Genomic DNA, 72089 nt, shown 5'->3' with positions numbered 1-72089 from the left:
AGGAATTCTGCTTGGCTTAATTTATATCTCTCTGAAAATTGTGTGAGCTATATTTTCATATGTTCAGGATTTCTATGGAATTTATCAATAGCCGTAATGTTTTCCAGGAGAATCTCTGGCTTGCCTTTAAGAGTGAACAGCTCCATCCTTAGCTTACCACTTCTGTCAGGCTAGGATCAAATCCAGACAACTCTTTCCATTTTTCTTTTAGTGGATTATCTACACTCAGTCTTTGCCTCTGACAAACAGGATTAAGAAAACCCTCTATTTTTGTTCAAGGTCTCAAACCCATATACAAACACTGTAATTTACTACATAATGACAGCTCTTTCAAGGCATAAATATAAGTAGCAATAACAATTGTGTCTTTTTTGAGAAGTTGTTCTTTCTGGAGGTAAAAATGCAGCTGAGGTGGAGCGTGTGTGACCTTCACATGCCTGAACTCCACAATGCACTGAAAATTCTGCTGCTGAACAGGGGATAAACAGTCCCATCTCAACTGGAAAACTGAATCAAATTAAACAAAACAGCAACAATTTCTCATCTGATCCCTTCTACAAATAAGATTTGCTAAATTGCCTTGGAGATTCCAGAGGGCAAATGTACCCACTGAGCTGCAGGAGCTACAGCAGGGCTCAGTCTGGTTTCAGTACAGTGAATGGCTCCTGAGCACTGCTGAGGTTACTGTGTGCAGAGGTAATGAGATGAAATCACAGATCAGCAAAGGCTTCATTTGCTGAGACATTTTAACAACAATAGAATATTCCTAAGAGTCTACTGCATTTTATTAGTTTAGCTGTTGAAAATAACAAAAAAAATCCCGAATTATTTCCATGGAGATTTTAAACAAGTCAAGAATGAGGTTTCTGAAGTAAAATAGCTTGTTTTTAATTTAAGAAACAAAAAGATTTTCTGCTGTAAGGACTTTTGAATAAAACATTTTCCTTTTTATTGAAACATTCCTTTTTGGTGAAAACCAAAGTACTCCAACTGAGAAAGGAAGGAAAAAAGGTTTTGAAAAACTTCTTCAGATATTCTGAGGAAGCTTTGCCTTCTGGCACAGACATGGCAGTATAAGTAGTATACAGTATAAGCAGTATATTAAGACAATATACATTGAATGTTTTAAAAAACACACATTTAAATTTCCCTTTTCTGACTTCACTGCTGAGCTTGCAGAAGCAACAGACTGAGGGGAGGAAAACTCCTTCAAAGTGTGTCTGTGCTCCTCATGGGCTGGCTTAGTCCTCATCTCAGCCCCTGACACAGACTGAGCAGTCCCAGAAAGATTCTCAGGCACAGCACTGTGGTGTTCTTTCCCCCTATGCTGAAGTAATGACAACTTGAATAAATCATTTTCTCTCTACTCCCCTGCTGTTCCAGCAAAGAGCTGCAAACAGAATCTATTTATCTGAGCACTGTGTTGGAAGGGTGAACATGGACCTAAAGAAAAAGGGGCAGAGAAAAGGGCAATATTCTTTTGTTAGTTTGAAAATTTGGGTAAACTCTGACATAAAGAAAGTGCTTGTTATAATGATTTCTTTAGCAGATGAGGTTTTAAGCTAAGAAACTTTAAATAGATGAAGAGCCTTATACAGAATAAGCCCTCTCTGAATAATATTCCAGCAGGGAATATTTCAGTGAGTCTCACAGAAATGAGTATAATAAGAGTTAAATTGCTCCTTCTCCAACAGCAGATTTTTCTTAAAATAAATGCAATGAAAACACCATCCCCTGAGTACAATTTTGTGCTCTAGAGCCAAAATCCTCTCTTATTTACACATAAATCTAGGCCTTATTCACAGAATACCAGTTGCCTTCACTCTTTTCCCAAGGCATGATCCCCCCAGCACCCCAGGTACAACCCAACATCTGCAGTCAGGCTGTGGCTCTCAATGGCCATATTCCAGAGATATATCAGGATAACCATATTCAGAGCTAAATTCTCATGCTTATGGGTAATGAAAGCCTGATGTTTATGCACCAGCAGAGACCAGCAATATCTGAACACGGGTAGCTTAAATTACCACATTCTACAGTGTTCAGACTTCTTTTACAGCAGTAAGGAGGGGAAAAAAGCACCGTTTGAATCTGACTCAAGAAAGGCAAGGTTATAACTCATATTGCAAGGAGAGACAGTGTGTGTGATGAACTGAAAATGTTATTAGAGAAGAACAGATTCCTGTTACGATAGGCCAAGCAAGTGCTGGTTTCACTGGTACACTGTTAATTATACATTCACTCTTTCCCACAATGAAAAAAAGTCTCATGTAGTGTCTGCAAAAGGGGCTTGCACACTTGCATATAATGAAACCTGCAACTACAAATGTCAGCAGTACCATACCCTGATGCCATGAATAATTCATAACACAGAATAGTTGAGCTAAAAGCAGAGAAATAATCACACCCGTTGATCTTCCCTCACCCGCTCCCAGCTCTCTAGAGGCAGATAAAACCTTATTTTCTGAGCACTTCAAACCCAAATGGTTTCAAGAATTCCATTTCAGATAGAGAAAACTGCTGCAACTTTGACTTTTAGAGGATCAATTCTGGTCTGGTCAGTCAAGTACTATCTGTCAGCTCATTTTTGTGTGTCTCTGCCTGGGACTCTATTTGGCAGAAGCCAGGATTTACCTGGTCATTTCCCTACAAGAGCAGTGTCTTCATAACAATGGAGCCCATGAGAGGAAATGTGGAGGGTCACCACTTCCTGTTGTATTTACTTTGGGCCCTAAGATTTTTCTGTGTCAGCAGGAAAGCTCCTGAAAGCCTGCTTCAGAGCAATAATTGAGGATGGAGAAGTAACCATCACGTTCTGCTTGTATTTATCCATGATATATTCTCAAACAATTACAGCTGGGTTACTGAGCTGTACTTTTTGACAGCCTGGCAGGGCAGATGGTAACTAAAACCTGCCAGATCAGAAGTTAATGTTTCCCCACTGGCTATAGGAAGCACTGCAATTGCCTGAGATGAAGGCTTGCTTTGATAATCATTTGATTAAATAAGCAGATGCCTACTGACTTCAGAAGGCATCAACACATGCTCCTGCAGAGGAGTCAGCATGACCAGCTTCCCCAGGGGAGAAACAGAAATACCCCACAGCAAAGTGAGATATTGAGGAAAGTTGGAGAATGGAATTGCTGGTCTGCAAGGATGTCTAGAAGAGACTTCAGATTGAGCAGTTCAATAAAATGTTTTTCTCTCTTATTACAGGCATTTAAACTGGAATTCAAAGAAAGTGTGCCTTGAAGAAGGCAATACTGATCTAATTTTCCATCAATAACACCTTGCTCTATCACACAAACAAGGGAGGTCACTATCATTGCACAGCTCTCTCTAAACTAGAACAGGAGAGATGTTATCACTTAGCTCACAGCCAAAGCACATTCAACTCATGGAAAGTTGTACACTTTTTACTTGGCATCATCTTACTCTACTGGCTATCTACATCACCAATGTTCTCCACCACACTGGCTTTTAATATATGTGCAATCATGTATATATTACCTAGCTTTTAATTACTGGTTCACACTCCTAAATACCACCTGTGTCCACAAAAATCCGCATTAGGAGTCTCAACAGGGTTTTTAATCATGTTTCCTCCGGACTGTACACTGCAACAGACTTCCTAATAATTTGATCATATGTTGTTTGATACACAAGAACCTGGCCTTGTTCCCTCTGCAAAAAAGATGTCTGCAAATGCAGTAATATTTTGAAATAACTTAATTTCTTTGTTTGGCTGTCGCACTGATGCCTATTTGCAAACACTATTGGCTGCACAGATCTGTGTCATTTTGTCCCACCTGAGTACTTTTGTTCTATAAAATTAAAATGATGGGTCTAAGAGAAAAAGACTGAATGTAACACACATCACAATGGTAGAAAAAATATTTATTTTTGAACAATCCCAGCAGATAATTTTTAGGATAGATATGCCATGACAAGAAACATGAGATATCCCATGACAAGAAACATTGAGCTTTGCCCAATGCAGACAAATGGTGAGAGAGGATGAGGCAGGAAACCTTGCTTGCTTACACAAACATCACAGACCACATAACAGCAGCCTCTCTATATCAAACAGCAACATTCTTATGCATGCATGTGCAAACACAATGGAGCACTGAGAGACTGTCTGCTCAATGGGCATTGCCACACTCTTTATATACGCATGCATGGGCAAAGCTAATGAAATGCAGAGAGAACTTGGCTTATTGTACGACCAGTAACAGTATATGCAAAAGAATCAGATTTTTACAGGACTGTTAATTCAGTCCTCTGAGAACTTGTTCCTTCCTGGCACCAAAAAATACCAGTTCAGTACAAAACTTCAAGATTATGCTTAATTTTGTGCATATGCTAATGTGCTGCCAGTCCAGCTACAACCAAACCAAATTTTCAGATGATACTTGAAGTTTTTCTTAATGAGGATCTTTGTTTCTGCCAAATACGTTTCCACTGTTTCTTGCTGAGGCCAAACATCTCTATAAAAATGCTACAAAAGATAGTTGAGATTTGCTTTGTCGTTTTGTTGGTTTTTTTTTTTTCTAGTGAAGAAAATAAAATATTTTTATTCTTGAAAAATTGCTGAACTTCCAGAGAGAAAGAGAAAAGATGTTGATGAACTAAGAACAAGTGTAAGAAGTATGATTCTAAGAAGGAAATGCTGGATTAGACTATCTGAAGATCATGAAATAATGCTTAGAAAGCAGCTGAGAACTTGCATCCTCCCAGATGTCAAAACAAACTGGCCCAGAACAGAAAATTCATTTCCCACATTTCAGCAAATACCACTTTTACCATTCCTGATTTTTCAAACTCGACATTCCCTTCCACTGCAAGTTTTTAGAAAGGAAGTAACAGCACAGAGCAAAAATATTACAAAAATTTGCTTTAAACCAAGAACAATTACAATTTAATGCCCAGCATAACACTAAGGATCTTGAATAATTTGATCTTTTAGCATAGTTCTAGCATTCTGCAGCAATTAACATTGCAGCAATTAACATTGGCCACATGTCTGCAAGACAGAGAGAGCTCTGGAGAGGACTGATATACTTTGAGGGCACTCTCATTGCTTCAGGGCTTGGAATTTAATACTGTGAGCCTCAGCTCTGACCACTGCAATTTGCAAACCAACTATCTTTATAGAAAATGTTCTACATGCAATGGGGCTCCCAAAATGTGTTATGTGTGGGACCAAAGGGAGACAGGCCCCTTCAAAGTGACAAACTGTTGGACAGTAGAGGTACCATCACCATTCTGCTGCCACTGACACTGTATTTACAGATGTAGCTCCCTTGAAAGCTGCTTGCCTTTTATTCTGGAATTATTTATTATCCAGACATGGTGTAACAAGTTCAGCACAAACAAGAAAATAGGGATTGTCTGGAGGTGGACCCCAAAATGCTCAAAACTACCAACCACATTTTATTGCACCTCCTTGCAACTGTACTCTCAAATTAACATGGACAGGAAACTAATTGGAGAGAGAACAGGAGTAGAGCTGCATCAGCTTCTAATCCCTTTGGGTTTTGCTGTCTGTAAAGGCAGATGTGTATCGCTCCAAGAGCTTTGGATCAGAAAGCCCGAGCTTGAAACTCAATTACCCTAAATCCCACAATTCCAGGGTGATAATTCGTAACGCATTTCATGTCAGGAAGTAAACTGGTTGATGTATAGTACTTAAAAAGAAATTTTAAGATCAGAAGGAGATGCAGTGATGGGCTATTCATGCAGCTGTCTATTCTACTTAGACAAATGTGTAAGCTGGGAAAACCAAGGGCAGGTTGGTGTTGCCTTATGCTGCAGAATCTCCTGCCCTGTTTTACCTTGGTACAACATCACTTGCTTACACGAAGACAGATGCAGGCCAGTAATGACTCTACCCTGGCTTTTTGTCCATTCCTGTTCTCCCCCAGTGCAGCAGCACCAAAGCAAATGCCCCACAAATATGTAGTAAAAACTGAAATGGTGAAAATTGGTCCGCTCTGATGCAGCCTAACCCACTGTCATGGCTTGGTGGGGTAGAAACTTGTCATCCCACCTCACTGACTTTGAGGGCAGGATTTGGAAGCAGGGCTGCTAGTGACCCTGAGCAACTGGATGGTTTTGCCAATGCAAACTTAAAAAACTAACAAAAATCCCCAGGATATGTCTTCCATTTGGCCTGTAAAGCCACAGCAAATGCTCTCAAACTATTGCAGCTGTTTAAGTGACTTAGGAACAGTCTCCAAAGGAGAAACCCAGGAAAGCATTTATAGCAGGATTACTGAACAATGTGAATGAACCATCAGGGCCTCTCAGAGAGGTGGGTATATCATGTCCACCTTGCATTATCCATATTTCAAACTAATGAGAACAACAGAGTTCCTCCAGGCAGAGTAATTTAGGACAACACTATACCTTTTAAGAAAATACACATTCTCAAATGCTGCAAAACCAGCTCAAACATCTGGACAGATCTTCATACTCAGTAAACTGGAGTGGCCTCCTAAACTTTATTTAAGGATGCTTTCCCCTTGCAGGTGAGCTGGTCAGGTTTTTCTATCATATTAGATCAACAGAAGCTCTGGCAGTTCTCTTTAGAAAGCTTTTCCTGCTATTAGCTTTAAATCCTGTATTCTGTTTTGCCTGGTGCTGTAAAATGTTTCATCCTCACATAAAGCTCCCCTGACACCAAAAAGGTTAATTCAATTTCTATTGTAATTGTGAGCTTTTAGTAGAAAGACACTGTAACTGCTAACTTTTAGCAGAGAGGACACTGTGCCTGCAGACCTTTAGCAGAGAAGCAAGGAATGCAGAAATTGTTCTCCAAGTAAGGATGTTAGAAGAAAAAAAGGAGACATCTGGCTCAGGAATGCAGCTACAGCCAAAACAAGGACCAAGTTTAGGAACTTGGGGAACATGGGAAGGGTTTTTATGGTAATGAACAAATTATAATATGCATGTAGTGGCTGTAAATTAGCAACACACTGGCAGAAATTCGGGGTCTTATTAGGAGGACTGATTCCCCCATGCCTTCCAGGCCTCTAAAAAAATGATACCCTCTTTAACAAGAAAAATTGATTAAAGAGGTCTTATTCCAGTTTTCAGAGATTTGGTAACAATGACAGGTATCTGGTTTCTAAGCTATACTCTCTACTTTACATTTTCAGACTGAGCCTATTTTCAAGTCTATCAATAACAAGGCAGGGAGTAAGTCAGGTAATAAGACGGCTTTCTAGGCTGACAGTAAATCAGATTTTAGAAACTTCAACAGCAAATAAAGAGATTTCCAACTCGTACACTTATTTGATTTCATAAAGCTCACTCATCTCACCCTCTCTGTTGAAGGATTAAATTCCTGAAGTCACTGTCACAATCATAGAATGTTTTGGGTTGGGAGAAACCAAAAACAAAAGAGGGATGCCACTCACTAGAACAGGTTGCTTGGGATCCCTTCAACCTGGCCTGGAACACTTCCAGTGATAGGGCACCCACAACTTCTGTAGATAATCTGTTCCAGTGCCTCACCACATTGAGTAAAGAGCATCTTCCTAATCAGTGGTATCTGGGAGCAAGAGACTGGCTGGCCAGTTTTTCATGCCAGGAAAGAAACAAATTCAACCATGTACATTTAGATGCTTTTGGTTTTTATGAGTAAATGAAAGGTGTATTTGTGATGCAGGCAGAATCACATAACACCTGTCAAAACTAAATTATTTTCTGCAGGGCTTTCTTAATGTAGCATGACAACCACATTGACCAATGGGTAAGATTCAGGTGAAAGTCTCCAGTTTTCAAATAAAAAAGCTCTTTTTCTAATAATTGTGTGAAGTTGTAACATTTACTACAAAGTCCATTCTGACACAATGAAAGCTTGTCTTTTCCAAGTTTAAAGACCTCCCCTGCTCTTTGGAAGTCTGCTTATTTGTCTCCTGTGATAGGCATGTAAAACCCTTCAGCAGTGCTAATCTGATCAGAAACACAAGAGATGCCAAACCACAGTGGATGGTCCATACTAAATAATTTCAAAATCACTTTCAGCTGGTCCTCACAAGAGAATTTGTAACAACAAAAAGAAAATTTGAAGGCTAAAATCAAAATTCATCCCTACAAAATAGCTACTTCCTTTAGAGATGCATGTTAGAAATTTCAGAAAAGACTTTCTTTAAAACACAGCAGAGATTATAATTTTTGATCAGCAAAGGATGCTCATCATCTTGCTACTGCTTACCCTATTTATTATTAGCTGGTGTGCTTGCCTATGAAATATTTGGACATACAGTAGATGATCTGTGGGAGTCCATGTGGAAAAAGGTCACTTTTCTTGTCTGCTTTTACAGGGCGGTTTTGGAGAAGGCTCATCACATTGCTAGTTTGGACCCTTGGATAATTTCATGTGTTACACTAAAACAAACTGCTGAGACTTATTTTCCATCATTTTGCATTCATGCCATTAAAAAGGCATTTAAATGTTCCAGATGTGCTGCAGAGCAACACAGCTTCAAGAACCAGATGTTCCACCACCGCCCTTCCCAGCAGTTGATGGCAGCATTTTTCCTGGTGGTACCTCACTTATTCTCAGCCTCATTTCAGATCACACACACAGAAACTTTTCTCTTGCTCTTTGGCTGTACAGATTTTTTCCTTCTCTTCCAGTATTTTTCTCTCCAATATCTTAATTTGGCAACATATTAAGGGAGATGTCTTAACAACTCAGTGTGAAGGGGCAGAACTAATGAAACTAACTTATGCAATAAGAGATATTAAAAATTCAAAGACTGCTTTATTACTTGTTTCAGGAGAAGTGAGTTCCAAATTCTACTGGCAAAAGGCTAAAGTTATCAAATGCATGCCCAGCTGAGTAGTAAGAATCATTATGGCCTAGCTAATAAGGATTTATGCTGCACTGACTGGAATGTAACAAATCCCAAACACATGGAGGCCATATACTTGGAGGGGAGGGATGTGAATCCTTCCAGGCCTGTATAAGCCAGGGATGAATGCCAGTGCTAATGTACACATACAAACAAATTTTTCCCACTTTCCCCATTCTGCCATTGGCAACAATGCTTAGATTACCAAAACCACAAACAAAATACAAAGCAGAATTATGACTCTCTAAGAATCTCCGTGCTGGAAGCATTACTGCAAGTCATGTTGCTAAAATAAAGAAAATAGCTAGAAAAAGTTAGATTTTCTCTATTTTTCTTCTCTAAGAGAACAGCTTGCTTATTTAATATTATTATTAGCCCTGTTTATTATTCATATCTCAAACCCTATTTATTTTTAACTAGGCAAAAGATCACCAGATCAGGAGAAAGGCCCCATAAATAAGAAGAATGGGAGAGAAAAGAGCCCATTTAGATGTGAAGCATCTGCAGTTCCCAGGGAGGTATGTGGGTTTGGGATTAGGTTCATGGATAGCCTCCAAAAGCCCTGGGAGTTAGGTTGCAGGATAAACACATATATCCAAATCAGATGCAGTCTTGTTTCTCCCTCATTACTCAAACCTAAACATCGTGTTACAATTTAGAGTCCCTGCAAAACATTTCTATTTCCCTTGGTATTATACTAAGAGAATATTATGTCTTCTGGTATCTCTTCACAAAAATCACCACAAACAAAACAACAAGAGAAACCCAAATAAAATAACAACAATAAAACCCAAACCCAAAACAACATATCTTATGAATAAACCACAAATTTTTCCTAAATGTTGTGCTTGCAAGGGGGGACTGTAATTACTGCTTCACAGGTGTCATGTAATACAGGCTGGTTTGGGCAGCTTTACCCTTTACCCTGTCTTCCACAGTTTGCCTAAAACCCAGATCCCTCATTTGCCTAAAGCTTATTAATTATTAACTGCTAAAGGAGGCAGTTTTTAAAACGTGTGTCTAATCTACACTAACAGGACATTTTGCTGGAGTAACCATTCCAGCCAAAGCATCCAGCAAAGCATCCCTTGTGTGGAAGTAATTTAGGAGCAGCAGCACCACTGCATTTGGCAACCCTTCTGAAAGTCACCCCGCAACTGTATAACAGTTACATTGGGGTAATTGCATTTGTATTAGATTTTTCTGGCCTGGCTCCACTAGCCAGAGACACCTTTTCATATCCCTGGCTCAAATTGCTTTGTCAACACAAGTCTCTAACACAGATCCCTTCCTAGAGAAAAGTTCTGAGAGGCTCAGACAATTTTCTTCCCTTACACCAGTGCAGAAACAGTGCAAGCCCACTAATGTCTTTGGATATGATCCAAATTTACACCTGTGCAGAAACAGAAGACACTTAGCTCTAAATCCTATGCTGCTGCAGTGTTTCATACCCATGATAAAGAATTCTGAATTGCTTTCCACTAATGTTGAGTGGTTTGCAGCTGGATCTAAGATATATCTTCATGTGAAGACGTGGTGGGGTTTTTTTGCTTAATTTATCACAGTATATAGGATTTTTGTTCCATGCTAATGAAAAAAAATTGGTTTGCAGTTGCCATATTATTTCCAAAAAATTGATTAAAGATTACAAGTGAAATTTTCATCAACATTTGTTTTCACTGTAATGATTTATACCAACTGCAGACCTGACCTCAAAAACTGCAAGCCAAACTGCACAACACAATGCCATTTCTCACAGTCCTAAACCCTCTCCTAGCAGCACTGCATTTCTCTTACTGTTTTGGGAGACTCATCAGTGAAAAAGTTTGGAGTAGATATTAGTTTCTTCTGGTTCTGTGGGCTTCCTACTACCTCTGCCTCATACACACAATGCTGGCAGGAAAACTGGGCCCTTTTATTCATTAGCAGCACTAAGCCTTTTCCAGTGACCTATCACACTTTCCAGACTTGTGTAGTAGTTCCCAATTTTTTCAGTTATCACTGCATGGAGAGGTTTAAATTGTTCTTTCCTTTCCTGGATGGCAGCCAGCATAATACACCATTTCAGGCAGGGTTGATGCAGAAACAATGCTCTGCTTAAGAGTATGAAAACATTTAATGAAATGAAAATTAAAAAAATAAAAAAAACCACCTGAAGAAAACGCCTTATTGCCAATGGCTCAATCCCTTCTGCTTTTTAGCAAATGATATCAATAGCTAAATCCAGGAGTCAGAAGTCAGAAAGCAAAGCCACAGCAAACCTGTGAGCTGCTGACAGGCACACACTTCATTCCTATACCCAGTATGCAGAACACAGCACCAGAACTAAGAGAGGAGAAAGATCCAGAGGATGAAAGACAGAGTGTTAAGATCAGGGATGAGAGTGGGTATAGAGATACACTTCCCACAGCCTGAGCAATTTGCTTTAGCATATGACTGCATTGCCATTGACTTACCCGTGCCTGAATCACAGAAGAGCTGATTTGTTTTTATCCCTGTTCTGATTTAGTTAGAGCACCACATAAAAGACAATAGGATTTGTAAACATCTCCTATAGAGATCTACCAATTCAGGTATGTTCAGTGACTCATTAGGGCCATGCAAATTGTAAAGCTGGAAAAAAGCCTTTAGAAGTAGATTTCCTGAAAGGCCCAGGGTTTGCCTCCTCTACCTGAGGATAACTTGGCTCACTCATCACTTGCACACTGGAAAAATTATTATTTCTAGTACGCAGCTCTACGTCACCAACAGCTAGGTCTTCAACCAGAACTTTTTACTCAAAACACACTTGTCATCTCAAACTCTTCTCCCAGACATAAAACAATTGGGTATTTCTCTCAAAAATCTCAAATGCTGTTAATGGTCACCACACAAGTATAGAATTTGGGGTGAGAATTAGAAAATAAAAGTTGGAGAGAATCAGAACTCTGGAAAAACAGGGCAGAAGAATGACAAACTCTCAAAATTGAATTTGATAAATTAATCAGCATTCATTTAATTATTGGGAAAAGAGGGGTATGACAAAATCACCCAAGTGATCCTTTGCAGTCCTTTATTTCAGACATGATAGATCTGTGGTGATTTTAGCTAATTATTTCAGAACCTAGTTGCATATATAGTTGAAATATTAATGATGTCCACTACTTTAGAAGAGACAAGTTTTCCTAGTACAACTTGTTCCAGCATGAGACAGGCAAAGACACTGGCTTCACTACTAAATGACTTTTAAGGGGTAAAGAAATGGAACATTTCTCCTATGTAGGACTCCTGCCAGCAGTTCTGAAAGCTGGAGCTGCTGTCCTTATGCCTAGCAATACACATATGCAACACCACTTAATTTCACTGTAAGGACCATATGGTCTGTCTAGCATGAGGTTGAACCACTGCCATTTCTTTCCAGCCTAGCTGTTCTGTAACAACAGAAGAATCTGATTTTCAACCCATCCATTTTGTCAGTGGTGTTTTCTTAAACCTATACAACTCATCACCCAGGTAGAGGGACAGCTGCAGCCAGTGAAGTTTTTGCTCTGCAGCAGCACAGAAAAATCACCTGCCAGCACTAATCACTGAATGCTTTAGGTTAAAATGTTTCTTGAAAAAGGATACTAGTGCACCCTATGTAATTAATATTTAGCCATAAGGTGAAACGTTTAACTTAACTCTTCTGATCACCCTCGGAGAGTGAGGATTATGCAGTTTACTGTGTCTGCATGAAACTGGCTCTGAGCAAGAGGTTTTCAGCAATCAATGAGATGATGCTCTCATATGTCAGATAGGGGCAAGTAAACAAAACTGGTGCAAATATTTACCCAAGAAAATCACAGGAGGATGACCACGCTAGATAAAATTGAGGCAGGCTGTAAATTTAATCACATTTGTTTATTATTGTAATTAATAAATAAATAAATCACTCTTTCAGAGGAAATTTATAAAAGAGGAAAATCAGGTCAAACACATGCTCTTTCTGCTTATGGTTTTAAATCTTTTGTGATGCTAGCTTGCCAGGCAATTTAACATAAGAGAGCAGCCTTGATGCTATCCCTGTGCAGGGCAAGGAGTTGAATCAATCAGTATCACTAATCACATGAGAAAAAAACACAGCACAACATCATAGAAAGAAACAGCTGGCAATAATAAATTTAAATTGTTCTTCATAGAGAGAAAAATGGAAACATGTAGTGATAGACCAACATCCTCCTGAATGCACACAGTGCTTGGCTTTGAGCAGGGCATTCGAGGATCTCAAAGGAACAGCACGGTTCAACAAATGCTTGCTAATGAATGCAAGAGTTGTAAAAGGAAAACTAAATATAAATATAAAAATGCAACTTCAAATTAGCTAGTTCTACAGCTTGTACTGAAGTAGCATCTTCCCAGCCACAGAGAAAAAAAAAAACCCAACAAATTTGTTGATGCTGCCATCCTTACTTTATCATGCATTTTTATCATGCAAAGCAGATAGGAAACTGGATATTGCTCTCCTTCTGCAGGATCTGTGCCAGCTAGAAAGCTTACTATAGTCAGAACCTGACAATTAATTTAGAAACTGTTTTTGACCACATAGATTACAATTACAGAGTGAGGAGCTAGAATATGATGGCTAGAGAAAATGCCCTATCATAAGCGCCCAAAGAATTCAATGCGCTTTATTTATTACAAAACAAAATCATGAACAATCCAATTACAGATCACATACACACCTCAAAAATAAAAAAAAAAATAGCTAGTAAAAAACCAAAAAATGTAAAAAATAGTCTCAGAGGATTGCCTAACTTAGAAATACAGTGTAAGAACCAATAGCAAAAAGTTAAAGCAAAAAATAACACCAGTTTAGAAATAAAATAAGTAACATTTCAACTGTGACCCATTGCTAAGACTAATTATGAGCTGAAGTAGTAAAAGTCTTGGTTTTTTTAGGTTTAAAGGATACAGTATTTTAATAAAAAACAAGCCATCTCTTGTCTACCAGGAATTCTGTGAAATGGACTACAGAGAGCAGGCCAGGTGTGAGATCGGATACAGGCACCTTTCTGTGCTTTTTGGGGCCAACCACACTATGAAATCAGCTATTTCTCAATATCCCTACCACATCACCACACCCCTTACTCTAAATTTATTGCCAAGTTTCCTATGAAAAGAAAACTTGGCTTTGTGTTCTACATAGACGTGGGTCTGTCAAATGCTTCTTAGTCCAGTGGCAAAATTTAATGAAATTCAACAAAAAGTAGGAAGTTACTAAATATGAAATGCTTAAATAATTTGTGAAATGAGCCAAAAGAGAGAGGACCACAGAATCACATGGAGAATCAATCAGGTTGGCAAAGGCCTCTGAGATCACCGAGTCCAAGCTATGAGTGAAAACCACCATGTCAAATAGACCACGGCACAAAGTGCCACATCCAGTCTTTCCTTAAATACCTCCAGGGATGGTGAATCCACCACCTTCCTGTGCATGAGAATGTTGGTCCTTTCCAATTTCTATTCACCCTTTCTGAGAAGAAATTATTCCTAATGTCCAACCTAAATCTCCCCTGACATGGCTTAATTCTATGATAAGGTCACCTCTGAGTGTCCTTTTCTCCAGGATAAACAGCCCCAGCTCTCTCAGCTGCTCCTCATCAGACTTGTGACACTGCCCCTTCACCAGCTTTGTTGTCTTCCTCTGGATTTGCTCCAGCACCTCAATGTCTTTCTTATAGTGAGGATTTCTAAACTGGATGGAGTACTCAAAGTGTGGCCTCACCAGTGCCAGATGTAGCTCCACATGGGATTGTTGTGGCCAAAGTGTAGGACCTGGGACTTGCCCTTGTTGAACCTTACATTGTTGGTCTCAGCCCATTGATCCAGCCTGTTGAGGTCCCTCTGCAGGGCCCCCCTGCCCTCCAGCAGACCAACACTCCTGCCCAACTTGGTGCTGTCCACAAATTTACTACAGGTAGACTCAATCCCCTCATCGAGATCATCAATAAAGATATCAAACAGCCCAGCCAGTCCTTAACACAGAAGATACCTTCTTAATTCATGTATCTCTTATTCCCCACAGAGAAACAGACCACAGAATTACACATCAGAGAATCCACATGGGAGGACATGAAACATGCATATACATGCTTTGGGAACAAGGTTTCAGTAGCTTTGCTGTTCATGAAATTGCTTAAATGAGACTATTACAAAAGCAACTTTGTGCTGTGGCCACAGATAGCACATAGGCCATATTTATCTCAGAAGTTATCTGGGAGATGTTACTGTTATGATCTCTTTTAGCCTTAAGATCTATACAATTGTGTTACTTTTTCTTCAAATCTGCCATTAGCAGGACTCCTTCACCAATCTTAGTCTGAGTAGCTCCCTAAAATATAGTAGAGAAAAACACGATGGACAATACTGCTTTTACTTAGCCAAATTCCACATTGAGCATGAGACTGCAGGGACTGGTCTTTTAAAAATACCATTACATTTTTCAGATGATTATAAAAAAGAATTTTAACAACCAATTTGACTATTGACAGCACTTAATTTTTATGAAAACTTAACTGAAAATATCCCATGGCAGATCCTCCTACGAGGCCGAATTTGCAGAGAGCAGAGATGTTAGATCACTTGTTAGAACAGTCCCTGCTGTGGCTACACCTAGGAAGCAAACAACTTGTTAATCCATCCCCGAATCAGAATGGGATTGATTACTTCCAGGAAACAAATACTGTCTCCATTGCCTCTAGAAAGTACCTAAGTTTAGATGAATGCACTACTTATTAGGCCACTAAAGTTTGTAAGCTCAATCACACACACCTGGTTCCAGGAAAGTCTGAAATTAGTACAAGACCAGGTCAGGAAGAATCAGCCACAGCTATCATGATCCCTTAAACAGGGTGTGGAATAAAGCCACTGCTTTCAGAAACGGAACCAGCACTTAACCATATCTGTCATCTACAGGAAGGAAAGTACAATACAAGGAAGGCCATGCTAAGTCCATCCTTAGGAAGCATGTTTTTTGCCTGAAGAGATTTCCTCAAGCCTTTAACAGGACATGTTTGTCTCAGTTTAATTAGAGACAGTTTCTATCAAATGATCTGTTCCTGCCTGTTCTGCCTGCAGTGACTAAGGCAGGTTTAATTGCACGCTAGGAAAAGTGTGCTGCATCGCTCACTTTCTGTCAAGGAAACAGAAATTAAAGCTGCCACCTGAAAATGGAACTGAGGCACCTCCACACAGCAGCTGGCAAGTGAAGAAAGGGCATTCCAATCACCAAGAAATCATTTCCGAAATTCAGACAACAATTAAATGCCTTGAGCCAGTCGCACGGGCTACCGTGGAGGAAGGAAAGCTTTCTTATTATTAGGTTACAACATTCTATTAGCTTGTTGCTTCCTTGTATCGGTGCACCAAGAAAGAACAAGGACTATGAAACAGTAACACAGCTATTTACCAGTGCACGGCCTTTTCTAGCACTGGACACACCCACTCCTATAAACCAGGAGCCAGAGAGAGACATTGTTTCACAGCAAGTGCGTCAGGAGCAAAAATCTGGGAACTATTCCCTACGCAGTCTGGTTGAGGACAAGGGCTGCTAGTACATGTAACCTCAGTGGCAGGGCCACCCGAGAGACTGAGAGCACAGGGAGCCACGCTTTCTTGCCAACCCGTGCTGGCAAGAACATTAAAATTCTGGCCAAAGTATTCTTCATGACACAAAAAAGGAATGCTACAGATCCCTTTCCTTGGGGATAAGAACTGCTAATAAACCCAGCAGCACACCCTGTTCTTCAGCAAGACTTGAATCAACATCTATACAGAAGAAAATTTTTGTGCTTCTGCTAACAGCTATTACTCAGTACAATTCAGACCAGAATAAATTAACACCAATTAGATGAAATCAGCACTTTCAGCAACAGCTTATGGGCATACCTTTAGATATTTCTGGCTGGGAACACAAAAAGAGCTTCCCTCTCCTGGGGCTATGGTGCTTTGTCACTGCTGTATGACCATATTACTCAGAGGGTGTGGAGTTATCAGGGCAATGACCCAAAAGAATGCTGAATATACATTTACAATGATGGACTTTCACCTACCCTACCTCTGTTGGTTCATCTTCACATGCCATCTCTTAGCACATGTTTTCTGTGTCTGAGAGTCCACAGGAGCTGCTTATTTTGCAGATACAGTGTAAATGAGTAAACACAATCCATATTTTTTTTAATTTTCTGCCAACACCGTTGCTCTGTTTGTAGCCAACTTATTTTTGTTGGCCTTTTAGATTTCCCATTATATGTAGAATTACCTTGGAACAGGAATATGAAGTTAAAAACATGATATAAGTGCAATGCAACCCAAGAGTGTACATCATGTATATTACTAAGTCCTGTATATTTATGACCCAGAAAAGAATAATGTACTTATACAATGCATTGCCTTGCAGAATTCAGAGTTAACTACATATAGTTGCATTAACTATTCATTCTTGAACAAAAATCAGATTTGAGCAGTTCTATCTGGTTCTCCTTCCTAGCTTTTAAGTTTCTGTAGCTATCCTGAATTTGTTTTCAAGAAGAATCTTCTAGGGAAAGAAGGGGAGGAAGTTACCTTTCTTCTCTATTTCTAGTACTGTCCTAAAAAGGACAGATATATTTGAAAAGATACACACATGAGACACAACTGTTTTTCCTTGCCTGACTTGTGCCCTAGACTTACTTTGAAGCCTCAGTGAAAAAATTTAAAAACTCTCTTTTGCCTTATGCTACCTCTGCCACCCTTAAAGGAAGGGATCTGACCATGAAGCTAGAAGAATATCTGAAACAACTGCTAACAGACTAATTCAGTATTAGCCATTAGAAGAATAAGAAAGTCTACACAACATAACATTTAAGACATGTTACACAGAATGATGTGACATAAATCCTGTTCCATTTAGTACAGAATAATTGAATATTCTCTGAAATAGAAATTGGTCTTCTCATGCATAAAGAACACTTTAATAGGAGCACTTGATAAACCTCATTTCCAAAAGGGGTTTTAATCCTTCTGCACTCTCTTGGGAAACCCGGAATACAAAACAGTGTCTTACTGTGCAAAGAAGTCTTCTGAACCATGACACAGTATCTTCACCAAGACAAACAAATTAAAGTAGCAGCACCAGGACCTTCCCAGGTTGTGTTTTGTCAAAGTAAACTCCAGTCATCAAGCAAGAGGTAAGAGTTCATGGGTTAATCGTGACCACCTGGAGATACTTCAGTCTGAAGATCTGGGGTAAAAAGTCAATGTAAAACCTTGCCTCTTAACTTGAAGGCTCCCTACTCGATGTCAGCATCTTCTGGACAGCACTTTCAGTCACCTGGCTCAGTTGTAACTCAGCACACACCTGTGCTGAAACACTGGGTTCCTACAGGTGCTCAGAGGTTAGGGTCTGGTGTTCTTACAGCCTTTTCTGAAATCAGCTTTAGGGCACTTCTGGAAGGATTCCACATCACTTAGGACTTCTACACCTAAATCCTATTATATTCCTAAATTCTACATCTTACATGCATTCTAGGTGTATGCTACTCAGGTTTGCCCACAAACAACAGGAGACTAGGGGGCCCAAAGGGGACAGCAATAAAATTACATCAGCCACCCGAACCTGTTCCTCTTTTTTCTACTGCAAGCTGTGTGGCAGAGGCTCATTTACTATTTTAATATCCATAAATTACTAATATAATTTGCAAAATTCATCTTGACACTGTTAAAAAGTTTAAAACAAGACTGATGAATGCAAATCGAAAGGATCCAAATTAATGCAAAAATCAATCCAGCCCAACACAGATCTGTATTCACACACTTAGACACCACTTTGGTAACTGTCAGACACCCTTAGTGAAGTCAGTAGGATGTTATGTTTAGAAGAGGCCTTAAGGTGTGGTTTTAAAGCAATTTAATTAAAATAATACCAGAAGTTGTGCCCATCTTTTTGGATGGGCTTAGAGCTCCAGGTTCATGAATTAGCCAGGTATCAGCCTAGCCACTGTGGCTGTACATGGAGGCCTAAGCCTGTGGTTAACATCAGGCACAGTGTGATTAAACCCATGAAAATATGTCAAGAAATTATGTTTATTACCTGCTTTTAAAGTTTTTCCCTACAAATTCAATAGTTATGGTGTGCCCTTTAATTAATACCAAGCAAGGGAAAAGGAAACTAGAATTCTCAACATCAGTGGGTACCCTGTCTTGTAATGGTGTTTCATGCAATTTTTATAATATACAGTGATAGAAATTCCCAGATGATTATGTAGATATGACATTTGTCTTAATTTATAGGAAGGAGCTCACTTGTGCAAGTAGTGGTGATGGAGAGCAAACCACAAATTTGGGGAATGTGTTGCATGTTCAGCACGTAAGCAGACTCTGCCCCTAGAGATTATACTGAAATCAATGAGCCTTTAGAGACGGATATTTCCATTTGAAGTTTCCAATTAAAGCATGCATTATTTATAGCAGTGGAACCTTTGCCTGAATATAACACAAGAGTCTTTTGTCAACTCTGCTACAGCCCTTAACCTATGCTGAGCCTGCACTTCATGGAGCTACTGCTGTATGAAAGGTCTTTCATGACAGCAAAGTAGGAAAGACCAGGAATGCAAGAAACAGTTTGCTCAAGGGGAAGCACAGTTAACACCTTAAGACCTAGCTCAGATTCCCCTCAGACTCACAGAAATCAACATTCAAAAAACCACACACATCCCTGTTTGCTGGATTAAACAGAGAGAAAACAAAGCATACTAATTCAGGTATTCCTTGAAAAATTTGGCTTGGAGTCAGAAGCAGACCTGGAAGATTTCTACTATACCTGGCAATTGGACTAGAAAATAATTGCTTAATGGTCAAGGTACACTTAAAATACTTTATATTATTCAATGATAGTTAGCTAGTTCAGTGTTCATTAGTTCAATGAAAGCTGCATCAGACTTCCACTACTAGCTGTTCCCAAAATACCAGAGTGTGAACTTCTGAATAAAAGGCTGCTGTTCCAAGATGTCTTACAAAGCAAACCAGAAATAAGACAGGATTATTAATTTCTGCACCTAAATTTTCTTCCTTTTCTAGAGTGCAAAGAAATAACACTGATAGAACCTGTCATATTCATATTGAAAGATCACCTACAAGGACATACCAAAATCCTTCATTTACTTCAGAATAACTATGCTGCCTGGGGTAAAGAACAGATTAGAATTTGGTTCTATAAATTATACTTTGTACATACAAAACCTGTTATCAGCAGTCACTCTTTCCAGTAAACTAATTAATGCTGAATATTTCTGCCTACTTACAATAGGGTAATAAACACACGCACAAAAAAAGAGATAGAGCATTTATTTTGTATTCAAGGTCCCCTTTCTAATTAACTTATCAAGCTTACTATACAGCCTGCTTGAAAAATAGTGGGGAAAAATGGGAAGAAAACCCCCAGCATATTAAAAATTCTAGTGGGCATGCAACTGCAGCATGTTACACCTGCAGCTCTGCTACTCCAAGCTACTTTTGCCTGTTCTCAAATGCTAAGATTGAGCTTGTTGCTTATGTGAAAGATGTAAAAACAGGGAAGTATGCTATCAGAAGTCATCTCTAGTTATTACTAGTAATTTAGTAAGTGGCACAGACCATCTTTCACAACATTACGAATAAATTCCCTAGAAAATTAGATTGCTTACAACACAATTGTCAAGGTGACACCAAAATGAAAGCTCAGTTCACTTACCAACTATTATAAGTCTCCTTGTGCTTTTTGCAAGATTGGAACTGTTGATCTGAGTTTTGGCTGAATTCCAACTTGTTTAATTAAATTCCACATACCTACATCTCCCTCGCATCCCTTTGGTACTGCTAAATGTTATTAAACAACCAACACATTACATCAGTGTCCTCTGGGCCCAACATCAACAAGGATCAAAACATTTCCCCAGAGCAGTCAGGGAAAAGCCACTGGAATACTTCAGAATAAAGTACTGCTGTTGTCATAAATGAGTACTTACCACTTAAGCAATTTCAAATTAAAGAACCATCAGATTGTTGTGCAAACAAGTTAATACAATTCATATGGCAGCATTTTAAGGAAAGAAACATTTCCCATTAGTAATATTGTATGTACTCAGTTGCAAATGTCCAACTGTTATTGTTCCAGATGAAGAGGGACCAAGCATTTGTGTTTGGTATGCAACTCCAACCTTTTCTGTGCCAAATGTACAACAGGAAGATGAGACTGGGGACACTTACCAGTTTCTTAGACCAAGACAATTTCTTATCTTTAAATTTTTTTTAATTCTTTCATAGAGATTATACTTACAAATTGCCAGTAATTTCTCTCCACATAACTAACTAACATTTTCCTGTAAATCAAAGAATCTACAATTTACCTGAAAGGGAACTTTTATCCTGTTGTAGTAGTACATTCTTCGTAATTGTGTCTCAGAGAACAGTGCTTCTGTCTGGCAGAAAGTTGAGGTACTAGGTTTTTTATCCCTATAGATTTTTTAAACCATAGTCAAATAATAAATATGGAATCTTAGAGTAAAACCATTGTGAAGAGCCATTTCTATTTGGCTGAATAAGATTCAGTTATACTTAGCCACTGAATTTTTAAGTCAAATTTATTTTATATCATATTTTATTGGTTTATATTTTTATTTCAACATTGGATAAGCTTATCATAATATACTTATTTTGTTATAAAACGTGACCATGAAGAAATTCAGTGAATTTTGTTTACTCTGTTGAATGCTACATCATCAGTATATTTTCTTGAATCATTTACAGTTTTATATAGAGACTGTATTAAAAATTAAAGATGAAAAGAATAAACTACTTGAAAGGTTCACTGTCAGCTTTGTCACATTTCAACTGCTCCTGCCTTGAAATGTCAAACTCTTAATTTGTAAGTAAGCAGAATGTATCAGCAAGAGGTAACCAGAACAGGAATCAGTACACTCACCCTTTGGACAGGACAAATCCCCAGAATCCTCTCAGCACACTGGAGTTACCACCTGTACCATACTCCATGCAAAGCACTTTGGAAAGACCACTATTAAGTGTTGTTAATTGCCACATAAGAACTATTTCTTCTCTTCCTTCATATAACCCTTGGCTTTCAGCACAAAAGCCTGACAATGCCAACAACTTCTTTCTTTGCTGGAATGTTTAGGTGGAAGTTTAAAACCTAATGTTCCACAGGGAGTGGTCTGAGGGTAAAGATGACCTGGGAAGTGGATAAGGAGATTCCTGAACTCAGGTGGTATTTCTTCATGTATTTTCAGAGAAGTTGTTTGTCAGGGGAAGAAAAGCAGCACAAACATCTCATCACCAGTATGATGTCATTCTGTGTGAAGGTCCAAGCTCTTCTGAAAGCTGTGATAAAACAGAAATGTCACAGTGATGGCTACCATCAGCAGCAGTGAGTGAGCACTGCACAAGCACAGGCTGTCAGTCTCGAGCTGCAATGCTCACAAATCCAAAATAGCCAAACGGTGGGTCAGGGGATGAGCCATCCCTAACAGGATCGCCTGGCTCTGCCCAGCAGCAGAGCTGGCCCAGAGCAGCTCTCCTGAGAAATTTCACTGACAGCTTAGCTACATTCCCAAATGAGGCATTCTAGACCTGAAGTGCCTCTTCCACAAGCAAGGTGATGCCTTGCACCATTGTTTCCCTACTACTGGAATAAGTTAGTGGCGTTTGCACCATATTTTCAGCAGTATTTATATTTCAGTTGTGTGGCTGTGGAAGTGTCCCAATTTACTTTTCAGTCTCAATAGGACCTATATGCATTTAGATCCTATGGATACAACTGCTCCAGCATGCACCACCTACACCAGAGCTGCACACATTTGCGTGTGCAGATAATTCCAGCTGAAAGCTGCTCTGAACTTGCATCTGTCATTAACTCTACCTATTTTGCATTATGACAGAAGGACATACCTCAGAATAAAGAACTTAACTGTAACACAATATTCTCAAGAATTCATTCTATATTAAAACATGACATTTGCCACACATTTACTATGGGTCAAAATCCTGCCCTGAAACAGTGTCATCTGATCATCTGATATTAATAAAAACCTCAGTTCTTTCAGGTTCAGGAAATACCAAATCTAGAACCTAAACCTTTGGGTTCTGACACTTTCCTCATGAACAACCAGCCAAGAATACAGCTGTACATAGGCTACAAGAGTATCCAGTCTGTGACTTGACTAGTCTTAGAACTTGTGACCTTACATCAAACAGTGAGACTCCAAAACTTACCAATTGGTAACATAAGCTTCTCTGAATTTAAGGTTTCCATTCAGCAAATATTAAGGATCCATTTTTTTTTTTGGCAGCACTCTGCAGACCTACAAGGTAAGATACTGAAACAATCACCTACAGGAGAATTCATCCCACATACTGTTAGCAAACAGGTGTACTATCTTCTAGATTTCCCCTGTAAAGCTAGCTGCAGGAAGGCAGTAAGAAATCCTAACAGGTGAATTAGCCCACACATTTAAGTGATGTCTTACATGAAATTAGGATGTCTTGTAGGAATGCCCATCATTCTCCAAGAGCGTAGAAGGAGACCCACAGAAACAATTAAGTTGGCTAAACCGAATTTTTTAGACTGATGTATACATGATACTAGTTTTAAACCCTCAAAGCTGGTGATGCCAGTATTTATGGGTTTTCTCTATTTGGGCAAGTGGTACTTGGGTGGTGGTGTTGTTACATGGATACAAATGGCAAAAACCCCTAGACTTCCTTACAAGTATGCTTAATAGGAAAGCATATCTTAACCCTCCTTTTCCTTCACACTTCACAAAAAATTGAATTGGCTGATCTAGCAAAGGAAAAAAAAAATCAATTTTCAAGATAAGATTTATACAAAAAATGAAACATTTCCCCATATATTATTATTAAAGCAGCACAGAACCCTCACCATCTCTACAATCATCAGGAACACACAATTTTCAGGAAATCTTCTTGCAGTCTTTGACAGCAAAGCTATGAAAAATGTGCACCTGTCAGATTTTGTGTCATCAGAAGTAGTCTTCTGCCTCTTCCAAGTCACTAAGTATGGCAAATATCTCAAGCAAATTTATGTCCCATTTTCTACACAGCTCTAAGCTCTTGATAAGACAAAAGCCTTAAAGACTGTTGTGAACAGCCCAGCTACATAGTCACACATATATCCAAGTATCAACACACATAGAAATGCACCCTTTTCTGAGTATCAATAAACAATTAAATAAATAAATAAATTAAATAAATATTTCTTCATTAACTATATGAGAACACTCTATGGGTTTAGAGATCACACTTTCCAGCATATTTCATCACTGCAGTTATACCAGCCTTAGTCTTGCTTACACTCGGATCTGTGTGTTATTTCTGCTCTTTACACCTCACTTTTGAACACAGCCCAATGAATCAGTCAATGGGCTCTGTGTGGGTGCAAAGTGTATGCTTGGAGACTGGGTTGGGTTAGTCTATATTTTTCTCTTTTTTATTTTTTTCTTCTTTAGTACTCTTAATTTTTATTGTACTTTTGATACCATTTCAGAAGTAGAGGGTGTTACATTCTATTGTGCTTAAAAATCTTAAGACCAACACAGAACTGAAATAATCTATTCAAAAAAAAAAAAAAAAAAACAACAACCCAACACAACAAAACCCCAGCCTTAGCTCTATTTACCCAATTCAGGCAAACTCTTTCACAAGCAGCCATTTCAAACATCCTAACTATTTAGGTCAGGAACATTATGCAGATAGGAACTAAATATTTTTTAAGTACAGATTTCACATAGAACAAAAGAGTACTTTAGACATTGTTATTGTTTACTCTAATGAACACTAGTTAAATTACTCACTTCCTGATCTCATAGACTGTCATTATATGTTTTTGACTTATTAAAGAAAAATTCTATTAATTTTTAATGGAACTAGTTTCACAGTGGAGCATGCAAGTGCTTGTAGTATCACGATGGCCAACATGCATCTAACAGGGCAAAGCAGGCTGATAGAAGGAAGCACATTGAAAATTTGCAAGCAAATAGTTGGTCCCTGTAAGAAGGACTGATTTATTACAAGTAAATGAAAAAGTATATGCTTCAAAAGCAATACTGCAAAAAAAGACAGAATATCATGACAGATATTACAGAATTATTTTGTTTTAAAAGGTCTTTTAGTAGCACGGGACTTATAGAGTATGGTTCCCTATCATTAAGTTATATCCAATTACTAAGGAAATTGTTGTAACAAGGTCAGTAAATCATTATTCCAGTATATGAATTTTCTTCATTTTTTTGTTACATTTGGATAATGTTTACAATTCTACATTTTTGCACACCTGCCATGAAAGCTAGGCAAAAGTGTTTTAGCCTGTCATTCCATTACCAGATATTGAAAAGCTCATGGTGAAGGAAGGAACTTACTTTAAGCTCAAGGTATTTTATCATATTTGATAAATGTATTTCCAGATTTCAGTTCAGGCATCAAAAGACTCTCCAAACAGAGCACCGGTTTTGTAATCCGAACCACCATTATTATGACAGCTAAAGAACCAGATTAGATTAAGCTTTTTAATTTTTGTTACGTAAGTAACAAACCCAAGGTAATCAAACCTTCTCTCCACCAACCACTGCACACCTCAGGAAGTGAACTCATGGACATCAGCTTGTCTTAGTTTAAATATTATAGCTTTAAAGAAAAAAAACAAACAAAAACCAACAAAACAGCCTGAAGCAAAGAGTACTTTATTTAGTGAAGAGGTTAAACAGACATTAATTGAACATTTAAACATCTTCTAAGGCTGCTAAGTACATACTTGGAACATGTATTTCGGCTTTACTGAGACCAGCTAATGCTCCCACTCATCACATGACACACCCTGCCAACACTGTAAAATGAGATGTGTTTAGCACTATCAAGAATGCCATCATTTCCTCAATCCATGGGGGTGGGGCAGTGGAACCAAAACACAGCAAGCAAAGCTGCAGACAATATCAGTGTGGTGAACCTAAACCACCAAATTAAGACATAAAATTAGTGAATGAACACGTTTTTGTTTTTTTATGTAAGTTACTATGACTTGTCCCAGCACCCCTTCAACATGCTCTGATACTGTCACCTACTGGATATTTTTGTATTTATCCCATTAGTGTTCCACACATGTTCCAGCAGGGTCTATAAGGTAGCTAAATATACAGAGAGCTGTAGAGAAGAGCCAGAAAGCAATTTTCTTAAGCAAAAAAGCCTTCACAGAGCCAAGGTCCCAACAGGAATATATGTAAATGCTTGACTTGGGTAGGAGTGCATACCTTAAAGAGTGGGATTTTGTTTTAAAAGCCACCAGATTTACAGAATTTGTCTGACTGAGGGATTATTTACACTTACCAGCTCTATGAGCAGAGCCAACATTTGTAGGGCCTCTCACTTGCACGTGTTTGCAAGTGCCACCACAGTGGCACAAGAGCAGAGCTCATATCTGAAAAGCTTCTCGCCCATCAAGAAATGAAAAGCAAATTGGAAGGATGTTGCATCTTCCAGGCAAACATCAAGTTGTGTGGGAAATCCAGAAGAGTATCAGGGGATCAGCATTTTCTGCACGTCCTCCAAGCCACAGCTCATCTTTCACATGATCCTGTTGCTAATGAAGTATGATCTTAGACACTGCTCTGGGAAATTAAAGGTTGCAGTCTGTTTTACCAGTAGCAGACCTACTGTATCTAAATCTGGCTTCAACATATGTTTAACCAAGACAGACGGGCCAGAACCATTTCCAAATTCAGTTTTGATCTTTTTCTCTGAATCAAAGTTCAGAGGGACAAATTCTAGTGTGTTCTATGCCACCAATTAAAACCAAACAAATTCCAGAAAGCGGAAATGTAGCAGAACAGGAAATTTACTAAAAGCAATAGGAAATTACGTTAAGGTAAAATCATTTTAACTTAATGCAGAAAACACACAAAGAATTTTCTGTAAAGCCATCAAGGAGAACATTTAGGTCACAAATACAAAGGAAAAGAATTACTTTCAAAAACAAAAATATTGAGAGGTATGTTCTTAAAGGACAGGCCACCCCTTTCATTTACATTTCCACCAACAAAATCTAATGTACAAATTTACAATGTTTAATTTTATATGAAAATTCTGAAATATTAGTCTTACAGTGTAGAACCTGATATGAACCTAATCAGGAAGAAAGCACAGACTGAAAAAATGAAACACAATCACAGAATGGTCAGGGTTGAATAGAGGACAAGTCCCACATAAGCAAACCTAATTTTTACATCCAAAAATAAAACATACCAATGAAAACATTAAAGTTTTTAAAAAATAATGAAAAGTGAACATATTTTAAGAATCTAAGACCTAAGACCAACCCTGGTATAGTAACAATTCTCCACAAGGCAGCATTTCACTCCAGCATTACTACAAGTATTTCTCCTGTACCAGTTCTGCTACTGTTATCTTTCAAACATTAATGCATTGCATGACCACTGCATAACCAACATTTTTTAGGTTTACCTCCAACTATCTTTGAGGAAATGAACAGGAAGAGACTGACATCATGCTCACGAGCAGCTGTCAAGATAGTTAATTGTATTTTCATAATAAGTAGCTTCCATAATAAGTAATAAGTAGCTTCCTAAAACTAGTTACGTGTGTTTGCTATGGCTCATAGCAGCAAGAGGATTAGGAGACAGTTCTAGATTTGCAATCGTTCTTGTAGACAGTGTCTGCCTTCTTTTTTTTTGCAGGGGTTTGGACACTTATTTACTTATGCACCTAAACACCATTAAGAGTGCCTGGCCACACTACCAAGCCAGCCTCTCAGCAGAAGTTGTTTTGCCCATCACTCTCCTTCTCCTGTACCTTTTGAAGCCCTGTCAGTCGGCACCTACATAAGCTAAGAATATTTAATAGACCAAATGCCTGTCTCTGAAGACACGGCACACTTGCTACCACAGAGATTGAGAGCCATCTGTCCCAGCAGCAAGAGATGTCTACCAGCCCCCTTCACACCCGGGTTTCCTGCCAGACATCTGCCTACTCTGCTGTGCACCGTGTGTGACGCCAGGGCTCCAACGCTGCGGGATGCAGCACCACACACGGCACTCGAGCGCTGGAGCGCCGCACTCCTGCCAAGTGACTGCCAGAGTATTTCCTTTCCTCAACTCAGTGGAGAGTTAAGTTTGCCACTGAGGACAAGAGTGGATATTCCCTATTCACTATGCTGCCAGGTCCTATGGGATGAGTTCTCCACAAGCTTTTTCATTTAAGTATTATCACAAGAATCAAATTGGCTCCCACTGTCCTGTTCACACAGTGCACACACCAAGTAGGAGGTTTCAGAAAGACTTTAACACAACATAGCCTGTTTCCTTCCTATGCATTCACTTAACCTTATTTTCTAATTCTGTAAAATGCTCAATTCAGAAGAAGGAAGGAAGGAAGGCTTCACTTTTTAAATACTACCAACAAGATGGAGTGGATCCAACAGTTCAAGAAGACAGTGCTACAAGGTCCTTCTGTGTATTTCAAATTTTCTGATGTAACTGCCTTTTTTTTCCACCCCAGAATGATGGGTTTACTATAACCATGGCAATGCAAAGTCCATTTAAACAAATCACTTGGTTGAGTCAGAATAAATACTGGAGGACCAGTCACAGAGATAGGGCCTTTGACAGAGGCTCGATGAAATTCAAAATAAAAAGCTGAAGTAGGGAGCTTTCCAGAAAAATGAAAGGAAATATAGTCAAGGTGGAAACCCAACTCTGTGACACTGAAAATCTTCAACTACGCCTATAGGTGCAAGTTGATATCAAAAGTTTTGAGAAGACATTCCTATTTTTAATGTGGCAATGGAGTACTAGAAGAGAAAAAAAAAAAAAAGGTGTGGTTAAAGCCCACATTCCTCTGAACTAGCAAAGACACCCTTTTCAGCTAACAAGTCAGGAACATAAGCAGTCCTTGTCTTAGCAGTATTTATAACTTTACATAGGTGTCTTCTGAACACAAATTCTAAACCAGGATCAAGCATATCCTTAGAGGTCAATATCCCTAATTGCCATAAAACCCCCATCAGTTAAAAATTCACCTGTTTTGTTAAATCAGGATCACAGTGTTTGGTTTTTGCATATTCAACATAGATAGAAAGATAGAAAACTACCAGTAGAGGAAAAATACCCCTTTTCTCTAGAAATCCTTTTCATGTCATAAAGTAATCACTCCAACACAGCATCCAATACTCAACTGCAGAGTACTTTTTATTTCCTCCCTGAGCAATTTACATAAGTGGAAACATGAGATGACATCCATGCAATCCACCTGTATATGTTTGCACCTGCTGGGTCAGAGAGACCTTGTTCCCTACTCCCAGTGCTGGCAATGAAGGACTTTGAATCCAGCTTGCATTCCCATGTGTTTCTGTATTGCTAACTCTAAGAATGCTTCCTGTCAGAAAGGAAATGAACCTTGTCACAGCTGGAAAATCATCATCTATTCTTCCTGTATAAGTGGTCTGAAGGGATTATGTTTCTCAGTTACAATGTTAATTTAGGCTTTTAATGCCTTTTATCATGAGTATTTAAGGCTATTATTTAGGAAAGACTAATACCACTATGGGAAAGATAAGAGCACCAAGATTCCTATCAGACCCATTTCCAATGAAATACTTCAGTTACTAGTTTATTATCTTTCAATTATTTATTTATATTCCCCAAATGACATTGTTTGCTGTGTTGAATTAATTTCCTAGCAGCCAATACTGCATAATACAACATGATCATATTGGGCTGTTCTATTTTGATGTTGGAATGGTCCACAAAAATTTGTAGAAATTGTTGTCTCTGCTATATGACCCGTTAATCTTTCAGGCCTGCAAGTGGAATTGATTTAAAAGGGGAAAAAAACTCCATATGAAAATTACATATGTGCTCATATACAAAGAGAAGATTCTGAGGAAGGGAAATAGTAAACATTTGAAAAGGCAGATGCAGAATACAGATCTGCTATCCCAAATTCCTTGATTTTCTGGATTATCCCCCTCACCATGCTTAGCATACCTCAGGAACAACAGAGGAAGCACTGGCTCTTCACAAATTCAAACACAAGTCTTCAATGCTGCAAAGTCATATCTTAAACACACAATGATTTCAAAGAGAGAAATACAGGCATAGAAGTTTAAAATCCTTGTCCTATGAAAACTAACTATAGCAGATTTTAAAAGTGCTTACACACCTATCCAGATTATTGACCAGCTTTTCCATGAAAGGAAACAATATCCTTTTAAAACACAGTGTAAATAATTAATAACTGAGTAAACACTACTACAAAATACATGTAGTACATTCAGCTATTAGATGTAATTGATAGGATTACTCATTCTTTAAACACTCTATAAGGAAATCAGAGCTATTTACGTGACATTTGTGAAGGCAATTCAAGTCCAGCTATTCTGAAAATGAAGTACTTTAGAATACCATGGAATTTGTTTATGCTATACTCAAGATTTCTACTGGTAAAAGTCTTCCTGCTAATTAGTGCAAAATGCAAAAGTGAATCAGGCAGTATTTATTTTATGCAAGACTATTCAAAACAAGAAGGAGGCAAAAGAGAATTTAATCCTCAGTTATTTGTGTGGATCTTTCCTGCACTAGAAAAATAAAGCTTACATTGATCAAAGAATAAAAGCCCTGAACTTTCATGAGGAAACTTAAATACTCAGGGGAATTGCTGAAGTGTTTGATGCATAGAAGGTGCTAAATCAGTGACCTCAGTTGAACCATGAGACCTTTATGAAAAAAAATCTGTGATTTAAACAGTGGGATTCAAGATGAAAGCCAACTCTGAAAGGCAAGTTGTGCCATTCTGAATAAATCTTTGAAATTATTTCCTCTTCTGGTCTTAAAGATTTGTAATCTTTAAAGAGGAAAATCACCACAAAAGAAATAAAAAATGTCATGTCACTGGATAAGTTTTAGGCTCCATAAAGACCCCACATACATTACAACACAATTTTAATGAAAATCATCAAGGCAAGCCTACCAATGAATCAGTTCTGTTAGGAATTAGTTTCATTCTTCCCAGTAAGCTTCTGAACTCTGATTTATGGTAGCTGATACTCTCAGCACCTACTGTGGTTTTCCCTTTTTTATATAAATTACTGGCTAAAACTCAGCAGCTAAAAGGGCTGGACTGCCCTCTCTCTCTGTAGCTTTTTGTTAACTATTCTGTTTTTGTTAAACAGAATTACAGCCACACACTTTCAAGAAATTCAGAATGGTAGGAAATGATCACTATTTTCCTACAGTTTTTAAATGGACACCAGTATACTTGCAATCAGGAGTATGGTAGACCTCCATAAAGTTTTAATGATAAAACTGCACTTTGTGGCTGAAATAAGGCAATAAATTTTGGTTATATTGTTTAGCACCACTAGCACTGACTATGAATTGAGCCTTCAACTCCCATGCTCTGTCAGCAGAATGCACAAGCCATCCTGGTACATGAACACATTAATTACACATGAATTAAAAGCATCACCAGATTTAGTGTATTCTCAGTTTTATTCTATGAACAGAGAAAAATGGCTGTGAGAACATTCCTTTGAACTGTAATATGCAACTTGAAATAGAGAAAATAAATATTTGAAAGGTGTTCAACAAGACTTAGGTGACATTAACTAATAAGTTTATGGGGTTGGGTTGGTTGGTTATTTTATCTCTTAAAATATATATACAGCTAATACCATAGTCATAAAAATATTAAGTCTCAATATAAAATTGCCCTTTTTATAAACTCGAGATAAATTTTACTAAGGAAATTCTACTGCTTAATACTAAAAATAATGAAGACTTTCAAGTCATACATTCCAGCTATCCTTGTAGCAAACAGGTAGGAATCATAATTTTAAACTCTCCCATCAGTATGGAGCTCCAGCTGGGATTCTCAGGCAGAGAGGGACACTGGCAAAGCGTTTGAAAAGTAAAAAACAGCCCTTGATGTTGTTCATCTGCTGCCCCCTCCTGGAGGAAAACAAAAAAAGCACCACAGGACACCCTGGAAAACAGCTGGATTTCCAGGTCCTGCTTCCAACACTTTGCTGGTAACCCCTGAGAAAGACCTTTCTTAGGTTAAAGGAATTCCTTGAAGTTTTACAGTACCCATAGATTCTAAAACATCCCCTGTGTGTCTGTCAATCCGGGCATAATGAGAGACAACGGTGGGACAAAGAGAAAATGAGGCAGCTTGCTCTAGCACTCTGGAGCTCTGTGCAGGGCACATCCCATGCTCTCAGAGTCACAGCCAGCACAGCAGGGTGATCCTTACGCCCTTCTGCCATCAGCTATTCCATCTGTGCTGCAGGACACACCACTGAGCTGGCTGTGGTTCCCAACAGATCCCATTCTGTAGTGGAAAGAATTACAAGACAGCTGCAGGCTGGGACTACAGCTAACACCAGTTTTATGAGGTTGCACCTCAGGGGGCTGCAGGAAAGGAACAGTGTTGACATAAAGTTTGTTTTGCTGTCCAAAAGTCAAGCAAAGCTCAAGTCAGAAGTAGGTATAAAAAATTAAAGTTCTTAATCTTCATGGTTCCAGGGAGATCTCCAGAAACCAGTCCATAAACACTCATTTTTCTTTCAAAACAGAGCTGTAGTGCATGCATCAGGTGTCACATTTCATATGAAACCTCAGATAAAATTTGGATTGTCATCTCCTCTGGTTCACAAGTAACTGTTGTAATGATGTAACATGCTTAACATGACACTTCTGCCACTTCAAACAGAGACAAGTTTTGTTAACTGACTACCTGGTTTTACAAAAGCCCAGAAGACAAATGCCTATGTGCAAAGCATATCATCAGCACATTGGTCTGCTCCCCACTTACTAACAAAAATGCTGTAGCTCACTGCAAGCAATTAGACCTTTGACTAATCGAACACAAATTCCATTTTTGCTTTCTTTTTATTATACCAATTCCAGAGAGCTACTAAAACATGTATTTATTTCCACATGAGCAGTAACAAATGAGGAAAGCCAGATTCAGTATAGACAAGTTATTTAAGTCCTAGAAAACAGTGAGATAAAGAAGCCTTTGGAGAAACAAACTTTGATGATTTGAATTAATTGATGATATACAACTCTGAATTAAGAAACAAAATAGCGAGTTTTGCTATAATACAGATCATACCTACTGTACATACTGCAACAAGCTCAAATCCTTCTTTTCAAGTTACTTTTTTGTTGAAACACACAGGATGATCTTCAGGCTTCTTTCTTCTCTTTGTCTCTTTCATTTGTTGTTGTTTCCTCATGATGGATTTGTTTTTGATGTCCACTCAATTGATGTGTGATTTTGAATACTTGATCCCAAAATGAGGACAAAAGAGGGTAGCATTTCTGTAGTTTTCCATATGCTCCTTCAACTCCTCCCTGGATTGCCATTTAAGAAATAAGCTAAATAAACTAATTCAAAAAGAAACCCAAAATACACTATACCAATATTTTATAATGTCATCAGTGATGGAAAGACTTAAAAATCTGAGATATGAAACTTTCAGGTGATACAAAATTATAGAGAAAATAAACCTCTCTCCTCATTCTGTGCTAAATTTGTGAAACACACATAAAATAGAGCTTCTCAAGAAAAGTCATTTGTTTGAGTTGGCTTTTGTTTGTTCATTTGTTGTGTTATTTAGGGGTTTTTTAACCTGTAGGGCAAAATTAGATGCAAGTTACAGATAAGTAATTTTGAGGGAAGAAGTGCTCAGTTTTATTTTCGTATACACTGATACAATGAAATAAAATGAAAGCAAGTGATTTACAGAAATGTTTAACTGCCATTCACACACATCTTGGCAGTACAGATTACCATTATTAGATGCACACTTAATTATAAAATTGCTGAAGTGCTGTTCAGCACACTGAAAGATAAAAACAAAATTAGGTAAGCACAAATTATAATCATAAAAATGACAACATTTGAAAAGTTACTACTGTTTGACACACTTGCCATGACAATAAAAATTCCTTTCTTTTTAAAAGTGACAATGCAGGAAGGAGAAACATAATTTTCAGGTTTCTCATTTGAGAAACACTTTGTTTCACTAGATTACGATGTATTTATCATATAAAAGCTTTATGCACACTTCTAACATTCCTGTCTTTTCTAAGTTTCCTCAGGTAAACTTCCAGTGATTATAATACATGTAGGTAAAGAACAACCAACCCTTTTACATAATATAGCTACTATGCTGCAAGGAATTGATTTACTTTCATTATGCCATGAGTATCCAAAAGTTGTTAAAATAACATAAAATGCTGATTTTGTTGTTAAAACTAATACAAAGATCAGTGAAATGTCAAATGAAGATATAACCTGAAGAAATACAGTGCTGCATACACTTTTAAATATATACCATACTTTGTAAAATTAAGGGGGAAAAAAAGCTCATTACATGATTGAGAAGATACCCAGGGTTTTGTTTCAGAGTAAATGAAATACTTTCAACCATGCAAGTATCATTTGGAACAGAAAAACTTAATTTGACTCAGTTTTTTGGTTCTGACATAGTTTGTATATAACTGCTTTTGTATTAGCAACAAACTCCCAAAATTTAAAAAATTGTCCTTTCATCACCATCCCAAAAGCTTACAAACAAGATATAAAGGCAGATATTAATTGTTATATAAATGAATCAGTCTCAAAACAGTTGTACCAGCTCTGAAGATAATTTGTAAAAAGCAGAACTTGATAATGTGAGACATTTCAGCAGTCTACTGAAAGAAAAAAATACAGACTTCTTTCCTCATCCAGTGTCAGCAAGCCTTATTTATCAAATTGCCCATTAATGTGATGACATAGCAAGCATCACATTACAAATACTGCTGGATTCTGGAGTCTCTAGTGACTAAGAGAAAAGGGTGGATAAATTGTCAGTTTTATGACCATGTACATACTAAAAAATATTTAAGAATCTTGTTGCTTTTTTCATTTGCTGGACTCAAGCATAAATAAACACTTACCTGACTTTCCAATTTAGTGTACACCAGCATGGATCAGTCAAGACACCACCAACACATGTAAGGATGTTGTGATGGAGCTGAAATCAATAACTCTAAAGGGTCTGTATGTCACAGGACCTAGGAAGAAATATGTGAACTTTATATAGCCATGTACTGTATGGCATATACATGGTGTATAGCAATGTAGACCCTAATAACTCAGAGTACACAGCAGTACATAGTGCTAAAGAAGACAGAATTTTAGTATATTAAGGTAAATTCCCAAGATATCTCCCACAACATAAAATAAAAGCTGCATTCAAAAACTCAAACAAAGCCTCAACTCATAAAGGTTGCTAACACAAGAAATAAAAACTAGGTATTGCCAAAATTAAAGTTGCCTTGGTAACCTTAATCTCATTGTTTTTTTGTGTATCTATTCTGCTCTCTAAAGAATAAAGTGAGGCTAATGAAGCACTACCCATTCCACACCCTGAATTTCAAAAGGATCACTGGGAGTGGAAATTTGTATACAGGCAAATCAGGCAATTAAAGATTTTGATTTTGCATCTGTACCTACCCACACAGAGGAGTGCTTGGCTTTTTGACCTGTATTGAGAGGTCTCTTAATTTTTTTTTTTTTTTGGGTGGTAGTTTTGCTTTCTTTTCAACATTTGACAAGTTTTAGGTTTTGTTTTTGGAATCAAAATACCTAAGAACTTAAAACATTAATGCCAGATTTCACAATGGGGAATTATATATATATGCACACACCAAAACCCTCTGATGCTTGAAGTAATTGTCATTTGAGTAATGGCAGCAATAGTAAATAGAAATGATTGTGTACCCTGCTATTTTAAAGCTGGTTCTTATGTCTGAGACTAAATCCTTCAGTTTACTTTAGGCCAAACTGTGGCCCAAGTTATTCTCATTTTCTGAGACTCCCCATTATTTTACTATTTGCCCACATTGTTATGACCCATTATCAGTTTTTCTAACGTGTCAAATTCTGCTTAAGTTCATGTCCTCATCTCATCTTTATCTCTGGCAACAGCTCACAGTTTTTCCAGCCCCACTGGTGTTCAGTATGCAGCATCTTTTATATGCTGTCTACAAAAGAATTAAAAAACTTATCAAGCCAGGTGCCAAAGTAAACTGGCAAGTTTTCCTAGTTCTTATTCCTGTCTCCCTGAAACAGTCTGTCACAATTAGCTTCCTGCAGTAAGGTGTTGTCATTGTTCACTGCATTTTTCAGGGACACTGAAAAGGCCAAATCTCAACATATTTTTCCATCAGAACTGTCTAACAGAAGATACAACCTGAAAAATGCTTATATATTTCCATCAAGTCATGGACTATTAGGGCTTTTTAGATAAAAGATGTTCACAGTCTTGCAGGTTCCACTTGAAAAAAAAAAGTTTTCCCCATATGCATTCCTGAAAATTGGCTGAATCATTTTGATTTATTTACACATCTGACATCATTAAATATCCAAAAAGAAATCAGAAAGAAACTAAACTCTCGGGTCAAAATAGATGTACATTGAATATTGAACCTGCATGGTCATCATGAAGAGTATTACAATTCTGGTGTTGCTCCAGTCACATTGACATGAAGTTAAAGCCAGAAAAGCTTCAGACACGAAGCATCCTTCAGCTTTGACATTCTCAGCAGCATCGTATCCCCACCCCCACTTTAGTAAAACAACAAATAACAAAATGATAAAGTAATAGTCCTCCTTGTATGAAGCAAAGATTTCCACCTCTTGCAGACGGAGATAAAGCTTCAGTGAGATGAAACAACATTTGACAAAGGAAGATAGACTTGCTGCTACTAACTTAACAGCACAGAATTTCCTATTAAACTCACAGCTAGTTATCCAACCAAGAAAGTATCAATTGCCAAAATGAGCCCACCAGAAACTCAAATCAACCTAAGAAGTACTCAAAACCCAAGCATGTCATCATGTCCTGCCATCAGATTTCCTGCACTGAATGCTGCCTTCTTTTCTCCTCTACCTAGGTAAGAGCTGCTCAGCTGCAAGCTCAATGCAGCTGACACATTCCAGACCACCTACTGCCCTGGAAAGATGGGGATCCTTGTTCAGTGCCTTCAAACTCTAGGAAGTTCCTAATCCTTCCTCCCTGCCCCTCAAACCACTGTTCTAATCTATCTTAATGAGTTTTGAAGCCTTCTTCCATCAATTAAAACAAATTTACTTGTACATATACTAGCATTAAGCAAATAATTAGCACCAAAAACGAAGAAAAATAACTGCAAAAAAACTTCACATCTTGTATTCAGTACAGTTAGAAACAGTACCTGAGCTTGCACAGATGCTTGCAGACCTTGATCCAGTCCTTAGTTGTATTAAAAGCCACGGTTTGTTACAACAGCTAAAACCAGAGCAAACATATTAATTTAAAACAGAAGAAAGACATCTGTCTACATTACAGTTACTAGCATAAATGTTCATACTTAACACCTATATAGTATTTTGTGGTCATTTAAGCAATATGAGGCCAAATTTGGCTGAGATGCACAGCATTTAAGAAGAAAGAGCAATTATTGATTACAAAGACATAATTTGACCATGGAGATTCTGGCACCAAATTCAATCTTAGCTCAGCTCTAAAAATGCTTAGTGCACTCCCAATGTCAAAACAGAACAAAAACCAAAATAAACCAAAACATGATAACAAGGAGCTCTCAAAGATTTCAAAACACAAATAAAAATGAGTTAGCAAAATAAGCACTTGCAGTGGAGTTATTTTGTTGTGAATTATGGAGCACAGGAAAAATATTGAAGAAACAGATACTTCAGAATACCCAAGCTTCAAAGGATTATTTTTAGTGGCAGGCACAATACACTTTACATGTCTGTTTTCTTCTAAGCACATCTGCTGACAGTCTAAATTTGGTCTGGAAAAAGTAGTGGTAGGAGGTTGCAGGTTTTACACAGAGGACTTCTGTTTAAAGGGAAATGCAATGGAGACCACTAACCCTTTCTTGTAAAGATTTTAATATAAAATCACTCAACTTTTTCAATTTCTGAAGTTTTTTTTTTAAGATTTAAGATTCAACTTGTATGTTGTTTTTCACTAATCAGGTAGGCTTTCACATAGCTTAAAAGCTACAACAAGCATGTTGTTCCAAATAATGTTAGCCAATTACAGTGAGAACTTGACACTAAGTTAAACACAAGATTAGTACTAAGAAGCTGTGTTTAAAACTATTTCCAAAACCATCCCCATAGCCAGCAGGAAGGCTCTCATTGCATCAGCTCCACAAGCACAATAAATCAGCAGACATCAGTTCCTTATAATTTTACAGTAAAACTTCCTTTCATGGAATGAAACACCTGAAAAACATTGGGAAGTTGAAGATTTCTTACTTTCTTTATTGTTTCTTCTGCACCTCAAAAATGTATAGAAATTAGCATGGTGTTAAACAAATATTTAGAAAGGTTTCCTTTGCTCACATTTATCACAAAAATGTAATCAAAGTTCAGAAAAAATAGAAAATATTTACACACTACCAAGAGCTTAAAAAGTGCTAAGTATTTAACCTATTAAATTTTTTCACTAGTAAGCTAAAATTAAGTAAACTTTCTGCATGTTAACATAACAATGAATAATAAGTTATAATCTCCAAAATTCATCACCCCCAGATGTAATGGAAACTGTCAAAAGAGCATCTCAGAAAACCCAGTCCCAGTTTTCTCACTACAGTTGTAAGGAAGATGGATTTTTGATCCCCACGCCTCCCACCCAAGAGGAATGAAATTACTCACTCAAGAGACAATTTATAGTTTGTTAATAAAAAGCAGTTCTCCTTTCACTTAAAAAACCAATAGTTTGCATAAGCATTCATAAATCTTTTCACTGCTGTAGACATCTCTATTTTGAAATACTGTGAATTTCAATTGTCTTTCCATGTGCTTTCCCTTCTTACCCTCTTAGAGAAAAAGTTATATTGGATTGCAGCCTTGCTCTTGGCTTACAGTTACAATTAAAGAGATACTGTAAATCACTGTGCAGCAAAAACCCCGTTGTGCTTTTAGTTCTAAAAATTACCATTTCCTCAATTACTTTTCCTCCAGAAATTCTGCTATAACCTTTAAAAAATTCTATCTTCTGCTCTGTCAAGCAGTAAAAGCCTCAGAACAAGCCCACGTACCCCAAAGACAACAAAGGCATCAAAACTAGACAGTATAACACATAATTCAGTCTAAACCTTTCAAACAAACCCCTTCATAATCTAATCTAAACTCTACATCACAACACAGATACCTGGCCACAACTACAGGATGTCCTATCATTCCACATTCCCAACCTTGTCAGTTCCCTCACCTGCCACAAACTCCCATGAGCCATAATCTTATTTCACAACCACCTGCTCTTTCACTTGGCCATGCTGAACCAACCAGAACCAAAACACTAATTCAACTCACAAAGCAAGAATTTGGTTAATAACCCAGCAGCAACCAGGGAAACCTTGCTAAAATCACTGCAACCACCTGCAATACCGAATGGTTAAACAGGAAAATGCCCAGACTACATTTGTACACAATCATTCCAGATTTTTACCTACAGACATGAAGGTGAGCACTAAATGCATAGTTTTGAAATTATTAACAGAAGCATTCTTTAAGCAATGAGAAAAAAGTATAATTGGTACAAAAGCAACATTTGTAGTTAATTCAAAGGGGAACAGAACTAGAATACTGGAACAATGTCCTTTTGTGACTTAGAAGACAGATTATGCTAGTCAAGGTCTTTCATTTATAAATAGAGATAACAATTTGCTATTAGAAACGTCTCAAAATGTAGTTAAAAGGCATTTACCTTGAAAAAAGTACCTTCACAGTAATGTTAAGCTACTAATATAGAAATTGTTAGAATATGATAGACAACTACTCATAAAAATACTCAGAATCCAAAATACTAAATGAGACAGGATTTTGCAGATGAACATCATCAAAATGTCAACATTTACAACACATTTTTAGAATTTTTACAGTTCCTATGTTTTCTTTGCTCAAACCATCCTGAAGATGCTTTACAGAAGCTTCTGATGACAGCATTTACATTTAATACTGAAAGGCTCCAATAAATTTTGTATTGACCAAATAAAGTTACTTGCAGCGATAAGTGTAAGCTGAGGAGGCAACTGGATGAGAGGAAAAAATAAAATCTGACTTACTGGTAAAATCACTCTGTGAGCACACAATCATATCCTGATAAAGCCAAGCAAGTGTTATGAAGATTGCTTATCTGCTCAGTTTCAGATGATGTGCACTGAGATGAAGTTTCCTCTGGCTTTTTCCAGGCACTTTATAAAGTGATGTAAAAGCACCTTCACAGATGAAGCACTGGTAGGTTTCTTTTATCCACATGTGTGATTTTCAATGACTTTCCATTAAGATCTGCTCAGTCATGTGACAACAAACATGTTCAAAGCCATGATCCACATTATGACCCTTTAAATGTATTTTCTCAGCATCTTTCAGCTCCAGTGCTACATTCCACACATTCAAAAATGCTGCTTTCTCTCAGAACCCAGCTTTAAGGCACAAGCATCTTCCATAGGGTGAGTTGAGCCTTTAGATCCAGCTTTCAACTGATTTTCCTATGATGGCACACCTTGACTGGGCTTTAGGGGCTTTTAATTTCCCCAGCAAATGTCTGGGTTCTAATCCTGGAAATGTGACAGACACTAAAGAGACACAGACTGGGCTTATCTGTCCTTCCTCTTGGAATGTGGAAGAGAAGTCAGCACTGCAGGGTTCCTAAAGTTGAAAATAAGCTGCTACTTCTCCAAACAAGGTGTTCATTTCACAGGAGTGAGACACATGAGGATCATGCCAGGGCTGATGTCTCAACAGAAAGCACTCTTATTTTGAGGCATCTGATACACAGGCAACAAGACTGTAATTTTTTGCAATACTTTCTTTGATTTCATTCTTTGCATCTCCAAAGCTATATAATTCATTTTTACCTTGGTCCATTTCAGGGCAACCTGAAATTCGGCACTCCATATCAGTTTCATGCATTTCAGCCACGTGTATCCATATCTTACCTTTAATCTTGCTAGTGAAATGGCAGAGTTTGCACCTGTATGTCTCCACCAGAAATATTTGCACCAGACCAGGCAATCTGGGCTTCAAAATCCTCAAGCAAAGTAGCATACAGCTGGGATGTTGTGATGTCCTCACGGTGACGTGTGGGTTCATTGAATACACTGGTATTTGTAGTTAAATTTGTTAATGTTCTGTAGTTGCTGTTGGTTAGAACACGGTGCTGATAACACCAAGGTGGTGGGTGCAATCCCCATGTGGCACACTTACTTAAGAACTGGACTCGAGAATCCTTGTGGATCCCTTCCAACTCAGAATATTCTGCGAATCTGTGAAAAGGCAATAAACAAAAGAGTAAAAATCCACTTCATGATTTCAAGTGTCTTATCCAAATTCTGGGGAGTAATGACACCCAGATTCAGATTCCAGCGCTAGGGATGTCTGCAGATTTTACGACTATCCGAAATAAGTGAGGGTCCTCACTGCTCAAATCAATTAAAAATGGAATACAGGTTAGCAACCTTACGGCATTTCTGTGTGAAGTTTATAACATCTCCGGTTAGGAGTCAGGCAGCAGTCACCTTAAATCTAATATTCATTTCAAAAGGCGAGAACGCTGGTGAGAAACCTGCACCCTCCAGCCCAGGAGCCACCGCAGCGCACCCAGACACAGCCCCGGCCCGAACCGACCGACCTGGAAAGGCAAATTAAGCGGAGCAACGCCTTTCATGGAATTACACAATGGCTTGGGTTAGAAGAGACCTTAAAAATCAGCCAGTTCCAATTCCCTGCGCAGGGATACCCTTCCACTGGACCAGGCAGCTCAGAGCACCGGCCAAACCAGACGTGAACGCTCTCAAGGATGGGGCATCCATAGGGTCTGTGGGAAATGTGTTCTGGTGTCTCGGGGCCCTCACGGCCAAGAGCTCTCTCCCGGTACCTCACGCATCCCGCGCACTCCCGGCCGGGCCCATCCCCGCTCCCGCCGCCGCCGCGCCCCCGAGGGGGCGGAGCCGCCGCCGCGCTCCCGGCCCCGCGCGCGGGGTTCACTTCCGGCCCCGCGTCTCCCCCCGCCCCCTCCCAGCGGCGGCGGCGGCAGCGAAGGAGTTCGGAAGTTCAAAATGGCCGCCGCGGCCGAGCCCGAGCAGCGACCGCCCGAGTAAGGACCGGTGGCACGGGGGGAGGCTCCTCGTCCGGGAGCTTTGGGGAGGGGGAGAAGGGAGGTGGAGGGAGAAGCGCGAGCGAGGGGATTGGGAAGGGGGGGACACACACACGGGACGGGGACGACGAGAAGCGGCCCGGGTGGAAGTGGCGAGGGAGGAGGAGGAAGAAGCGAGTGTGGAGAGGAGGATGAGGCTAAGCGGCCGCCCCGGCGGAGAGGGGTTGCTGTAGGCGCTGCTAGCCCCGCGGCGAGGCGGCCCGGCGGGGCCCGGGGCGCTGGATCCGCCTGTGGGTGCGGGAGGGCCGCGCGGGGGGAGGGGGAGGAAGGACAGAAGGGAAGGGGAGCGGCGGGCGCGTGCCCCGGGAGTCCCGCGTGCGCCTTCCCGCCCTGCTGGCGCTCCGGCCGCGAGAACCGGGATTGCCGCCGGAGAACCGGGATTGCCGCCGGCGCGGGGGACGCAGGACAGAGGGAGGCGGGGGAGGACGCGCATCCCTCGCGTGGCTGTGAGGCCGCTGCCCGCCCGGGCGCGCAGGGCTCGGGCATCCCTGCGGCCGATCCGGGCCGGCGCTTCCCGGGATCTCCCCGCCGCTCGAACGTACGCACGGCCCCGCACACCCTGTCCAGCGGGGCCGGGGGGCTCCGGGCAGCGGCTGCCCTGGAGCTGCCCTGGGGCCGCCGGCCGCTGCCCGCCTTGCGGCGAGCCCGCCTTCCCCCGGGCCCCGGCCGCTCTCGCGGTGTGGAAAGCGCCCGTGCTGCTGGAAGCAGAAAGTGATTTGTTGCCGCCAGCCCCTCCTTCCAGCCCTCGAAATGACTGGCAAGTCCCGGCTCCCGTTGGGAAGCGAAGATCGCGCTGCCGCCTCCCCGCCGGAACGGGGCTCCCGGGCGTGCGTTTTCCAGGCAGCCCGGTTAGTGCCGTGGGGTTTGGGTTAGTCCGCGCTCGGGATCCCGGGAACACAGTCTTCTGGAAATTCCGCTAGGGAGTTAACGATCTCATGCTGAGAGTTAACGATGTAATGTAATAAAGAGGATCCATCGCTCCTCTTTACTACATTATTATTTTAGCCATGTAAACTGCTTTCTATGTGTTTGGGGCTTTTTTCTCCTGAAGGAATTTTGATTTGAGGTTTGATTTTATTGTTTATCCTGAGAATATAAAAGAGGTGAGGAAAAGCAGTGGAAGTCCATGTGAGCTGTGTAAAACACATGCACATGAAGAGTTAGCATTTAGTATTGCAGAGAGAAAGTTAAGTGATAAGGTAGAAGCTGATGATAGGAACCCTGTATGAAGGAAAAGATAGGTGAAATCACTGCACATCCTTATGAGCTTCCTGTAATTCTTCTTCTTGAATTCAAAAATAGGAAAAAGTAGGGCTATAACAAGTTCATGTCACAGTTCCTCTCTGTTTAAAGCCATTAGAACATAAACGTGTAGACATGCCTCATTACCTTCTAAAACGTTCTTAAAAGGTTTTTTCATTCATGTCATGATACCTCTGAAGCATTTAACTGAAATAAAAGTTAATCCACAGTTTAATGAAATTACTTGAAATAAATGTATCCCTGTACATGAAGAAAACTTGAACTGTTATTTTGCATATTAATGAACCTAATTTTATTGTTGAGTTACAAAGGCAGCTGGCAGTTGTATTGGCAGCTGTAGTGGCCTGAGATAATGCTGGGGTGATGTGTCTCATCTGGCACCTTTGCTACCAGCTGGCTTTTCCAGAATTTAAGATGAGGTTATTACATAACTCCAAAATACATACAATAACAAAATTGATCCAACTAAAAGAAATTTTGAAAGGCACTTATTTTCCTTAAAATTCTCCTGGTCGCATTTCCCTACTTACATCACAGATAGACTTGCTGACAATGGCAAATCCAAGTTGAAGAAGTTCTGCATTTAATACTTTCTCTTTTTAAAAATTGTTTTAATACCAAGTGCAAGATAAAATAAGGTCTTTTAAAGCCAGTTTTTCCTCTTTTGTTCTGATATTCTGTCATCATAATGATGTGGGGCATCAGGAGGTAGCAATTAAGAAAAACACCTTTCTGTATGCCTTGAGTACACAGAAGTAACAGTGAAAACGTGAAAGACAAGGAGCATTCTGAGTTAAGTCTCTGAATATTCTGTATTTTTAACTCTAACAGTTTGTTCCTTTTGGAACATTTCATAGCACTAAAGTTTGAATTATTTTAGCAAATCATTTTAGTGTACTTTGCAGAAAAGTCACCTTTATTTACTAGTACAAGTATTTGCCTTAGCTGAAGCAGGAAAGAGTAAATGTGCACTGTTTGAAGGTCCTTAATTAGGAAGACAGTCAAATTTGTAGTGAGATGCTGTCCTTTAGGTCTGGTTTAGATTATCTCTGATACATTTATTGGGTCAGATTTTTGGTCATACTCTTCAAAAACAACTGTTGTATAAAACCAGCAGAGTTCATAAGATAATTTCTGCATTTCTGTGTACGTTCACCCCCTGCTCCTTACTATTGTGTTTGGGGGATTTCTTTTCACCTAATGAGGCTTAATATACAGCAAAGAACTATACTTATTAAAATGGTAACTAGTGGATTTCAAAACTGTAGTTTAGATGGGGCGAGTTTGTAGAAAGGTGAGCTCTGGCACCTGTAATATTATTTCAAAAGGCAAATGTCTGTATTACCACAGACAATGACTTAATTGATGTTCTGAAGGAGTTTTGGAGATATTTGCTAAACACTGTAAAAACTATTGCTAAGCCAGTTTCAGTGGCTATAGAAGATATTACAAGGGAATGTATAACATCAGCACTGAATTTTTTTTTTTTTTAAGTTACTGTTTGGAGAAATTTTAGTTAATTGACAATGTTCTTTTTTTAGAAGAAATGCTGTATATTATTATTTTAATAACCTGCTGTAGACATATTTTCAGCTGGTTTGGTCAGTGGCATGATGTCATTTTTTTTGAAACTGCTAATTTTTTGCATACTATCAGAAAGTTGCTCTGAAATTAGACTTCCTGAAGTTATCCTGTTCCTCAATAGTGTTCCCTGTATTGCATAAATAATAAGAAATGTTCTTACACATTTATGATTTTCTAACAGGTGTGTACACTTACAGAAAAAAATTGCAGCTAAGAGAGTTATCTCTGCGTGAGATTTTGCAAGGTTTCCTAAGGTGATCAGCATCATACCTTGAAATAAATTTTGGTCTTCGGAGCTGTTTTCTGCCACTTGAAAGTGCTTGTAAAAGGCGTAGGTCGGGTTAGGCATTGGAGTGGAGCAGAACGTGACATAGATGTTTATGGACTGGCAAATAAATATTCAGCACTGTTTTATGCTGTTAACAGAATTGAATGTCAAAGTGTAAGCATTGATTCCATCCACACATTTGGTTTTGTCAGTGCATTTGCTCTCTGTTCCTTCCGTACTATTTCTTTCTGCAGCCATAGCTGTCTGTTTCCGAGGAAGTGTATCTGCTATTATAACTTACTTAAATTAGTGGTACATTTCTAATTCTCCCACAGGTAGGTGAATAAATGCCAGTTAGTTTCTATTGTAAAAGGCTCTCTACTTAACATGAGATAGAGGACTGCAGTGAGTTTATAGTACTGATCTCTATTTTTTACAGGGTTGAGGATGCTGAGGCATCCGAGAAAAGTGTGAATGAAGAAAATGGGGAAGTGTCAGAGGCAGACCAACCTCAGAACAAGCACAGCCGACACAAAAAAAAGAAACACAAACACCGAAGCAAACACAAGAAACATAAACATTCTTCAGAAGATGATAAGGACAAAAAACATAAACACAGACACAAACATAAGAAACATAAATGGAAAGAGGTGGCTGATGCCTCTGACAAAGAAGATGGACCAGCTAAAAGAACTAAAATTGATTTTTTGGCTCCTCTGGAAGACCTGGAGAAACAAAGAGCATTGCTGAAAGCTGAACTCGAAAATGAATTAATGGAAGGAAAAGTCCAGTCTGGGATGGGATTAATATTACAAGGTTATGAGTCAGGATCTGAAGAGGAGGGGGAGATTAATGAAAAAGCACGAAACGGAGCACGACCTACAACAAAGTCAAATGCTAAGGGGAAATTAGAACCTGTGGACAATAAAACTAGTTCCAAGAAAGCAAGTAAGAGTGAATCAAAAGAAAGGACTAGGCACAGATCTGACAAAAAGAAAGCCAAGGCAGGAGTTGATGGAGTCAAAGAGAAGACTACTAGAAGCAAGTCAAAAGAAAGGAGGAAATCCAAAAGTCCTTATAAGAGAAGTAAGTCTCAAGATCAGACAAGGAAATCTAGGTCTCCAATACTTAAGAGGAGATCTCAGGAGAAAAACAGGAAGTCTAAGTCTCCTCCAGAGGACAGAAATAAAGCTGATGATAAAAGTAAATCAAGAGACCGCAGAAAGTCTCCAGTTGTAAATGAAAGCAAGAGCAGAGATCGTGGTAGAAAATCTAAATCTCCAGCAGAACTAAGAAGCAAATCCAAAGATAGAAGATCACGATCCAAAGATAGAAAACCTAGGAGATCAGAGACTGACAAAGAAAAAAAGCCAATTAAATCTCCTTCTAAAGATGCCTCTTCAGGGAAAGAAAACAGGTCCCCTAGACGACCTGGCCGTAGCCCAAAAGGGAGAAGCTTGTCTCCCAAACAGCGTGAGAAGTCAAGGAGAAGCAGATCCCCTCTCTTTAACGACCGCAGATCTAAACAGAGTAGATCCCCCTCTCGAACCCGCTCTCCGGTTAGAAGAGTGAGGAGTAGATCTGCAGAAAGGAAAAGGAGAGAATCAGAAAGGAGGCGTCTTTCTTCTCCCAGGTAACTTACAGATGTCATGAGCCATCACAAAAATGCTTTATGGGGTGAACTGTCTCTAGTTTGGTGTTTATCTCCTTGTTTTGTTTGGAAAAGAGGTATTAAAAAAGGTAATCAGATTTTACATTATATCATGGGCTTACTTTGTATGTATTCAGTTTTAAAAAAAAAAACTATTTCTCCCAGCTGTCAGATATGCAAATTCAAGTTGTGGTTGGTAAAGTTATTTGCTCCTCACACCCTTACTGGGAACAAGTTTTGTAACTGTGTTCTCCTTTTTATGGCTGGTTGGATTCAGAATTTGGCTTCTATTTTGTTTCTTTGTCAGTAGTTCTGTTGCTTTCCAAAACTTCTGTGGAGTGAGAATCCTGTCCGGTGTTACCTATTGGTGTTGGTTGAAAGTGGGTAATTTGCCCCTCTTTCCCCTCAAAAAAAGCCCTAATGATAGAAAGAGTATGTGTAAATGTAAGCAGAATTTTATATCAAGATGTCTTTCTCAGTGGTTTGTTTTGCTTTTTTTTTTTATTTTTATATTTTGGGTTTCCATTTAATCTATTGCTAGAGGGATGGCAATGTTAGTTTGTTATTGGACTGCTGTATATAATTACCATATTTTGCATACACTTAAAGGAGAAGAGTGGATTGGTCTAGTCTTGACATTTTTTAAAAAAGGCAGATTTAGCCTATGAAAGCAGTTATCTTGAAATTTCAAGCTAATAATACCTGGGTGGCAAGTTTCCATGAGGAGAACAATATAAGTGTATGCATTTTTGGAAGTTAATTCATTAGCTGTAAGAAGTTTGAGTCTCAAGAGTTCAGCATTGGATGATAAGTAATTTCAAACTTTCTATCAGGGGGTTTAGCTTCACCCAGTCTGAGAACTAAGATCAAAGAAGTATGAATTTAAAACTAATTGGAACTACAAAGCTTAATGAATAGGCACCTAAAAATGTGAAAGTTTCAGCCTGAATCACTGAAGGTTACTCTGGTTTCAGGTACAGGGTATCTTTGGGTAGTTGGAGAATGGCCCCAGTGATGCTAACCCGATCAAGCAAGTATTGCAAATGCTACCAGTTTATCTGGCTGCTTTCTGGTGAATCAGGAACGTGTCAGCTCTACCAGAGTTTTTCTGGCATAGTAGTTGACTTTTCCACTGCAACATTTTGTATCTTTCAGTTTTCATTTTTCTTGACAGCTTGCATTGCAGCCAGCTTGAATTGGTTGTCTAGACACTTATTTCAAGTGATGCATGTGTCTAGAATTTTGCTGTCAAATTCATACTTCTGTAGCTGCGTGGTAAAGAGCATGTGAGTGGGGGACTACTAAAATACTTTCTGCTGGAGGTGTTTGCAGATCAGCAGGAATAATCTTTCCTTGTAAGACATCTGAATTAATCCCACCTGTGTTCAAGTTTTAACTAATTGTAATTACTCAAACTACCAGAGAATTTTAGGAGCTTTAATGAACAGTTTTAACCAGAAAACTCCCAGTAATTTCATTTTTCAAGCTTGTTTCCAGTGTTCTAATCTTGTAAGACACTTCTCAGGTCTTTGACTGGAGTTAGTCATTATGTGATGTTACTATGAATTCTTAATAATTTTCCACTTTTCATCTCATCCCTGTGATCTCAGAACAAATCCATTTTTTGTAACAGATACTTTGATTAAGTTTTGGCACTCTGTTAGTCAGGAAGCCTGGAACTCTTCATCCTGTGCCTTTTTATGTAATACCATTCACAAGAACATAATATAAATTAATTGGGCTAAAGGTATTGGCCTACCCCAGCATTTGAATACAGTAATTCCTTGTAGAAACTGGCAGTACTCTCTGCACATGAATACATTTTCCTTTTGTCTCACTGTTTACTATTTTGCATCAGTTCTGTATGTCTGATAATTGTCTGTAGTTAAGATAACTGAAACTAATGTACAAGTCTCAAAGTAAACAAAAGAAATCAGACTGGGTGGAATTGGTTTTTCAGACCCAATGTATTTTGTTCATTGATGAGATTTAACACCTATAATGAGTCGTTCCAACTTGATTTTTTTTTTTTTTAATCAAGAAGGAATAGGAAAAAAGTCAGAGTAGCAACATCTTCTTTGAAATAGTTTTAAACTGTTTTCCAATTTCTAGTGCAGCCTCATTAGAATAGTTGTGGAATTTCTAATTTATATTCTTTCCAGTTTTTCACTGAACTCTTGCTGTCATGCAGTTTTTAATGTAATCCCATCAAGGATTTTTTTCCTTGAAAAATTGTGAATCTGCATAGGCAAGAATAAACAAATTTTGAATAGTTTATATAGTATCAGATTTGATTTTTTTTTTTAATTTGAGAAGGGATAGTTTAGATTTTAGTTAAGAATTCTAGTTTTCATATGCTGTTTTAGAATGTGTGAAATGTTGAAGTCATGCACTAGTAGTGCCCCAAACAGAAACAGACATTATTGTCACTACTGTGAAACAGCATGATCCAAAGCCTAAATTTCAATAGCATGGTGGGAAGTTGGTGAAGTAATTCTCAAGATAAGGTTTATGTATTGTATCTGGTAAACGTGGAAACAGGCTGCTATTTATGCAAGACCTAAACACAAGCTTTGTTTTAAAACCTCTCTTAGCTTCATGGTAGTAATTAATGAGCTGTTTCCAGACTTGTCCTGAACTAGATCTTTGTATGGGCACACACTTCCCAGGGTGGGGAGACACACACAGGAAGGGCAGCCAGCTCTGCAGCCTCCTTATCCATCCCTCCCTCAGAAGCCCATCTGGTGGTCCCTCACCTGCAGTAAGACTTTTCAAGTGAGTTTTTAGAGGGAATGGATGTTTTTTGTTTCCAGCCTGCTCCTGATTTTTGCTACCACTCTCTTCTTGTGTTTTAAGAACACGTACCAGGGATGACATTTTGTCCAGGCGTGAGAGATCCAAGGATGTCAGCCCACCCAGCAGGTGGTCCCCATCCAGAAGAAGGTCTCGGTCCCCCATTAGGAGGAGGTCTCGAACACCCCTTCGGCGTAGCCGATCTCCCAGAAGGCGGAGTAGATCTCCTCGGAGGAGGTAAAGATGCCCTGTGTTTTTAAGTGTCTTTTGTAAGATATTACAGGAAGAATAAGGATTGCTATCTTATGTGTGAAAAGACCATGCTATTTTTTTTTTTTGTCCGTGTTAATATGTGCTGGCACAGTTAAATTAATTTTCTTCTCCATTAATTAAATTGTTTTGTTACTTGGAATCATTGTGTCTTAATGTTTTCTGAAAAGATTTTCCTTATTTTCTTAAAAAAAACCAAAACAACCCCCTCCAAAATCCAAATCTCTTGTTCTTACAAAACAGGGATAGAAGCCGGAGAAGCAGATCTCGCCTTCGAAGGAGGTCCAGGTCACGTGGTGGCCACAGACGTAGGAGCAGAAGCAAAGTTAAGGAAGACAAATTTAAAGGTAGTCTTTCTGAGGGCATGAAAGCTGAACAGGAGTCTTCATCAGATGAAAAGTAAGACTATACACTGATTATTTTTAACCTGCAGTTCCACTGATACAAAGAATGAACTAACATTTATCTTCATGGTGCAGTTTTGAGTTGGCACCTAAAACAATAATAATTTCTTTGGTCTTGTAATCTTGTTAAATTAGTGTTGTGAGAATGTGAAAAATTTCAGAATATGCAGAAAATGCCAAGTTCTTTTGGCTAGTGGGCAGACCTGAGGGAAGGATATGTCACTAGGTTTTTAAATTCAACTTGATCAGTATCTTGTGAAAACTTTTGGTCTGATTACTAAAGCTTACTCCTTGAGGAAAAGCTTTAATGGCTGAAAGGATTAACTGCTGTCTGCAAATTGTGTTTTTATTTTCTAAACATCTGCCTATTCAGTTGTGCAAGAGTATGCATTCTTAATAAAATTATTAAGGAAAAATGATGCTGCAGTGAAAAGGAACAAGGATTTTTTTTTGTTTGTTGTCCTTTAGAAGAGGGCTGTTAATTGTTTGCAGTTAAAAATGGAATACAGAAAGTCCCAATGAGATACCAAGAGGTAAATTTTCTTTGTAAGGAAATGTAAATATATGCAGTGGGATTTAATACACCATTGCTTTCTGAGTCACTTGAATAGCTATTGTTTAATATATTCTGTGCTTTATATGCCAAGCAGCTGCTTGATAAAATTCAGTAGATAATTGTATGTTTATGAAGTTATTTAAAAAACCATACTTTTATAGTCTTGAAGACTTTGATTTGGAAGAAGAGGATGAAGAAGCAGAGATAAGACAAAGGAGATTACAGCGGCAAGCAATTGTTCAGGTACATGGTTACAGGAACTAATTCTGTATTTTTAGTGTAAAATGTCAGGATAAAGGAAGGCTCTTTGCCTATTGCTGCATTACAATAGTAATTCTTATTGCTGTATTTTTCCAGTTCATTGTAAATGTTTTAGTGTCTCTTAAACTCTACACTTGTTTTGTCACAGCATTGCTTTTAAAACTGCAATGACTCTTCTGTGAGTCATTTTTTGCTACAGTTAAACACTTTCTGACAGTCTTAAGATATGTTAAAAATGTTGTCTGCAGCTGTATCATTGATATAATGTCAGTGTAACAGTAAGTTATATATCAATTAATCTAACTGGTCAGTTTGTTTGAATTAGAAGTTGTCCTTGTCGATTTCCAAAATTTTGTAAAGCCACTGTCAAGAGTTCCTCCCTAAAAGCACGTGTGATTTCCTTGAACTTCTTACTATCAGGTACAGAATGACTGGCTTTAATGTACAGCTTATTTGAAATAGCACTAAAAATGCTGTTTGTGGTTTGAGTTTTATGCAAAGCCCATTGTAAAATCCCTCAGGACTATGACTGAGCCAAACCATATAAATTCTTTTTAAAGACTGGTTACATTGGTACAGGCTGGAAGCAAATTGCAGAATTCAGCAGAGCTAAATTTCCTAAATGGACAAACCTCTGCTTGTATTATTGAATAATTCAACCTTGACAACTGAGTTGTAGCAGCATTTCTTCATCTTGATTTTTACCTTTTGGGATAGGAAGTGAGATCTATGTAATTTCATTGTACTTAAGAGTAACAAAAATTGTAAAGATGACGTTTGAAGATTTTTTTAATGCTTCTGAAGAAATCTTTCTACATGAATGAATAAATATGATTTCCAGTTCACATAAAAAACTGAATCAAAAAGCTGCTTTTCTGTACCATAACACTAATAAAACTGGGAAATATTTTAATGTAGGATAATTATTTTCCTGAAGGACTGTGCTTTTAGTTTTTGTGTGCCAGGATGTTTTAGTAATAATTTGTTGCTTCTGACATTTTGTTGTGCATAGTCTAATAGTTAATATTTACAGAAGTGTGAAGACCTAAAGAATGCACATGAATGTTTCAATCTTATGGTCTGACCTGTGGTGCATTTTGACAAATGGAATTTTCAAAAGTTGTATCCCATTCTGAAAATAATCTGTTGTCTTTATAGACATAGATGATTATGAAAGCAAACAGTGTTTCAGCTAAAAGCCCAAGCCATTGAAAGGATGGATATGAAAATGTTTAAATTGTGATAAGGTATAACAGTAAGATTAAAAATTTAATTTCTTTTTAGAAATACAAAGGCCAGACAGAAGACAGTAACATATCTGTACCATCTGAACCAAGCAGCCCTCAAAGCAGTACACGCAGTCGCTCAAATTCTCCTGAGGACATCCTAGAAAGAGTTGCTGCTGATGTTAAGGAGTATGAACGGGAAAATGTGGACACATTTGAGGCATCAGTGAAAGCCAAGCACAACCTCATGACTGTTGAACAGAACAATGGTAAGATTCTGAAATCTCTCAAATGCAGTTTATGAAATCTCAGACACTTGGCTTAGTTATGGTACTTAAAACAATGAATTAATATAAATCTTCCTCATTAGGAAGGATGATATGAGTGGAACATGTTTCTGATAACTATTAAAACAATTTGTGCTTTACATTTGGAAGAGCAAATAATGATGTCTGGCTATATGGTCAAGAATTACCCTTCCAAATTTTTCTTTTTACTTAGGCAAATTGTTTTCTTACAAGCTTAGTATAGTCCTAGACTTTATTTTGTGAGGGTTGGAAATTTTGCTCCTTTTATACCTTTTTGGTCAAAGCCACTATGACAGAAGAATACAGGTGAGTCTGTAGTAATTAAGAATGATTAAAGAATGATTGAGGGTCATTGCCAGTAAGTCCCTTTTAGCAGCATAGCTAATTGCTGAAATGGGTGTTTTCTTCCCCCCTTTATGTACTCTATTGTACATCAGTATTGAAATGAAATAAATTTTGATGTAAAACCTGCCTTGTGCCAGCTGCAGCAAAAGGAGCAAGGAACATCTCCCTGCACACCCTGTAGTGTTGAAAGTCTGCTGCTTGTTTTGTCTTTTGAAAGTGAATTACTGTACATCTTCCAAGTAGTCAGAGGTGTGTGCAGTTGCTGTGTGGTCGTACTTGAGCTAGTTTAAGCTGCTTTGTTTCTCTCTCCAGTTTAATTGCAATGGCAATGTTTAACGAGGGCTGAGGAGCCTGCCCAGCCTCTCTGAGGGAGAGTTGCAGTTAGCTTGTATTTCATGTCCTGCACCACACGTACCTTTGGGGGCTAAATACGCTGTCTCTAGTGGATGCTTCTCTTCAAAGTAATAAAGCTGCATCTCCTTGGGACTGCTGTACTGCTCTGTAGTTCATCCTGTTCCCTTGAGCAGTGTGTTTTCAGATTGTTTTCCTGCAACATCAGTGAAAAGAACCATTTTAGTGCTTTCTTTGCATACCACAAGTTTAGGCTTGTAATGTCCAACAGACAGTGTGTTTCTCCTATTTTGTCAAAGCATGTACTAGTCTCCAATTTTGTCTATTAAAGCATATGAAAATTTAAGTCTTAACTATGTAGGCATTTTCCACATAGACATATAAAAAAGTTTTCTAAAATTACATGCATATCTGGGTGGTAGGATTCTGGGTTGGAGGTGGCTGTAACAACAGCTGAAACCAGTGGATTATCTTCCTCTGCAAGAGTAAATTTTTATTTTTTTCCTGACCTCTTATAGGGCCAGAGTAGTAAGTTGCTAAGAAACTAGTCAATAACTCCTTGTAGCCCAGTACAAATAACTGGAACTAAAAGGAAAATTTGAAGAAGTTTCTTCAAGGGTCTGTACCTCAAAACAGTGGTATAAACTGCCTCCCCACAAGTGTCAGGTCTGTGCCTTGAAACAGTGGTATTGGCTGTCAGATTTCAGTCTGATTATTTGGTATGGAACGGGTTTGTGCATCATGAGACCTGAAGTGAAGCCTCTGAGCTGAATTAACCATTTATTTTTCTCCATTGTGTAGTGAAGGGAGGGTCTCCAATTTACCATGTGCATGGCTGCCATAATATGTGCATGCATGGAATAGTTGGAAGTTCGCTTGCTTTTATTACTGTGTACCTAATTTATATTTCTTTACTTTTATCTTATCAACCAAGTAAAATGTCTTTGGGATTTAAAGATGATTAAAAGGTGAGAAAGGGATAATCTTGCCCATAACAAAAATGTTTCTCTCTAACACAATAGTAAACATTGTGTTTGACAAACAGCTGCACACGGGGTCCTTTTTGGCAGGGTTGGAGAAAGCTTTGGGTTTTAGTAAAATATCTTGTGATTAGCAGAAGAGCCTGAACTTGTGTATTGAAAATGTGACTGTATTTTTTTTATATGTACATGTAGTAATTTTATACTTCATTTTACATGTATACATACCGATATATATATATAGTCATTATTTGTAGGGAGCATGTAAGTATGTAGTTTTTGCTTTCTGCTATGCTTACTTGAAAGCTATTACACGTAGTTTATCAAGGAGATAAAAATTTTTGAGTTGGTTGAAGAACTAGTCTGAGTTTTGTATTCTAGAATGTGAAATATGTGAAATGGTATGTGCTAGAAACATCAGTAGAGCTACCTGTTTGCCAATATACTGATCTTAGACTATGAAAGATACCAGCTGCCAAATTACACAGGCAACAGTTATCATTTGACATATTTTTCATGTTGAGTAATCTGAATTTCACTTTCCAAGGTTCATCTCAGAAGAAGCTGCTAGCTCCTGATATGTTCACAGAATCAGATGATATGTTCGCTGCGTACTTTGATGTAGGTAATTCTTGGAGATGAAATATATGATTTTTGGTTTTTTTCTGCTTGATTTTTATTAGAGTCACTGTCACTTGAGGGTTATGAGAACTTTGATTTATAAAAGCACGTGCTGCTAAGTGATTTGTATGTTCTTAATCTTTTGCTCAGCCAAGGCAGGCAGAGTGGTTCTTAATTAGTATTTCACTGAAATAAAACCAGTGAAATAAAAACTAAAATTAGCGGCAGTTTTACCAGAGTAAGCAACTGGGGAATTTGCCTGCTGTTTGAATACAATGGCACATGGTAAAACCATGAATCTGTTTATAATTTCAGCTTTTTATTATTATTACTGTACTGCAATGTTCCAAATATGAGCTTTTTTCAGAGGTTCATGTATGGTTAATTAAAAATGTCTCAGATATTGTAATTAGCTAAAGATGCTATGTTGAAGTAACCTGGTGGTTTGTTTGGAGATTATTTTGGGATGAAGAGATACATTTTCTGGTTTTTCCTTTAACGCTATTTCATTAGCTTTTTTCTAAATATGCTACAGTGGCCCTCGGATATTGGCATTCCAGTGACTGCTTTTGAGACATTATGTGTCATTCTCTATAAATTCTTGCATTGTTGCTGATGCAACAATGAGAAAAAAGTAAAGTCAAGAACTTTCTTTTTAACTTAAACCAAAATTAACTGGAGAATTTTCATGGCAGATATAACATAGGCTGCAGTTTTACTCTAGTAACACTGGTATTCTCTGACCTGGAAAAAGGTGAATACTTGAAGGGTAGTGTTTGTGTGAGGGTGCATTTTTAAAAGTTCAGAAGGTACAAGGGGGGATTTATATGGCTTGTAAATGAGCAGCTCCCCCTTCCTGATACTGTTGTTCAGTTGAAGATAAGCTTTACTATTCATATTTTTGAATTTGTGATTAAAATATTGCCCAGTCTGTTAAGAGAGGTCAACAGCAGTTGTAGAAGTGTTATGGTAGTATTTATAACAATGTGAAATGAGTGGCATGTAATTCAAAGCTGAAACAATTGTGTTTTCCTTGCAAATTGCTGAACTTTACTATAAACTTACTGTAAATAAGGATTACTTAAATGGTCCAAAATGTGCATTCTAATGTGACTTATATAAATTCCTTGTGGGTATTAATTGAAACTTTGCCCGTTTATGTTTAGTAATAATTCTTCTGTTGATCTCACCATCTTTGCTTGCATCAGTCTTTAGATACTGGTATGTAAATAATAAGTTATTTCACTCTCCTGCAAGATAAGTGTGTTTGTATTGTGGAGAGAGTAGCTTTTCAGTAGGAAAAAAGGGCTTTGGTAAGTAAACGTTAAAGAAAAATACAGAGCACACAAGCAAAGCTGTTACTTCTCTTTTTATTTCAGAGTGCTCGTCTAAGGGCTGCTGGGTTTGGAAAAGACTTCAAAGAAAACCCCAATCTCAGGGATAACTGGACAGATGCAGAAGGCTATTACCGTAAGTTGTGTCTGTTTGTCAGCAAGGACAGGTAGAATGAGGGTGCATGAGAAGGTCCTCATGTATGGAAGTATTGAAATGTTGTTCTAATCTAGATGTGTCCCAGAGCCCTCTCTCAGTGTGTAATGTAATGGGTGAAGCCAGCCTGCAGGTTTTAACCTCAGTTTTGAAAGGACTTCAGACTTAAGAATCGCCCTTTGTTCCCCATAGTTTCCACAAAGCTAGGTCATAAAAAACATTCTACACCATGAAATTAAAGGATCTTGCTATTTACGCTGATATTTTGTAATGATAGAGAATGGTTTCTTTTTCTATGAAAGTTCTGTTATGTTTATCCCTCCTAACTTGAACTTGCTTGGTTTTATCCCTCAGGTGTTAATATAGGTGAAGTTCTAGATAAACGTTACAATGTCTATGGTTACACTGGTCAGGGAGTCTTCAGCAACGTGGTACGAGCCAGGGACATGGCCAGAGCAAACCAAGAAGTAGCTGTGAAAATCATCAGGAACAATGAACTTATGTAAGTAATGGGATTTTTGTGATGGTAATAAAGCATGTGGAATAGTGCAAAGTTTTTCATGATGTGATTTGAATCTCCCTTTGTTTCAATTGAAGTAACAGATCACAGCTCTGATTTCTGCCTTTGCTGCTAATATGAGCCAGATAATGGGAAATGCTTGAGGACTGTGTATCCACACTTCTTTACAGCTATTGCAGGAAGAAGGGTACTTGCATTTTCATCAGGCACTTTCTCATTTGCAAAACTGCAGGCAACAGTGATAGCAAGAAACAAGGTTACAGCTAGTTAGGAGCCCTACTTTTCTTGAGATGGGAGTTGCGGACTGTAAAAATTTTGTGTCAATGGACCAGATCTATTTGGTAGGCTGTGGATTGGATCCCAGTCAATCATCTGCAACTTACACAAAGATCTCCATAGATTTAATTATTTTTGTATATTTTCTGAATATTTGCATGTATGTAAGATACATAAAAAGAGATAGGACTCTCACTGTTGAAATCCACGTCTTACAGAATGAGTGAACATTAACAAGTAGGATCTCCTGAACTATGTCATTTGAGGACTTGTCTACAATAGTTGTTTTCACCATCTGCTGTAGTATTTGTACAGTCACTTCTCGTGTCCACTTCTTAAGTGTCAATGACAAATGCAAATCTTTTCCAGGTATTTTTCCTTGGAAGTTTTAAAAGTTGTCTTACTGTGTGTATAACTGGATTTGTTTTAGTTAAAGTGAGTAAGTGTCTAGAAAAGTTTTGAAGGCAAAAGGGAAGGTGATAAGATGTTTTAGTTTGGTGTGTTGTACAAGTAATAAGCTTGGATATGTAATTGAATCTATAGTCAGTTGAGTTTAAATCTTTTAATACTGTTGTATGTGGTGAAGCACTTTTTTAAACAAGTAAACTTCTTAAGTGAGTGCTGTTTGAAATCTGTCACGTTACAGGACAAAATCCAGATTTAGCCTTACATGCAACTGAGAGTAAGGAGGAGAGGATAAATAGGTTGCAAAGATACAGTGAATATCCAGAAATGAAATAAACTTATCCAGGGTGTAGTCAATGACAGCAAACCATTGCTGTGATTTTTGTGATTTTGTTTTTTTAGCTATGGTATGGTAAGTAATGACAAGACACTTCTCATTCCTTGATAATTATAGCCACACAAATAACTGTTCAGATTTTTTAAAAAATTAGAATTTTACTGATTTTGTTTTATAATCCCATTTCTCTGTTTCCAGGCAAAAAACTGGCCTAAAAGAACTGGAATTTTTAAAGAAGCTCAATGATGCTGATCCTGATGACAAGTTTCATTGTCTACGGTTGTTCAGGCATTTCTACCACAAACAACATCTCTGTCTGGTCTTTGAGCCACTCAGGTAAGATGACAAATGTTTGGGGCTCTCTGTAAAAGGTTAAGTACTACTGTGTGTTCTTTACCTTTCTGGATTTGGCTGTTTTGATACCTTGTTCTAGTGCAAAGATTTAAGAATGCAAGGAGCTTTGAAATAAAAAAAAAATATCTGCAGGCACAAATTCACAGACTACTGAACTATTTCTGATTTATTTTTAGCACTGCTGTGAGTTTGCTGCCTGGAAATTATTTGAAACGAGATAATGTGTTAAAGATGGTTCATCTTGCTAGTACTGCTCATAACGATTTTTTGCCTATGTCAGTATTTTTATTAGTTTTTCATAATTCTTCATTTTAAGGGTTTGCATTAAGATGCATTCCCAGAGAGATTCAGGAAATGCTGTACATTCTGTAAAGAGTATACATATAGTAACAGCCTTAGGGATAAAATTGTTACAGTGGTAACATGCTCACTTTCTGTTCAAGTAATTAAGCTCATGTGACAGGTTGATTGTAGATACAGTTTTATGGTAGATCAGATATGTTAATTGCCTTAGTCCCTTCCTACTTAGAGACACCAGTTGTTCAAATCCTAAGTTTTCTCTGTATGCCATATTTCAAGCTTTGCCATATTTGGGGTGAAGATAAGTTATATACTGGAAAAAATGCCAATTATATGAGATTACTATCATATTTCATTAATAAGCTGTAGAACAAATTATTGTCTTTTGCTGCACTATCTCTTGATAACACAGTTGTGTGTTATTTGTGTCCAGTTATGCTTTTGTCCTGGAATGATGGTCTTTTTATCTGCTGCTTAAGTCACAAAAAACCCAAAATCTCCTCAACTTTTATCTTTTGTGTGCTTCCTTTTTCATTTATTTCTGAAGAAAATTACTACAAAGGGTTTATGGTTGTTAAGAAAATGCTGTTCAAATAACTCCTCTATATCAATATTGATTAAAAATATGCTCTGAACTAAGCAAGTCCAATGTAGCAAATGATTACACAGTATAAGACAGATCTGATTGACCAGACTTTTTATTTCAATTCTGTAGCTCACAGAGTGGAATGTTGAATGCTACATTTCTCAAAAAATATTTAAAGCTAACTGCTTTGTTCAAGTTTGTCATAGAATTTATGAGGTCTCTACCAGCTTTTCTGTAAGCTCTTTCCAATTCTTTCTTTCCCCCTTTCTCTTAACAGTATGAATTTACGAGAGGTGTTGAAGAAGTATGGGAAAGATGTTGGACTCCACATTAAAGCTGTGCGTTCCTACAGCCAGCAATTGTTCCTGGCTTTAAAACTTCTTAAAAGATGCAATATCCTACATGCAGATATTAAACCAGATAATATTTTGGTAAGTAACAAATAATTAATTAAAACTTTTTTTTTTTTTTTTTGCATGGTCTGCAGCATAAAATAAAGTATTTTAAAATTATATAATTCTTTTAGTTTAGGTAAAGTCACATTTTCTGAAAATATTAAGGGTTCACACTTTAATATAAAATTATATTGTATTACAAATAGTAAGAAAGAAATATATCCACAGCATCTCAATAAAATCTCTTTCAAACAAACATGCATCTCCCTCTGTCTTTATAGAAAGCAGATTTTCCAAAGTAAGACAGTGATTTACAGGAGAAATATTTGAAATTTTTCCATCAGTAGTTGAGAGATGTTCTTGCAAGTAGGTGGTTTGAATCTGAATGGAGATCTTGTTTATGTGAGTGAGATGATGGAGAAAGGTCCTTAATGCCTTTTTTCCAGTAGGGCATGAGAGCTACATCAGAGGGAATCCACTGGTTTCCTTTGGTTTTTTTGGACATCATCATCATGACAAACTCAGATTTTTAATTTATCTAAAATGTTCTCTTATTACTGTCTCAGCAGTAAAATGTACTATTATAAGCATGAGATGTGAATAATATACTGTTTTATAAGTAAGTGGTTCTCTGAATACTAGAGCTGCAAGTCTAAATCCATAAAATTTCAGTGTCTGGAATGAAATCTGGGCTCACCGAGGATATTTTGTTATGGGAAACATGAAACTGACTTTTCTTTGTATTTTGTTGGATCTGACCGCATTAACTCTCACTTTGATTTTGAGCAAGTTTTATAATTTTTTAGAATATGGAGAGGAAGGAACTTGCAGTTTAAAGGCTGAATGTTTTTCCTGTCTCTGACTTAAATGTGTTGTCACTTTTACAGTTCTGCTATCAATTCTGTCCACAAATAGTGCTAATAGATATTTATGTTTAACTTGCAGGTGAACGAGTCTAAAACAATACTAAAGCTTTGTGATTTTGGCTCAGCTTCACATGTCGCAGATAATGACATCACGCCTTATCTAGTTAGTAGATTTTATCGAGCTCCAGAAATCAGTAAGTATATTTTGGATTAGCTGCATCTATCACATACCAGCAAGTGCCAGTACTAGCAGATGAAAATTTGACTTGAATTTATTCTCTAGTCTTAGCAAAACATGACTCTGGAAATATGATGGTTGTCAAAAAATCAGACTTTGAAGGCATGTTTGTTTGACTCTTCATGTATGGTGCTGATCAGCACAGTGAGAAGTCATTCTGTTGGGTTATAGTTATGTTTCAGTTTAGAGGTATTGTTCTGACTTCTTGGTTTTTGCAAATTTAAAGCTGATCAGTTTAGGTGTTAGGTAAAAGCCTCCCTTTCTACAATAGGGGGTACTTTAAAAGCTAAAAGGTTTACATCCTTCTTTTATGGTAGCTTCTTATTCCTAAGAAAGAGCAGCACCAATATATTTTACAAATCACAATGTTTTCATCTGTCTGCTTTTGTGATATTATATCAAATCTGCCTTTATGGAATTAACTGGAATTGCTCTGTTTCAGTTATAGGAAAAATCTATGACTATGGTATAGATATGTGGTCTGTAGGCTGCACATTATATGAGCTTTATACAGGAAAAATACTGTTTCCTGGCAAAACCAATAATCATATGTTGAAACTTGCCATGGATCTCAAAGGAAAGATGCCAAACAAGGTAAGAAAAATAAGTACTTAACATATGAAATTGCTCTAATGAACAGTAGAACATACAACCTTTGTTCTCCTGGAATTCTGTTTCTTATCATGTACATCTTCTCTTAACAGTAAGTACTAGACTGTGCTCTGACTGTGTAATTTATACTGATTTAAAATCTTATGAAGTGAAAGTGTACAGCTTCTTTTTCATAGACTAAGTATAAAGTGAAAGCAGAAACCTTCTAAGCACTGACCTGAAAAAAAATGCGTAAGTCAATTAAAGATACTGTGTCCTTTTTCAAAGGGTTTGAACTGTATCTTTCTATTCAATCTCAACATCTCTTCCTGTCCTTTTGATTTATTTTTATTAGTATTAAATTACTTACATTGCAGTAAATTAATAGACATTGATGTTAATTGTGAAATGTGTAAGACAGAGAACTTGCCTAAACTCTTGCCTATTCATCATTTTCCAGATGATTCGGAAAGGTGTGTTCAAAGATCAGCACTTTGATCAAAACCTCAACTTTATGTATATAGAAGTAGATAAAGTCACGGAAAGGGTAAGTCCTCAATGTGTTGATTAACCCATCATTTTTCCCAAGGTTTCCTACAATATGGTCTTTCAAGTGTACCTTGGCTTCCTAATTAAAAACAAGATTTTATAAGCTATTAGAAAGTCTTTTAGCAGCAGTATGGACAAGTTACATAGTTAGAAAATGGGGAAAAAATTTTTTTTCTTTTTCTAGGACATAGGAATACCATTAAGAAAAATCTAAATTTAATCTGGTAGGTATAGAGGGTATAGAAATATCTCCATATAATCTCTCCTTAAATTACTAATAAAATAATATCTGCCTTCATTTTGTAGAAAGATGCTCATTATGATATGGTTATGTTGTATGAGATCACTATTAATTTCGTTTTGACATACTATATGCAAGAAGAATTGCAAAATAGTGGTCAGCTATGGGAACTTTCCCTGTGGAATTCAGTTCTCAGTTAAGTGGGGTGTTAGGCTCATATGTGAACCTGTGTTGTGGGCCTCCTCCCAACAGTGTTTTTCCACTCTTTTCTCTGCACATGATAATTTTTTGAGGCCCTGTGGGAGCAGGGTGCTGCTGCTCAGATATGAGACAAGCTGCAGAAAAGCTGCTGCTGAAGCTCTGTAAAAGGGATGGAAAGGGGTTTGTGCATTACTTCTGTGCTACAAGGCTGCCATTTCTGTGTTTGTAGGAGAAAGTTACTGTTATGAGCACCATTAATCCAACCAAGGACCTATTAGCAGACTTGATTGGGTGCCAACGACTCCCTGAAGACCAGCGTAAAAAAGTGCACCAGCTTAAGGACTTGTTGGACCAGATTCTAATGCTAGACCCAGCTAAACGGATTAGCATCAACCAGGCTCTGCAGCACGCCTTCATCCAGGAGAAAATTTAAACCAGATGAAGAAGTTCAAAGGGTTTGATTAATTAAGATACAAAGACTGAAGAAATTTCACAGCAGTTATTAATGTATATAAACATAAATATTTCCCCTGCAAAGTTGAGGAAGAAATGATACATTTGAATTAACATCAAGGCTGATATTTCTTTTAGAAATGTTAGAGTAATTCTGTTTTGTGTCTTATGTGAAAATTTTCACTGTAGAACTGTTTTAATTGCCAAGACTGCACAAAAGTACAATGCTAATGTATATGGTTGCAGTTCGTATATATTATAAAAAGAAAAAAGCATCTGTTATAAAAAAAAAAAAAAAAAGAAAGAAAAAAAAAAAAAGAGAGCAGTAATACTGGGTGGTTGATTTGTTTTTAGCAGACTTGGCTTCATTTTTGTCTTTACAAAATGGCCAGCATAAATGCTGTTTATATTCACATTTTCCTAGGTGTGTGTGTGCAGGCCACAGCAGCATGCCCTTGGTGTAGTCAGTGCCGAAGGGGGTCTGTTCCTTCTTGAGCCTGCCCGCAGGGATGGTCTCCTCTTTTAAAGCAGGTTGTGTACAACTTTCAGTACACTGAAGGTAAGCTAACCCATCAACATCACCGGTGTTTAAGCTGTTATTTTACTGGAACAACTGACAAATGAGAGACAATAGCATTGTGGCAGAATTCCCTGCATGTTTGAGAAATGATCTTGTTTTATTTTCTGGCATTGCAACCGTGGCATAGTTACAACTTCTGTTCTGTTCATCACATTTAAAACTGGGAGAGAGCGCACTTGATGGATAGAGCGCCTTCAGTGTACTGTTTCTTATTAATTTAGTTTTTTTAATCAACTTGCTATAGACTTTGTATACATTTTGTTAAATACAGTTCACTATGACATAGAACCAATACTTACAGAAGAGTTTTCATTTAGTAATTACATATGTTTGGATCTCATTCGAAAGACCTTATATCTAAAGGATAGATAGACAACATAATGAAATTTTTAACTATTTGTATGTCATTTTGAAAGTGTACTGCTTTATGCTAAAAGTGTTTCATTTGTTCATTGTTTTCATTATTTGTGATCATGTTGTCTTTCAATACAGGCATAAACCTTCCACTCTTGAACAAAGCAGCTGCTTTTTAAAAGCGGTAATTGCTTCTTTACCTTTTATTTCTTTTGTAAATGAAGATTTTCTTTAAGAAATGTGACTTTAAAGTGTTGTCTCTTGCATAAAACAGTTGACACTTACTTATTGTAAAGTGAAGATTGTTCTGCTGCATGTAAAGTGGACCATGCAGATTTCTGTATGTTTTCAGTATGCATCATTAGATAATAAAGTCTTTTGTGAACAAGGCATTTGTAGCCATTTTTAAAAGAATCTGTCTTCAGTGATGGTAATCAGGTAATTTGTAAGACCCGCCCCTGCATTTCCTATTAATCATTTAATTAAAGAGATTATTATATGTTATGATCTTTGGGAGAGCTGTAGGTTATTTTAATTGGATATATAATTATCGCTGCTTAAAAACAAGGCAAAAAACCCTACAGATACTGTCTGTCTGCTTTCATTGTAATGAAATTATTCCTGTAGGACATGGGATTAAATTCAGGCTTTAACTAATGTTTGTGCTGTTTTTCTCACTTTTCCTTTTGATGGTGCTGAAAGAGAAAAAAGGAAAGCGAGTCACAGGCCACTCAACGCCTACTCCATGGGTCTGATTTGCTGAGACACCAACTTCACCTTCCTAACAAGGTTATTTCTGACAGCATGTGTAGATAAACATTTAGCAACAAGTTAAAAGAGCTTGAGACAATTGAGTTGGTTATACAGGGTGAGGAAAACAGAAACAACCTTTTCAAGTCCATACTGCTGATTTAATGTTCTCTTTGGCGATGTTAAGAAGTTCATCTTTTCATTTTTGTTAATATATTTTGACAGGTTGTGAAAACCCCACTGGTTTCACATACTTTATAATACTTTGAACTAAGAAGGATTTTTGTATCCATCTAGGTACATAATGGCAACAGTCATGCACTTTTAGTGCACTCAAGAAAGAGGAAAAATGCCACAAAGCAGGTCATTCTGCTGGTGGGGACTACCCCACCGAGGAGGTGTAATGAACTAACTACGAAAACGAGCAGGAGATGGGTGGTTTTGTATACCTATTTGGAACTTTCAACCTGTCTCTTCTCAATTTATATTGTAAAATCCCTAATAAAAACCAATCTCTCCCTATTTCCACATATTGAGGTATCTTTTTCATACAGGAAGTGAAAGAAGTTATCTTTCATGTTTAGTGAAACACTAGTTCCTTGCTAGTTAAATATAGCAAGTGTAACTTGAGCTTTTACAAGATAGGCAGCACTTCTGAGGGCACTTTTACACAGATGTAGTAATAGCTTATTCTTTCTGTTGCTTTGTACTTTATTCTTAAAATAGGAATATGAAACAGTGAAATGAGTTGGTGATACAGAAACAAAGCAGTAGGAAAGATGCCCCTTAATGCCTACAGAATTGTTTTAAGCTGTTCTGGAGAAGCATAAAGTTGCTCGTTTACTTGTTCTTTGTGTTGTAGGTGCAGCTCAAAAGAAGATGAAGGCTACCAGAAGACATGAACAAAGGTTTCTGTCCTATAAAAGATATGAAAAATGCTCTTCATCTAGTTCTGTCTTAATCTTTTAGTTTCCAGCATTTCAATTTAGAATTGATTAACACTCCTGCATTACTGATAATTCCTGAAACATACTTGCTGTATTAAAATTCGTTACTTAGATTGTTTCATTTCTGGCTGAAGAGATTTTTTTATTGTAATAAATGTAGGTGAACTAGCATTACTCTTTAAATGGAGTTTTCTTAAAATGATAGGAGTAGTACAAAATCTATTATTACGTTTAGGAAAAAAAAAGGGCTATTATATTTGAAAAAAAAAATGTTTTAACCAGTAAATATTTAAGCAGGTGATTCACTTTTTTCTTTAATTTCAGTAGGTTCATTGTTTATTTCAATTCTGTCAAACTTAATTATCCATACAGAGAATAGCTGGCAGGGGTTATTTAAACTAAGTGGATTTGAGCCCCCCATCCAGCTGATACTTCTTGTTGACAACAGTAGAAAACTCTTTAGTTCTGGCTTCAAAAACCTGAATTTGAGGATTTTTTGACACTGTTAAGGCCCCCCTCTATTTTTGGCCAATGCCTGTCCCTGTAGCCCAAGGTCTCTGAGGAGAGTAGCTGTGGCTGCCACTACAGTCAGCTGAATTCTCATTGTTGTGGCTGGTTGCAAACAGAACAGCTGTGCAACAGAATGAACAATTTCTCAGCTCATCTAATAGGGAGGAGAACTTATCTTTTCCTCCTGAGCACAATTTTTTAATTTATGTCTTTGCTAGAGATCCTACATACAGAAGGTTTGGCCAAATCTACTGTGTTGACTTCTGTTTCCTTCTCCCTCCTGGTGACAAGGAGCTTCACATTTAACATATTCAGTTTTCCAAGCCTTCAGAAAAAACAAGATTTCAGCCCTGTGGAGTTAGAATGTGTTTTTACTACCTTGGTGTATACTACTTAGTTTAAATATTAACTACTGTTCAAGAGTTTTAAATAAAAGATAATTATTCCTTTAAAACCTTTTTAATAATACTTTATCTCCATACATAGGGTAAGTGGCATTAAACTTCTGAAGAACCCTTATGTGTATATTGACCCCCATACAGAAGGCAGACCAGACTGATACTGCTGGAGATAGAGGGATCTTCTACAGCCTGTGTAAAATTGTAATGTGGGTGGAAGATGTTGAGAACTGACAATTGCTTGAAATTAATAAACTCTGCTTAAAACTTGCCTTCATCCTGTCTTCTGTTGTGCCTGCATATCCTACTGTAAAGCACTGTGCAATGTATGAAAAATTTTTAAGTGCACTAGAAATTAAGTGCAGTTCTTTGAATAGAGCTGTCTCCTTGGATATCAGAGTCATTAGAGAATCTGTGGGAAAAGACTTCCTGAACATGTAAAATGGAGCTTTTGTGTGTGGGTACAGAAGTGAGACTACCATGTGTGTTCTACACTTATGTGTCTTAGTTTTGTTCAAAGTAAGTAGGTAATTAAAACTTAACTTGTGACAGTACTTACTCTAAAACCTTGGCCTTCTTTCTATCCTGCATCTATGGAATTCTTCACTGTCTTAATTATTTCCTCATAAACATTGATTTTGATGATTGTGGCCCAGATATTTCTGTAAATTAGGTATGAGTTAATTAATTATAAAATAATGAAAATACATGAATATTTACAAAGATTCAGAGTTTGCCTTAAGTTTACTGAGAAATAATTAAAAGCTTCTAAGGACACATATAAATGAACAGGCCATATCTGATAGAGTAACTATTGATGGTTCAGTCTCAGTGACTTGTTTAGTGAAAGTGCAACAAAAGAAACTAGGAGTGGGGGTCCCTGAGGATACCTGAACTACACCCAGTCTGAAGAGTGGGACTGATTGTAGATACCAAGATTAATAAGCAACAAAAGCCTGTACAGCTAAAAAGAAAGGAGTTGATAACAAAGGATACTGGGCACAAGAAGGCAGAGAAGAAAGCACTCCTAATTGCCAGTACATGTTAAAACCCTAGTTTTGTATTGTTAGAGGAAAGGGACCTTTTCACAGACTCTTGGTGAAACTCTGACATGTTCAAGTCTTAGAGAGCCAATTTAAACTTGCAGCTACACTAGACCTTTCTCTTTGGAAGGCAGATCTTCCACAGAATCTAACAATATCACACACAAGCATGTTTTTTTAGAGGTTACAGTTGATTTCATTGGTGAAAAGACAGGTAACCACCTCAAGTAATCTGTCTTAGCAAGAAAAGGGTTTGACATTCTGCATATTCACTTTACAAACAGCTCTGAACTACTGATTGCAAAATTTGTGTAAAGGGGACAGCTCATACATCCTACAAATCTTTTTCCTATGTTAAAACAAAGTTCATCCTAAAAATGTTATCCAGGTGAGGTACTCCCATGTAAAGCAACCTGACATTTGGGCTGCAGCTTTTCCATGGGAAGGAATGAGGTTTTGCTCAACTAAAGCCAAGCTCACCTCCATACCATGGTTACTTGTGTGTCTACTAGACAAGTAGGAATGCAACACACATAACTCTGTAAATAATTTCATAAAATTTAGTCTGGATTTAGTATCCAGACAGATTAACTGCGTTAAACTGGTAAAGGTGTGTTCCTTTCAGCCTCTTGGACGAAGATACAGCATCATGGCTGAACATGAGGACAGCCTGCAGCCACTATTGCTTTGAGTGATCTTCACACAGAATAATGACAATTTGGTCACTGTGAGTTTTTAATCTAAATCTGAAATGTACAGAATCCCTATCCTTATTCTCCCCCTAGAATGCTTAAATAAATCTGGCAGGGCAAATTTAGGCATAGAGTTTCCTTCTTTTATAGAGAACATCCAGCACTCTGACAGGGTAGGAAATGGGTGGTTTCACAAGTTGACCCAAATTGCTCTGTAGCTCATTAAAGCTAATATGCCATGTCCATTCTTATTTGCAAGTAATTTGCAATCTATTTATGTTTATAAAGCCTTTATAAAAAACCTGAGCTGTACTTACATGAAAATCCTAAATAATGCCAAGATCCAAATCCTTTTTGTCTTGAGGGTTTTCTTTAAAAATAATCTAGAAATGCTCATTTCCTGTAGTAAATTACATAGTAGCTGCATACATGAAATTGAGAGCAATTTAGGACATCTCGCAGATAATCTGCTCCAAAGACTGCAACTAATCCTGTGTAACAAACTTCCAAATTTGTTCCAGACTCCCACATGGAGGTGCACACCCACTTTACCTTCTCATGCTGCTAGGGCCAGGGGGAGACTGAGGACCTTTTCTGTACTGTTCCTGCTGGATTCACATGTTTTTGATTTTCTAGTACACTGATCACAGAACAGAACAAACATAAACCAAGACATCAAAACACAAGTAACATCTGGGCAAAATGTAGGCTTCCCTCCTGTTTCCCAGCTGGCCCTCAGTGACAGAAATTTGACTGTGGTAAAGCAGAGTCTTGTTCAGAGTATGTGCTGCAATGTTATGAATTAAAAGCTATCCAAACATCCATAACACAGCTAGATGAGAGGCAAAATAAACAAATAAATAAACCAAAATAACAAACTGCAGTCTGGTTTTGGTCTAAAAAGTGTTCTAGCTCAAATCTCATTTTTCCCATAACCATGAGCAGTCCAGTGCCCTGTGATGAATACCCTGTGATAATACACAGAAGAAAATAAAGTGGTACCAGGGTCTTTATCTGCAATAGGAATGATAAAAGGAAATTAAGCTTGAAAGGCACAAGGGAAACTGTGGTTTTGTTTAAGCTGATTTTGAATGGAAGGGGCAGGAGTTTAAAAATTTTTAGTGGTACTTGGTTTAAGATCCATCACAGAGGTAAAATATTATCTGCCTTTGCTGAGCACTCCTTAAGCCACTGGATTTCCACAGGCCTTTATGGAGTAGGGAAGGAGGGTGGCAGAAGCCCCCATCATGGTGCTCCCAGTTTCTAGTTGACTGAGCAGAGACAATCACACATAGATCCATGGCTTTCCTGATTTACTACAGAAGAAGGCACAACTGTTACCAGACTGTCCTGTAACAGGAAATGTAGTGTCACAAACCTTCTTCCTAAATCTTTTGAAATACAGAGTTTGCAAAAAACTTGCAAAAGCATATTAAAAAGAAAAAACCTTCCAAAACCTGGCCACGTGCTCTCTGCTAACTACAGCATATAGCAGCAAAACCTGGGACAATTCCTCTCTCCACCCCATTAGTATCACCTTTCTCTTATGTTTTCCAGCAAGAGCAAAGGGAGAGCACATTTTCAGAGATGAGAATAAAAAGGGAAGGGAAATGTTTAATAGAAGAGGTTTTTGGGTTCTCACTTCATATTGCAGAATTTGTTTGTCCTTGATAGGTAGACTAGCAAGAATTTTATTTGAAACAAACCTATATTTAAGGTTTGCTAAAAAGTTAATAATTATTTAAATTGTTCTAGGGACCAATTTTCGAGCAATTATGTCCATTCCTGGGGTATCTAATTGCATCATTACTAGACAATAATTTAATTGTTAGTAGAATCATCAGAAGAAAGTACAACAGTAGTAGTATGAGTGGAAATGGGCTTCTCTTCATTGAAATTCATCCTTTTGATTATGAACAATTCAGTTCATGATTGTTAAAACTTAGTGTTAGCCACATATTTTATAAAATAATGTTTTCTTCTGACATCCAACACATTTACCAACACAATTAGCAAAAGCAGCAGCAACAAATACTGTGTGCTTTTCCAGGAAAAAGTACATGTGAAGATACACGCCACTACCACACTTGGATTTGTTAGCAGAACCTGTTGTGATATGCAAGGGGTAATGGTTTTAAACTGAAGGGGAGAGCAGGTTTAGATTGGATATTAAGAACAAACTGGTTTACAACCAGGGTAGTGAAACACTGGAACACGTTGCCCAGAGATGTGTGGGATGCCCTATGTCTGGAAAATTCAAGGGAATGTTAAATGGGGCTCTGAACAACCTGATCTAGTCACAGGTGTCCCTGCTCATTGCAGGGAAGTTGGAACTAGTTGATCTTTAAAGGCCTCTTCCAGCCTAAACTGTTCTGTAATTCCTGCAGATCCCAGTCTGTGTTCTCTCTCTTTGATAACCTGATGACTGCTGTTCAGCTGCACGTTTCAGCCAATTCCACAACCCTACAACTGTGATTTAATTTAGATCCCATTTCCTGGAATTGTTTATTGCAGCTGCATAGCAGAACAGCACAAAATCCTTACTAAACTTAAATGACATTCACTGCTGTCCACTTACACACCAAGCAGGTCACACTAATGAAGGAAATTAGATCAATTGGTTAATGTTTGTCCTTGACAAAACATTTTGTTCTATTACTGTGGATTCTATGACTACTTGGCGATTTCCAAGAAATTCTATCCACTAATTTTGTGTACTTATCTGTACCTTCTTTTACAATAGCAGATCTTGAAAAAAAAATGTCATTCTGTACTTGTATCACAGAACAACTGTAATTTCACAATTTTCAAAAGATCAGGACTAAGGGAAGAATATGGTCAGAAGTTGGTTTTCACTGCTCAGATGCTTTAAAAAAAGTTTTAAAATTTTCCACAGTCATAATTTTTTTTAACGTCAAAATTAAATAGAACAACATTCAGCAGTGCTGTGAGACAGCAAAAATATTCCTTCAATGCAAATTGCAGCAACTTAGAAATTGTTTTGTTATCTTCAGGAATGTTGTTACAAACTCCATAGCATTTCTATAAGTATTTTAATTCCCCTTTTTTTAAGCTATGCAAATATTTTACAGATTTTAAAATTAACATTCATATCAAAATGTAAAGAATTCCTTACTTCATATCTGTAAATAGGTTCCATTACTTTTATCTAAAAGACAAGGTAAAATGCATTTGCAACAGGTATTTTACTGGCTGAAAAAAATGAAATTGTACATGTCACTAGATGTTAATTAAGGTGAACATTTCATATCCCTCATTATCATGAGGGATACAAATTGGGAGATATCATTATTTGTATATACACTCAGGGAAAACAAGGTGATTATTCAAATTTCAGGTTGGAGTTCTCAATCTGCATAAACGTTTCCTATGAATTAGAATACATGGTGCACAGGAAATTTTGTTTGAAATTGAAAGTCCTGACATGGTTCTTGCAGTTCGAGGATCTTAACTAGGAAACTGGAGGAGAAAGCCCAGACCAGTAAGAGACAAACAGCCAAACAAAACTTCCCTTCCTGCTGTATCCTACTTCATTAATAACTAAAACCAACTATCATACAGAGAATAAAGATTATCTACTAAAGAAATTATACTAATAATGGAGTTAATTAATTGTATATTCAGATGTCTACAAGTATCTACAGGGTGCAGCAGACTTGAGAGAAGACTCAAAGTTTTACTGGAACATACTGGTTTTCACCTCCTAAATGCCCTTCCTTATCTTTAATGACAAAATATGACATCAATTAATAAAAACATGTTGAATGCTCCAATTAGAAAGTACATAAACATAATTATATGTTGATATTTAATTCCAGAGTGCTAACATGTCTTGACATGCATTGCTCTCCCTTGTTTTGGCCTGAGTGGTTGCCTATGACATGAACTACTCAATTTAACTTGATATAATTATTAAAACATTATTATACCTGCTCAGAACAATTTTAC

At 37.8% G+C, this 72089-nt stretch overlaps 2 protein-coding genes across 5 annotated transcripts; one reads left to right on the top strand and one right to left on the bottom strand.

Moving 5' to 3' along the window:
* Positions 1 to 33010: 33010 nt before the first annotated feature.
* Positions 33011 to 43008, bottom strand: LOC306799256 (uncharacterized protein). Its single transcript, XM_079300012.1, has 6 exons — positions 42724 to 43008; positions 41217 to 41275; positions 40073 to 41110; positions 37190 to 37263; positions 34889 to 35005; positions 33011 to 33573 (listed from the first exon to the last, which is right to left on the bottom strand). Coding segments are annotated over exons 2-3 (348 nt in total). The 5' UTR covers positions 41218 to 41275; positions 42724 to 43008; the 3' UTR covers positions 33011 to 33573; positions 34889 to 35005; positions 37190 to 37263; positions 40073 to 40763.
* On the top strand, positions 41957 to 64170 carry PRP4K (pre-mRNA processing factor kinase PRP4K). Of its 4 annotated transcripts, XR_013773567.1 has the most exons (17): positions 41957 to 42105; positions 45720 to 46913; positions 49788 to 49961; positions 50238 to 50393; positions 51116 to 51197; positions 52500 to 52710; positions 54973 to 55046; positions 56426 to 56516; positions 56889 to 57036; positions 58271 to 58408; positions 59590 to 59743; positions 60653 to 60767; positions 61254 to 61405; positions 61863 to 61949; positions 62623 to 62900; positions 63271 to 63405; positions 63919 to 63964. XR_013773567.1 is itself a non-coding variant. In XM_079300011.1 (15 exons), exons 1-15 carry the CDS (start codon positions 42068 to 42070, stop codon positions 62824 to 62826), a joined length of 3018 nt encoding a protein of 1005 aa, XP_079156137.1. In that variant the 5' UTR covers positions 41957 to 42067; the 3' UTR covers positions 62827 to 64170. The 4 variants fall into 4 exon arrangements, 1 of the variants encoding a protein (XP_079156137.1); XR_013773565.1 differs by having other exon boundaries at positions 63271 to 64170; XR_013773566.1 differs by having other exon boundaries at positions 62623 to 63405; positions 63919 to 64170.
* Positions 64171 to 72089: the final 7919 nt, after the last annotated feature.

This window comes from Erithacus rubecula (assembly GCF_903797595.1).
Source record: "Erithacus rubecula genome assembly, chromosome: 3".
NCBI classification, from domain to species: Eukaryota; Metazoa; Chordata; class Aves; order Passeriformes; family Muscicapidae; genus Erithacus; species Erithacus rubecula.
Note: the sequence above shows the minus strand (reverse complement) of the source record. Positions and strands in the feature narration are given on the sequence as shown.

What these genes read in the sequence shown, in the direction of transcription:
- PRP4K (XM_079300011.1), top strand. Translation starts at nt 42,068, where the DNA reads ATGGCCGCCGCGGCCGAGCCCGAGCAGCGACCGCCCGA. An exon ending in CCCGAGCAGCGACCGCCCGA is followed by an intron (nt 42,106 to 45,719) that starts GTAAGGACCGGT and finishes TATTTTTTACAG; the next exon opens with GGTTGAGGATGCTGAGGCAT. An exon ending in AGGCGTCTTTCTTCTCCCAG is followed by an intron (nt 46,914 to 49,787) that starts GTAACTTACAGA and finishes TTGTGTTTTAAG; the next exon opens with AACACGTACCAGGGATGACA.